General features: G+C 32.6%; 2 protein-coding genes across 3 annotated transcripts in view; both read left to right on the top strand.

The window, feature by feature from the left end:
* LOC129231803 (leucine-rich repeat-containing protein 59-like) overlaps positions 1-27,088 on the top strand; it is a 53,537-nt gene extending 26,449 nt beyond the window's left edge. For both annotated transcript variants that reach the window (XM_054866177.1, XM_054866178.1), the window contains 4 exons: positions 7,853-7,925; positions 18,017-18,175; positions 22,918-22,968; positions 26,444-27,088. In XM_054866177.1, coding sequence (XP_054722152.1) covers positions 7,853-7,925; positions 18,017-18,175; positions 22,918-22,968; positions 26,444-26,745 — 585 coding nt within the window. In that variant the 3' untranslated portion in view covers positions 26,746-27,088. The remainder of the gene's footprint in view (positions 1-7,852; positions 7,926-18,016; positions 18,176-22,917; positions 22,969-26,443) is intronic.
* An 18,489-nt stretch (positions 27,089-45,577) lies between these two features.
* On the top strand, positions 45,578-49,910 carry LOC129231677 (uncharacterized). Its single transcript, XM_054866039.1, has 2 exons — positions 45,578-45,709; positions 49,380-49,910. Exon 2 carries the CDS (start codon positions 49,485-49,487, stop codon positions 49,908-49,910), a length of 426 nt encoding a protein of 141 aa, XP_054722014.1. The 5' UTR covers positions 45,578-45,709; positions 49,380-49,484.
* Positions 49,911-72,089: the final 22,179 nt, after the last annotated feature.

The raw sequence follows: 72,089 nt of genomic DNA, 5'->3' as shown, positions 1-72,089 counted from the left end.
TAGAGTTTGTTCGTTTAAATGCGCTAATCTCAGGAACGACTGGCTCAAATTGAAAAATTATTTTTGTGTTGAATAATCCATTCATTGCGGAAGGCTATAGGTTATATAATATCACATTATGACTAATAAGAGTAGAGCAGCAATGAAAAATGTATGAAAATGGGAAAATTGATATAATATAAAATGCTCGGAACGCGGGATATGCATAGCCACGGTGGCTCAACCTGAAACTGCGGGCTTTGTGATCCAGTGGGGGTAGGCTCGAGTCGGCCATGAAGCAAATCTCGAGGATACTTTTAAGACAAAATCCTAAACGATGGCAAAAATGATTTGTAAATATGTATATATATATATATATATATATGTTTCATTGTCTTATTTTTCTTATTAATCTGTACTGTTGGATCCCGCTACAACGTGATCTGACTTACGCGAAATGACTATCACGCGAGTTTTTCATGAGTAATGAATTTTCTATTGCTGACGCAAATAGCTCTCCTGCAACATGAATTTTTTTGGAAAGGAGCGGCAAAGCGATAGAATGGGCTTCGTTGGCACTAAATATTGGTTTCGTGAATGGACTTATATCCCTTTAGCATCACTGAAAGTGGAAGTTCACACACTTAATTAGTCTGAACAGCGCTTTACTTTAGTTTATACAAATAAACGCTCTGATTCTTAATGTTTTTTTTCCTTCTACATACGAATGTAGATAAAATAATATAGCTCCCAAGCAAGCTCTTTCATCTAAAGTTAGCCAAATTGGAAAGAAAAAGAGAAAGTTTTTTTCTGACAATGCAAGAAGATTTAAAAATCCTCGATGTGCTTGAACAATTCAGGCATCGCAGCGTTCCTATATTCCTATATTTTCCTATATTTCTGAAAAAGTTCCTATAATTCCTATATTTTCCTATATTTTCAGTTTCCGATTCCTTTTTTTTTTACTTTTCCCCTCGACTTTTGGCTACCGCCTTTTCCGCGATCCACGTGCAGCCGCCATTTTATCTTTCCTACTGTGCAGGGCTACCAAATTTTTCGCTTTTCCCGCCAAAGTCCGTGTTTTATGGTAAAGTCCGCTTTAGACTTTTGACATTATGGTCTGATTAGTTCGCTTTTATATTGTTTTTACTTAAATATCAGATTTTAAAAGTTTTTCATTTCGTTAAAAGTTACTGTTCTCCCAAGCACGCCGCCGCAGCGCGTGTTAAACAAAGTTCGTACGCCCATGAAAAACCTTGAAAAGTTCTTGGGAGGAAAAAAAAAGGTCACACACACACATTTTCTAGTGTTTGAAAACCTTGAAAAAGTATAAAAAGTTTCTTTATTGCTTGAATTTATTTATTGTTTGGATTGTGCTTGTAATTCTTTTAAAAATATTTCATTAGTGCAATTTTCTGAACATATATATTCGATATGATTTATCGCGAAAAATTGCTTTCGTGTTTGAGGTTTCAATCCTTTTGCATCTTGTTAATATTTTAATTTTTTTTACAATCCAAAGTGATTTTGACATGTGCTTACCTTAGCTTAGCTTATTTTTCGTTTAATTTCAATAATTAATGAAGGAATTATTTTGGAAACCATGGCAACATTGAACTTACTCGGCTCGGACGCGGAAAAATGCTTCTCGCTTTTGAAATTTCAATCCTTTTGCATCTTGTAAATATGTTGATGTTTTCCACAATTAGAAGTTATTTTAGTATATGCTACTTTAGTTTAGCTTATTTTTCGTTTGATTTTAATAATTAACGAAGGAAATATATTGGAAACCATAACAATAACATTGAGCTTATTCGGACTTCGCTGAAAATTGCATCTCGCGTTTGAAATTTCAATCCTTTTGCATCTTGTGAACATTTTGATGTTTTTGGCAATTTGAAGTTATTTTGACGTATGTTTCTATAGTTTGGCTTATTTTTCGTTTAATTTCAATAATTAATGAAGGAATTATTTTGGAAGCCATGGCAACATTGAACTTACTCGGATTTCGCGGAAAAATGCTTCTCGCGTTGGAAATTTCAATCCTTTTGCATCTTGTAAATATTTTTATGTTTTCCACAATTGGAAGTTATTTTGACATATGCTACCTTAGTTTAGCTTATTTTTCGTTAAATTTCAATAATTAACGAAGGAAATATTTTGAAAACAATAACAACATTGAGCTTATTCGGAATCCGCGGAAAATAGTTTCAATCCTTTTGCACCTTGTAAACATTTTGATGTTTTTGACAATTGGAAGTTATTTTGACATATGCTACTATAGATTAGCTTATTTTTCGTTTAATTTCAATAATTAACGAAGGAATTATTTTGAAAGCCATGGCAACATTGAACTTAATCGGATTTCGCGGAAAAATGCTTCTCGCGTTGTAAATTTCAATCCTTTTGCATCTTGTAAATATTTTGATGTTTTCCACAATTGGAAGTTATTTTGACATATGCTACCTTAGTTTAGCTTATTTTTCGTTTAATTTCAATAATTAACGAAGGAAATATTTTGAAAACAATAACAACATTGAGCTTATTTGGACTTCGCGGAAAATAATTTCAATCCTTTTGCATCTTGTAAACATTTAAATGTTTTTGACAATTGGAAGTTATTTTGACATATACTACTTTAGATTAGCTTATTTTTCATTTAATTTCAATAATTAACGTAGGAATTATTTTGGAAACCATGGTAACATTGAACTTACTCGGACTTCGCGGAAAATTGCTTTTAATGTTTGAAATTTCAATCTTTTTGAATCATGTAAATATTAAAATATTTTGCCCAATCGAATGTTATTTTCCCATATTCCAACTTAGATTAGCATGTTTTAGGTTTAATTTAGTAGAAAATAAATAAATTTATTTTATGGGAAGCATGCCAACATTGAACTTGGTTCGTGAAAATTTGCTTCTCTGAGCTTTCAATTGTTTTGCATCTTATAAATATTTTTATATTTATGGCAATTAGAAGTTATTTTGACATGCTACGTCAGATTAACTCGATTAAATTTTTACTTAAATAACTAAAAAATTAATATTTTTTGTGTTTTTTAATTCAAGCTTATTTAGTTTTCCAAACATAATTTTGATTATCATTAGCTTATTTTCGGTTATTACTGTTTTTCTGTGTGGGAGGGGGAGGGGTATTAAATTTAAACAATTGAGCACATAACATTTTAAAGTAGCGTCTGTATATGAAACAAAGTTGAATTATGTAATTATATGAAGTTGAATTTGTACATCATTTCATTGTCATGATGCCTGCCGCTGTTGTTGTCGTGTGCCAAGTAGGCTGGCAATTTGAGGTGCACTGCTTCACTTTTCCAACTGTAGAGTAATTTGGTGTGAAGTCCGACTTCTACAGTACACACATGCCATAAGGACCCGTTTATAGGGGACAAGGACAAGAGAGAGAAAGTACGTCCATGCCCGAGCCGGGATTCGAACCCGGACCTTCCTATCGCAGTCAGACTTCTCTGACGTCTAGACAAGACAGGCGGCATGATGCCTGCTAAAGGGGGAATTAGTTCCCCCCCCCCCATAAAAGTTCAAAGCACTCATGGCCCTGCAATCATGGATTATTTTTTTTTAATGTAAGCTTTATGATTCTTGAAAATATACTTTGAATATGAAAATTGCAAAACTATGCCTCATGTGATCTGCTTCTCTTTGTGATTGAGAATTTCAGACATTTTTAGGGAAACTTTCAATACAGTAGATCTGTTTGGTGTGTGATGGATTCATATCGGTGGAGAAGGGATATAAATGCTATTAAAGAAGCATTACAATACAGAAAAACACAAAAATAATTATAAACAATAGAAAGATGAAGCACAGCTTCATCTATCCTTCAGTGAGACTACCAGCATCCCTGATTCAATTCAAAATGTATCATTACGCCCATTTAGTTCTATGGAGGCTGCCTTAAGTGCTGCGCTAAGTGCCTCCCCCCCCCCCTCCCATCCAAATGTTTGTGTAAATAATAATATTCAATGGATAAAAAGATCAGTTGTGCAGAAGGTGATAAAGGAATTGTATCATTAAAAATCAGTATTATGGTTAATTAACAAATTATTTTCAGGGATTTAGCAGCAGGCAGCTAATTTGCCTTTTGATGCTTCCTTGTGTTTAAATGAATGGTCCTCTCAAGATCCTCTTTTTAATCCTAACTGGTCCTCTTTTTGATTGAAATTGGTCCTCTTTTACCCTTTTCTAAAACTGAAATGTGTTGGGAGCCCTGCATTAGTTTCTAGAAAAGTGAAATTTTATCTGCACAATTGCATTCGATCCTCATTGATTTGGAGGCTTTGGTATGAACTTAAAGAAACGGTTTTGATTACTAAAATGCAGTTTCCTAACGACTTCTCATTTATTTATTTTGAAGTAATTTAAAAACCTATTTTAACTTAAATTTTCCAAAATGCATGTTTTTGTAAACAAGTGCAAGGTTCTATTTATTATTTTTTTTTTTTGAAAGTAGTAAAAACTAACCCCCCCCCCCCCCTCACTTTTTGTACTTTAAAACTTTGGGACAGTGGTGGCCACCAAGTTTTTTAGGTCTGGATTATTTTGCTTTAATGACCAAATATTTCTAAATCAAATATATATTTTACTGGGTGTCCTTCAAAGTCATGGGAAATCGTGGATTTCAACTATGATCGAATTTGGTACTGAAAAGTCAGGATTTTCAGGGGGGGGAAATGGTCAAAAAGTATCATATCAGAGATTTTTCTGAAAAAAAATCACAGTATACAATTAAATTTTTAATTTGCATACATTTAAATTTTTACCTGAACACTTTTTTTCTAGAAAAGAAAAGGAAATTCACAATAATTTCTTTTTCACAAAAATAAAGAAAATTCACAAAGAATATTTTGCTTTTTCGCATAACGGGGACTTAAAAAATGAAACCTGGATTAACCCCTGATATTACTGTGACATGTGACTTTGATTTCAGCATAGCACATGTTTCAACAACTTATAAAACTTTAAGTTTGGCTTTTACTGCATTGTCAAGTGATAACATAAATTAGAACAGAACTTCACGAATTTCATTCTACTGTACAGCTTGCCCATCGCAGTATCGGATCATGCAAAATCTTTCATTAAAAATTAGATTAGTGACACAATTATTTTAAGAAAGATTTGTGTTCATCTACAAAAAGTTTGGTCTATTTTTTTTTTTTTTTAAAGAATATGTGTAGTACACTAGTGTAGTGCCTTAATATGTGTAGTACAAATTACAGTTTTACGCTCTTTTACTGTTTGTAAAATTGATTTTGTGTGTATTTTTAGACTTATTTATGCGTTGTATTGCACTTATGTCAGGTAGTGTAATTACATGTTTTTCATCGAATAGTAGTATTGCATTTTGAAAAAAAATGTCATACTGGCGAGCTTTGTTATCGAAATTCCTGTATATCCTTTTTTTTTCAAAATATTCCTATATTATTTCGAAAAATTCCTATATTGTTTGCAGAAAATTCCTATATTTTCCATCGAATTCCTATATTTTTTTCAGAAAATTCCTATATTTTCCTATATTTTTGTTGGCAAATGTCACTTCTATCCCTGACAATTATAAAGTGCTTCAAAGGTTGCACGAATTAGGTATGAGTTAATCTTAGATACGAACAATTAAAATTCCAGAAAAGGGAATCCATAGAAGTTCAGAACTTAGTTTCAATACTGAAGCTCGTAGAGTAGTGTCGGAGCAAAATACAAACATCACGAAGATGGAAGCTGCTCTTTCATTGTGGCTTAAACAGGCCAGAAATAGAGGTGTTTCCACACTGCATAACCCATCATTTTAAAAATTATAATTAAATTTACGATATCTACTGTTCAGTTCTATTATAATGCAGCAATGTACTTAATGTAAGTACCCTACTCTTTTAATTCATGTATCTCAATTGGTCATTGATGTTGTGCTTCATAACAGTAATTTATGTTTAATAGTAACGCTTTTTCAAAATACAGTAAAAAGTCGGTTCTTTATAAAAGGTACGGTAATACACTCAGGAACATTGAAATTAGTGCCCCAAGAAGGAAGCATTGGATTGAAGTGAAATTTAATATACAGAATAATATAGGTGAGAGATACACTTGATTTCAAAAATCCAGGCAATTAAACAAATACAAGCTAAGAAATGAGATAAATACAGAGTACTTCTTCAATAGCGTGTTGCACCCCCTTTTGCTGCAATTCATGCCACAACACGAACCGGCATTCAGCTAATTAAACGTCTGATGTTGTTCTGAGGCAGATGGAACCTCAAATTTTGAACAGCCACTTCTAAAGCCAACCACAGAGAAGCACGGCGGCGCCTGCCTTTTCAGCTTTATCCCCATACACTCCCTATACGGGACAAGTTCAGGGGAGCAGCTGGCCATGGAAGACTCTCAAAGGGACGAAAGAAGTCTTGAGCAACTTTAGCTGTGTGCGGGCGAGCATTATCTTGCTGGAAAATGGCCCCTGGGAGACAATTTAGGAGTGATCCTACATTTGGTTGCAGAATGTCATTAACATAACCCTGGCCCATTGAGGTTCCACATACAACAGCTAGAGTGGACCGACTATCATAGGCTATGCCCCCCCCCCCCCAGACCATTATGCTCGTTGTTCGAGCAGTGTGTCGTGCGATTGAATTGGATTGAATGGTACCTTCCTCCAGGGAGCTTCTACACCCATTCACAGTTATCATCTGACCCCAAATTAAGGTGGTTACTATTTTTCTCATACAATGTATGTTTTAGCAAAGAGTTTTATGTTTTTCCTGTTGTAAGCATCCTGCGGTATGCCAAAAAAAAAATATTAAAATGTATTGTTTCTAAATTCAATAAATGGGTAAGATTTTTCATTTTGAGTGTGGTGGTTATGGTGGACTGGCAAGGATTCCCAACTAAATGCTCAGGGTCGGTGCTTAACTGTCCCTGAAGTCCCATTCGTCGGGGTAACTCTCTGACATCTAAAACAGATAAACCATAAAAATGGTAGGTGCAGGGGACTTCGGGGTGTCATGTCATGCTCTAAAGCATTCAAAAGCTCCATGTGCTCCATGCAAGCAAATGCCATTGCTCTGGGGGGGGGGGGGGCACATCTACAATATGGTGGTTCAAAAGTACATGTAAAAAAAAGTTTCTCCTAGATAACAGGACACCCCTCAATATTTTTAGACTTGCAGATAGTAAAATACTGGGAGAATTTTAGCTTACTATTTCAACTGAAAGAGGGTGCTCAACCCCCTCCCCTAAACTTCATACGTATAGGGAGGGAGGTTAAAAAAATACATTAAACTGTAAAAACAGTGTTACGTATTATAATATACACTAGTAATATGCATATTTATTGCAATTAAAAAATTATTTACGAAAAAACAGTTGAGGAAATTAAATGTTTCTAAATTTGGGGATTTTTTATGCTATGGTTAATGTTAAATTAAGGGGTCATTGAGCACCATCTTAAAATTTGAGTAAAAAGCTAAAACTTTTACAGCATAATACTATCAGTAAGTCTAAAAAAAATAGGGGGTGTCCTGGACTCTAGCTGAAAAAAAAAAATATTTTGAACCACCCTAATCTACTGATTGATTCATTAATTATTGACAAATGGAAATTCTGTGTCCACCAGTGGTAGCAATAATGAAAATAATGCTATACTGTGTTACTTCTCTCAAAAATATAAGTTCAGTCCTTTAAGAATGGCACTCCTACAAGAATAATTTTACATATTTTTGAAATTTTTTGCACATGAATGAAAATTTTCATTTTAAATGTGTGAAAAAATTAAAAATGAGAAGTTTGCATAGCTTTTAATTTTATGTTTTGTTTATTTTCAATGAAAAATAACTTTTGGTTTTAGGTAGTTTCCTTTATGCAAAGCATAGATTCTGATTTAGAAAGAGAAAAACAGAAAAAGTTGAAAGAAAGAAGAGGTGAGCTTAGTTTTAAATATTTTAGTATTTTTTCGTAGTAACTTTTTCTTTGATTTAGCTTCTAGGCCAGCGATTCTCAACCCGTGGTCCGGCAGACAGATGTCGGTCTGCAGAAAATTTTGACCGGTCTTCAGAGATTTTTGCTTGTCCACCTTAAAAAAATTTTATTAGTAAAAAAAAAGAAAAGAAGGAAAGAAAACATTTCAATTCTAAATCACATCTTTTACGGGAATTTTGTGATTATTTTTCGTAGCTTTCTATGATTTTCAGCAATACTTTTTATTTATGTATAATTATTTTACGATGAATGCTTATCTTATTCTTGACGTATAAATATTTTTTGTAGAAATTCTTTAACAAGTGAATTGATTACTTCAGAAAGGGCACTCTTTTTTTATTGTTTGTCTTTTACTCTAATCAGTTTTTAATTGAAGATTTGATAACAAATTTTAATAAATCTCTTTTTATCTCCCCCGCCCCCTAAAAAAACTTTACTAATATTTATAGGGTCATTCCATATAAAATCAACAAATTTTCAGAGATTTTTGTGCTGCACCATTTTTGATTTTGCTGAAATTTGGTAGGTAATACAGTAGACCCTTGTTTTATGCGGGGAGTTACATTCCACAGAAATGTCGTGTAAATCAAAACTGCATAAATTAAGACAATATTAGTGTTAAAATAGGAGTTAGACTCCATAGATTAAAAAAAGTACATTCTAGCAAAAGACAACTATATAAAAAGTTGAATTTATACTTATTTCTATAAATACACACAAGGTGCATAAAGAAAACATGAATTAACTTAGTGGTTATAAAAAAGAGTTGCTTATGTTATTCTTATTGTTAGGTTATTCTTATGTTAACTTATTGTTTTTTAAAAGAGCTGGTTATGATAGTCGTTTGGCAGTTATAATTTATTTTTCTCTGTAGTTGTTTGGGGGGCAATAGCGCTTCGATGATCACTCACGTCACTTCCTTGACGGGAACTTCCTTCGCTAACAAATCAGAGAGATCATTTGCCATTCATTGTCAAAGAATGGATCAAAATTTTCTGGGTGAAAGCCTTTGGTTGTGTGTCATTGATGTCGGTATCATCATTGGTTTCGTTCTCCTCAGTCACTTCTGAAAGCTCTTCTCCCAGTGGGGTCTGAATTGTGTCAGTCAAATAACTGAACTTCTGGAGATAGCTCTAACCAATCGCAAAAAATGTCTCCAGTGGCCCAAGCTCGCTTATTAGCACTCCAAAAAGCAATTGATTGTGGTTTATAAAGAAGTCTACTAAGAGTTAGCGAACACCACCCCCCTTGGGGGTCTGCTGACTATTAGTAGGAGGTCCGCGGCAAACTTTGAAAAAGAAAATTGGAAATGGTAAGTGTTATTAATGTATTTTTGCATTTTTAATCAAGAATTTTCCATTGGAATTAATTTTTGGGTTTGAAAATTTTGTAAGATTCAATTAGTAGGGACAAAAATAGTAATGGCTGCATGAAAGGAATAGTAGCCTCAACTGTGGAGTCACGGATATTTACCACTGTTTTTCAGGTTATTGAAGTTACGATTTTTCACAATGATGAGTGATGAAAATATAAAGTCTTCATCATTCTGTGCTTTTCCTTACAGAAATGAGGTAGTTATCTTGTGGGGAAGCCCTTTCATGATTGCTAGATTTACGTTCTGAAGTCTTAGGTCTTCTGGTTAAACACATTGTTCAACTGTCCAACATTTTCACTGATGAAGATTGGCTAAACTTTCGCAGTTGTCAGATATTATTCATGAAAATAAAGAAGATAAGGCTTTCTAATGTGGAATAACAGCACACTTTAGGATAATACACTACTGGCCATTAAAATTGCTACACCAGGAAGAAATGCAGATAACAAAATGATATATATTGGACACATATATTATGTTTTAAATAACAAATGATTAAATTTTCAAGAAATTTGGGTGAATAGATCCTGAGATTAGTACCTAGAACTACCACCTCTGGCAGCAATAACAGCGCTTATGCACCAGGGCATTGAGTCATACAGAGATTGCTGGGCATGTACAAGTACAGACACCCGTGCAGCTTCAATCCGATTCCACAGTTCATCGACCTTAGTGGCTGGCATTTGCTGACAAGCCAGTTATTCAGCAACCATTGACCAGACGTTTTCTATTGGTGAGAAATCTGGCCAAGCTGCCATTGTGCGTTGACCACGATGTCGTCCAACACGGATGCGACCATCATTATGTTGTAAGCAGAACCTAGATTTATCAGAGAAAATGACGGCTCGGCATTGGTACACCCAGGTTCGTTGCTGATCACACCATCGAAGGCGCTCCTGTCTGTGACGCAGCGTCAATGGTAGCCGCAGCCATGGTTTCCAAGCTGACAGTCTATGCTGCTGTGAATGTCGCTGAATTATTCGTGCAGACACTTGTCTTGCCAATGACCCATTTCTTGGCTCGGGGCTCGTGACGTGGCCGTACGATCCATTAAGGTCATGCAGCTAAGATGCCTGTCTTCTTGGCTGCTAGTGATTACTGGCCGTTGAGAACCAGCTCGGCGATGTGTATTACCACCCTGAATCCATTGAATCCATATTCTGCTAACTGTCACTGGATCTCGACCGACGGCGAGCAGCAATACTGCGATAGGATAAACTGAAATCCCGGTAGGCTATAATTCGACCTCTATCAAAGGCAGAAACGTGCTGGTACGCATTTCTTCTTCTTACACGAGGCATCACGATAATTTTCCACCACGCAGCAACGTTAAAATTGAATTTGCTCTTGGGAAATTGACTGTACAATTTCTTCATTTAAACACATTGTAGGTTTCACTGCGGGCGTCTGCGTTGTCTGAATGCGCTGAAAAGCTAATCATTTGCATATCACATCATCTTCTTCCTGTCGTTTAAATTTCATGTCTGTACCATGTTGCCTTCATGGTGTAGCAATTTTAATGGCCAGTAGTGTAATAACAAACTTTGCACTTTCAAAAAATAGAATCCAGTTTGGACTGAATCTGTGGAGAAAGGAAAGTGAAGTATTTTTCTGTTCTGAATGTTTTTCAAGTAAAAATAATGTGGAACCTTCAATGGGCTCTTTGCTTGATAAAATATGTGAACACTTTCAAAGCGTGGAGTTGTCCTTTCAGCACTATTCCTCCCCCCCCCCCCATTTTAAGATCAAATTTCTGTGGGATCATACATAGGTGGGGTCATGCCGTTTTCTGTTTCGACAAAGCTATACAGTCTGTCAAAATGAATGTTTAACAGACGTAGCTTCCGACAACAACTTAAAATCTACCTTCCAGGATAATTAAACCAATAGTCCCCCCCCCCCTCTTCCTTGTCTTGAAAACGAGAAATACCAACTGTTCATTAAAAAACGCAAACCATTTTCATCCATTTGCCACAAATTAACCATTGGGATCAGTGGCGGATCCAGCCGATTGTTTTGGGAGGGGCCATCCGAAATTTTTGAACAAACTTCGAAATCCCCAGAAATTTTATTAAAATGAAGTTTTAAAAACTTAATTTTCGGCGTATCGGGACATTAGGTGAGGGGGTGGATTTAGGAATCTCCCTTGAAAATGTTTCAAAATTTAAATTACCGTGTAATTTTTGAAAATTAGGAAACTAAAAACGCATTTTGTCTATTTTTGATGATGTACCGAGAAAGGTCGGGTTTCAGGTGCTGGCCCCAAAATATTTTTTGAAAATAAAGCTGAGAAACCAAAATATTCTGTCATTATACATCGAGAAGTTAGAAGAGGAGGGATGCTCTTCTAGCTCTTCAGCTGTCCATCATAAAAATGCACCTTTAGGTAATGTTTGCTTACATTTAAGGAAGAGTGAAGGTGCTTCTAATCCTTCCTTTCTGGAAATATTTTGCATTTGAGGCTCTAAAAATTCCATTTTTAACTATTTTTATACATATTTTAGAAAGAGATGGAAAATTCGTGAGCTCCTCCAAAAACCTCCTTTTAAAGCTATCATCACGATAATAAACTAGGGAAGGAGGGGGTCTTATCAAAGATCGTTTGTAATTGAAGTCCCAAAAAATTTCATTTAAGTTGCTTTTAAGCAAGTTAACTGATAAGGGCTGGATAAGCTTGTTTCAGTTGACATTTTTGCCAAATACTTAAAATGCAATTTTTTTACTACATATCAAGGCATTTGTGAAAGAGTATGGGAATAGGGTGTTCTCTCCTTAGTTTCGAAATTAAAGCCATAAAAACGAAAATTTAGGCTCTTTTTGGTCTTCTAAACAATAGGTATACTCTAAGAACAGCAGCATTTAGAGATCGTCCAAGTGTCTGTAGTTGAAATCAAGAAATGATGTAAAAGATGGAGAAAAATTTTGGAAATAAAAGTTTTGTTTTGAGGGTAGGGATATAATTTATCTCCCAATTAAGGCCTATATGCTTCTTTTTCAGTGTAACATATGTGTTAAATTTTGTTATCTTCTCATAATATTTTTTTTCTTTTTTTTTCTTAAAAAAATTCCTACAATCACAAGGCTTTGGGAGGGGCCATGGCCCCCATGGCCCCCCCTCTAGATCCGCCCCTGATTGGGATTACATATTTTCCATCGATGCATGCAGCAAAACTAAATACCGAAGCAATCTAGATGCTAAACTTGACATTTGACTCCAGTTACCTATAATTAAACCCAATATAATAAAATTGTCCAGCTTAAACAATGTGTCACTCTTCCAATTGGTTTGATGCTGAATTTTGATTTTTTTTGGCTTTGTTCTTTATTGATTTCTGTCTGTTCAATTTGATTTTTGCGCTATAGAAATTCTAAATAAAGTTAAGCACTGTAAATTACCTATCTAGTGCTTTTTTAAAGTGAAAATTTCTCCTCTACTTAATGGAGTATTTAATTAAGTTCAATTGACTACAAAGTACAAGTATCTATTCTTTCTAATGACAGGGGTCCACACTGAATATTGATCTATGAAAGGGGTCCGTGGGCCAAAAAGTTTGAGAAGCACTGGTCTACTGTATGTATTAGTATTCTTGAAAAAAAATTTGTCTTGGAAAATTTTAGTCCTGAGATATAGTTATTTTTTCTCTCCAGGGATGAATAAAATTTGGCATTTTTGATCCTTTTTCTAAAAGCTCTAGTAAATTAATTTTAAATAATAGGAAGATAAAACACGGCTTATTGTAAAGTTGAAAGAATGAACTTTTAATTGTGCACAAAAACAATTTTAGTTAAGCCTAATTATAAATTTTCCGAGTTCAAGTCATGATTGGAAAAGTACCTTTTTTCATTCGGAGCCTTAAAAAGTTGACGAGGGACTTTTAATAGAAAGCTAATTTTTTTTTCCTTTTGTAGTTATACATACTAGAAGCACAGGAAAAAAATAGGTTCACACTAGTAGTCCTTCATGGCTGACAAATTGCTTCAACTTAAAGAAAAATGGGCTTTTTCACTCCCCAAAAACGGGATGTTTGTTAGGTGATAAAAATTTGAAAATGCTGCAGTAAAAAGCGTTACATTGCCCTCTAAAATGAAACAAAAACTGTCTTGATTTTTAGATGTGTTGTTGTTGTTGCAAATCTCCGGTGTTTAGCAGCGCTAAACCAGGTCTATGGAATTCGTCACTCTCAAAAAATCCAACACCAACATTGGATCCGCCAAAAGATCCAACCTTGGAAGTCCCAGACAATTCAGTATATGTTCGGGGGTGGCCTGATGGTCGGCGCACTTCACACAGGTTGGAAAAGTCTTTTTTCCATTGCAATAAGTCAATGATTTTAGATGTCCACTAATGAGCCTAGTGATGGTCGTCTGATCTCGCCTACCACACTTGAAAGATAATGCACCTCCCGGGCACTTCGCCTGGTACCAATTATGGGTAGGAGGGACAGTCCAGGAGGACTTTGCTTCTCTTTTAGCCTTAGAAAATAGCTCCAAGTAAGTCAAAGAATCAGGTGTATATAATGGCTCACCAGTCCCTTTTTTAGCCAAGATATCGGCCATCTCGTTACCGTGAACATCAACGTGAGATGGAATCCACTGAAAATGCACCTCTCGAAAAGAAGAAATATGCTCCAGTTTGTTAATAATAGAAACACCAGTACCATCACCCACTTTATGCCGATTAGAGAGGTATTGGATGGAACTTCGGCTATCTGACAGAATCCAAACGGCTGAAAAGCCGGGAGAAGACAAAATTGAATCGAGCCCCTCATCGATAGCAATAAGCTCGCTTCTAAACACTGAGCAACAGTCTGGATTTCTTCTGCTTAATTTTGTTGCACACCCTTGGAATAAAATATAAACACCACTACCAGAGCAGTTACGTTCATCCTTACTACCATCCGTATACATTATAATAGAGTCTTCAGGGATATTGTTTATCACTTCCAAAGCCAATTGTTTCAAATAAGCCGGTGCATCTGATTTCTTGTTCACCTGGAAAGGAAGATCCGTGTGGAAGTAGACTCTGTTTAAACCAATTGAGGGATTAATGCTCTGTTTCAAACTATGCTGAATTACATTTTTTGGGATCAAGTTGTCTGAGTCAGCCAAGCTTAAAGGGCTATTTTTCTTTAATCTTTCATTGTTGGTCCACCCCAACAAGAACTCAGACGTTCGATTCTGGGTCCCATAACTGGTGAGCTTTGAGAAATATTTCACCAAATTAGTTTTTCTCCTAAGGCTGAGAGGTTGCAGATCGGCCTCATATAGTACTATCTCATTTGGGCAACTATTACGAAGTCCTGTAATAATACGAGCCGCACTGAGCTGTACCCTTTCAAGCTTTTGTAAGTTGGTGTTTGAGGCACAGCTGTAGACTGGATAGCCGTATTCTAGAATAGGCCTTATTAGGGCCATGTAAGTAGTTCTGAGAGTTTTAGAGTCGGCACCCTAGTCGCGCCCTGAAATATATTTTAAGATCATTAAGCGTTTTTTGCTTTTTTGTATTAAGTGATCGATATGTCTATTGCAAGTAACTTCGCTGTCCAGAACAAAGCCCAAGTATTTAGGGTGCTTTTCCACCGCAAGTGGATGAGCATTCATATAGATTTTTGGCTGATAGTTAAAAAGTCTCCTATTTGTTGTAAAGAAACTAACTGTAGATTTGGAAGGGTTAAAACACAATTTGTGACCCTCTGCGAAACCACACACTTCATTGAGTGTAGAGTTGATGCAATGTTCCAATTTATTGATGTCAGGGCCAGAGTCCCATAGCACCAAGTCCCATAGCACCAAGAGATATAAACCTTTAAATAAAGCATTTGTTTTTGGTAAAAAATTATGTTTTGTAAGTAGAGTTAATAAAAATTGAAAGTTATTTGTTGTTTAAAATTACATTTTGCAAATATATTTCAGTGAAACATGGTTATATGGTATTTTTAAAGGTATTTATCCAGTCTACTTGGCCTCTTTTAAGTAATGTGCGAAAGTTATTATTGTATTACTTTAAAACTTATATCTCTTCTACGCCCTAGAAAAACAAGACAGTTTTTGTTTTGTTTTAAAGTGTAATGTAACTGCTTCTTACCCTAGCATTTTCAAATTTTTATCACCTACCCCACAGGTCGCTTTCAGGCAGTGAAAAAGCTCATTTTTTCAATTATTTTTAAGTTAAAGCAATTTTTCATAATGAAGTACTGCCAGTATTGGCTTTTTTTTTCTTCTGCAGCTGTATTATGCACAATTAACTGCAACAGGAAGAAAAATTAGTTCCCTACAGTAAATTCAACATCGATTTTTTTTTTTTTTTTTTTTTTTGGCTCGAAATGACAAAAACGGCCTAACTAGAAATTTTTCCATTGTCAAATCGTGATTGAAAAAGTGCCGTTTTCGTCATTTCAAGCCTTAAAAAAAATCAATGATTTACTAAATAATCTTTTTTTTCGAAGTAAAATGAGAAAGATCTCTACTTTAAGTCTCCTTGAATAGGACTAATAGCCTAGCTATTTTATAAAGATATACTGCGTACATTAATCTGATTGCTGAAGAATTATTTTGTAACTATGATTTTTAAATGAGGAGTAAAATGCGTATGTTGAAAAATAATGGAAGCTTCTATAATTAATTCTAATTTTTAAGCTCACTTACAACAACAGAAATTATCTACACAAATTTCATAAATTCCTTATTTACATAAAGCACAAATGAAGTTGCATGGCTAAATTCCAGTGATGTTTTTTCTGGGTGAACCTCACACTTCCAAACCTTCACTCACGAAAATTTGTAAAGAAATTAATTTTTCGTACTTCGTTTGGTGTTTTTGGGTTGCTAGCCATTCTTTCTTCTTTTTTTTTTTAATTTTATTTATTTTTATTTATTTATTTATTTATTTATTTATTTATTTATTTATTTTTTGAAAATAAGGCTCAGAGTAAATTGTTGTCTATGCAGTGTGAAAATTCTAGCAACAAACAACAGCATGATCTCGCTTTTACGCATTTTTGACACTCCTCAACAGAAGAGCGATAGCTCTTCATTAGACTCAAATAGTAAAGAAGCTAAACATCAAAATATTTGAGACGCTCGCATATGCTCCATGCAATGTTTTCATCAGGTTTAATCAATCTTTCTGATCAACAACTTCTGAGGAAACGAATGCTTTGAATTCCTTTTATCTGAGGACATTGTATTCATAAGTAAAGCTTTTTCCACATGGCTTAAGTGCTATCATTCTCGATGAAAGCACTAAAACCGTGGCTTTGTAATGACAAACTTAATTCTTTAAATGTAAAATATGTCAGCAAGTAAGCAAATATTTTCATACTTAGAGTATCGAATGTGCAAGAGACAAATGACTAAAAAAGGAGCAAAATTTGCTTCAAGCCACTTGAACATGAGACTTCATCAGAGACAGGCATGTTAAAACTCGGCCATTACATTATTTTTTTCCGGAACCCCCTAAAAACCTCTCGTGAAACTGCCATGAGTTTGCAAACCACCAGTTGGGAATCGATGCTCTAATGCATGGGTTCCCAAACTTTTCGAAATTGCTGTACTATTTACAAAATTGGAATTTTCTTGTGGCATAGGTGATGCAGCATGTTTATCTATATGTATATTTATAGATGAGCGTGGTGTGCTAAGTGACATTTATAAATTTAATGAAAGTGCAAATGATTGTATCTTGTAACTTGACTGTTTTGCATTTGGCAAGACATTCAGAGACATAGTATTGTAAGCAATATTGTAGTTCATTTGGTAGTAAGAAGTGAAATATCATAGTAGATTTACCTATGAAAAAACTTTTATTTTAACATGTAAGTTACGTCACATCTGCTTACTTAATTATATTTTCTTGTTACTTCCTTTTACGTAATGAAGGAAGTATTGTATTCACAAAAATAATTTCACTAAAAAATCAGCCTAAATTTCCATTTTGCTCGCCCCCAGATAAATATTGAGTTTTTTTTCAACCTGATTGTATGTCAATATATGCTTAAGAACATATAGACACCCAAAATATCCATTTTGATGATCTCCGAGTTAATTACAACGAGTTTTCTCGTGATGTCCTTATGTATGTGCATATGTATCTCGCATAACTCAAAAACTGTATGTCCTAGAAAGTTGAAATTTAGTACATAGACTCCTAGTAGGATCTAGTTGTGAACCTCCCCCCTTTTGGTTGCATTTGGATGTTCCAAAGGAGGTCTTTTACACCTTTTTAGGGGAAAATCATTGTTAATTTCAGTGCAAACTCAACTGCTGTTATAATTTGGCAAATACTTGGTGACATATCGCCAAGCTTTTGGTCGCCAACTTAGCGACAAATTTGGCCTTTTTCTTTTTCCAATTTTTTAAATCTGGATTCAAATTAGCCACATTTAGAGAGTAAACCATTGAATCGCATTAAAATTGCCAATGTTAGTAAAACTTCCCTGTATGAAACGTTTTCTTTGCATCAGTTTGCAACAAACTTGGGGTGAAGATATTTAAAGTGTTTCTTTGCTTACTCTGAGGCACTTTTATCATTAAATTGGGGTAAAAGGAAGGCATGGGATGTTTTTTTGTGAACCATCATTTTAATAACCATAAGCCAGCACCAGTTTCTACAATATCATTTGCATGAATCTGTTATAATTTGCAGTTTTTTACTTTTAGCAAAAGAAGCTGTTCAGAAGGAAATAATGGAAAAAGAATTAGAAGAGCAAAGACGTCTTAAAAAATTGGAAAAAGAAAAACGTAAAGCAGAATCTAAAGCAAAACGAAATGAAAAACGTGATAAAAGACACATGGAAGACAATGAGGAGGAATTTAATGGTATTTTTTGTTCAGTTTCAACTGTTTCATTTTATTTGGTTTTAATAACTTTTACTGTTATATTTATTTTGTTGGTTTTATTAAATTCGATTATTTAATTTAGGGTAGTCTCGAGCTGGCACCAGGGGCCATGGTCCCCTCAAACAGCTGAAAAAGATTTTAAATGAGGGTTCAGACTTAATTCTACAGTCTGATCCCGATTTAACAAACCTCTAGGTAGCGAATTTTGCAATTTAGTGCATTTTTCATTTTTTCTGACTAAAATGAAGGCAAAACCCCCTATTTACCGAGTAATAAACTCTGAATTAACAAATTTTTTTAATGGCAGATTTTTATTTTTATTTTTTTTTGTAATTTCAGTTAGGAAATATTGGATTGTTTCCAAATGATGTATCCATCTTGTCCGAAGCAGAAAATACATTTTCGGAATCGGCAATTTTTGATCGGAAAGGGGTAAACCAATAAATAGCGATTCTGATGCAGAAAACTATAATGAAACTCCCATTAAAAGTTACTTTTTCTAAAGCTTTACGAGGCCTGGAAACTGTAAAATCATATCTCATGCAGCAGGTTGTAAATGACACAGTATTTTCTTCTCTCCATAAAGCCGAAAGAGAACTGTTTCGAGTGTCAAGTAGCAAGGAAATTGCAAAACCTATTACTCAAATTTAAAAATTTAAAATTAACTGATGTGTAGTTAGTCGTGGAATGCTGAGTAAAATGTGTACACTTTCTATTTATGGATATTTTTGTGCTGTTGCTTATTAAGCCTCTTAGATAAGGTAAGTGCAATTTTTTTCGCACACCAACATTGCGAAAGCCCTCAATTTAACGAATAAAAGTTTCCGGCGTATGTAGGCGTATGTGTCTTGTGTAGGCGTGTGCGTGTGTGTATGTACACGCGCCTTTGTGTGTGTAGGCATTTGTGCGTGTGTATATGTACGCGACAGTGTGTAGGAATTCATGTGTGTTAGCATGCATGCATGTGTGTATGTATGTGTGTCTGTGTAGGATATGGACAAAACCTGGGTAACGGTTTTCAATAGAGGAGCAGCAGCGGGAGGGGCCGGGCGAGGGTGGTGCTGCAGAGGAAGGCAGGGGGAAAATAAAATCATAGAAACGTCATTCAAAGGTCAAATGAAAGCAATAAGCAATTTATGATTGCTCAACTGAATTCAGCTTTTCAGTTTTTAGCTATGGCTGAAATACATTAGCCAAATATTAAAACTACGTCTTTCTTGTCATCCACCCTGAATCCGACTTTTCTAATCCCCAACCATCTACTGAACTTAATCTATCTGGGATTCTTACCTATTTATGGATCACTGTTGGTGGTAGATGATGCCTAGCAGCGTTTGCATTGAATAAAACTGTGACACATTCTTTTTCATCATCGTTCACGACTTGGTATACATTTTTGTCACCTTTCATTATAAGCACTTGGGATACCTTTGGGTTGGGAAAAAAAGCAGTTTCGTCGGAATTAAAAAATCAATTTGGATTTTCTAAAGTGCCAAATGATTGTTGTCTTTTAAATAGTCGTAAATGGTCTTGAACCAGTTGCCTAGGCTTTCTGTAATTACTTCTGAACGGGATGATGTGAGGTTTTCACTGATCCTATGAGCGACTGAAGGGATCAGTTAAAACCATTGTACCATGATTTCCCAGGTCTTCCATCGGTAAAAGAATTATTTCTCCCCAATTCCTTTAAGAGCAGCTGCACATTGCCTAAAAATTCTTCTTTTAATATCGGAAAACCAGCATTAGATAATGAGGCTATCCAGAGTACGAGTATTTTCTCCTCACCCTTTGAAAGCACTAGGTCTGGACCTATCCTTCTTATGCTAGGATAAACCCCTTTCACTTTGTTCAAAAGTGTAACTCGTGGGGCTCTATTTTTACTTTCTGAAGCGGCCACACTCATACCATTACTATTTACATCCAATAAGACAGTTTGCATATGTTTTTCACTGTAAGAGAATTTCCTAGCGGGGGGGGGGGGGGGGGCATCTTGAACTGAAAAAAAAAGAGATTTATTCACTATTCTGAGGGTTCCAAAAAATATGGCATGAGTAACAGACACCTTTTTGGACCAGCAACAGACACCCTGTTTGACACTAGTCACGTTGTTCGATTTTCAATGTTGAACCTGTTGGCACAATCAAATCAATGAATAACCTCATCTGGAGCAAAAAAAAAAAAAAATAGATAAAAACGAAAAAGGCTTCAAGGATGAGTAACAGACATAGATAAAAACTCACATTAGAAGTGATTGTACGTGAAAAACAATGTGAAAACCGAAAAAAGCATAGTTCAAACATTAAAAAATACCTCCAGTTTGCAATCATACTGACATTTTACAAAGCAAAATGATGGTTGAAAACACTCACCTTCTTAACGTAAACAGCTAGCTGCAGCATAAAACACCAACTACCTCGAGGTAGCTATTCATAACCTTCCACTACTGCCTTGTAAATACCAATTGACTCATGAAATTCACTCTGATAACACTAGATGACTGCACCCTATTCATTGGCCGCAGCAACATCAGTTTAACCCGCCTAAAATTCTTATTATTTTAATCCAAACTTATGACTGTCTGTTACTGGTGCCGTCACCCTACTTGATGCATGTTACATCAAAAACCCACAAAAAACATGCCCAATTATTTCCAAATATTTATTTCTCAAAGTCAGGGGGGGGGGGGGGCTATTGCCCCTTCCTGATCCCTCTAAATAATGAGAATGTTTTAGAGTCACTTTTATTCAACTACATCAACATTTGCTGAAAAAGTAAAGCTTTTTTTTCCTCTGATGCATCACATGAGATGAATTTCAATTAACCCAATTCAAATTCACAAAGCTGCCAACTTGTACGATTTAGCCATACATAGTAAGATTTTTGGACATTTTGTACAATTATATGGTCTTATGGCAGATTTGTACGAGAGCTGAATAATTCTTTATTGGATAACAGCATGGAGAACATTTTAATCTAATAGAGTAAGAACCCATGAGTGCTAGACCTAAAATTTTTCTGCGTAAGGACTTCACAGCAGGTAAAAAAGGTTCGCTATTATTTAAGCTGAGTCGTGCTGACTTTGACAGGAAACAGGTAGCAAAGTTGCGTCAAAAACTGAGTCATTCTATGTCAAGTGACCACCAGACCATCTCTGATTTGAACGAAATTTTGTAAAGGTGCTGACATGCCTTTGAAACTCACCTGTACAAATTTTCAGCATCCAAATCCTGAGGATCTAGGATCGATAAAAAAAAGGCTCCAAAATGGCGGATTAGCTTTGTGAAGTGGCAGTTTCCCCATTAGAGGCCATTTTGGAGTGAACTTTTTTTTTTCTTTTTTAGGTATCCTAGATCCTCATGACTTGTGCCTTGGAAGCTTATTTGCATAGGTTAGTTTCAAAGGCATGTCTGCACTTTTGTAGAATGTCCTCCAAATCAGAGATGGTTGAATGGGGACCACCAGGTCACATGACATGGAATAAATCTATGATGTTTAGCATTTTGCCGCAATTTTACGCGCACCTTTGCTACCTGTTTCCTGCCAAAACCAGCTCGACTTAGCTTAAATAATAGCAAATCTTTCTTACCTGTTGTGATGTGCTTACGCAGAAACATTTTTGGCCTTCATACTATAACGTAGGTCTGGCACTCATGGGACTGTAAGAACTTACCGAGAAACTATTGTTTTGAACAAGTTTTTGACAATCAATTTTTGAAAGCTGCGAAGTCAGCTACTTTTCAAAGTTATAGTTCAAAGAAATAAAAGTTTATTTACTTATTTTTAAATTTACAGTTGGCTATCTGTTTAACGACTTTCAAGGGACCGCAAAAAATCGTCCTTAAGCAGAAAGCGTCCTTAAATAGAATGCTTTTAACACTACAGTAGACCATCTGGGACCGTGAAAAGCCTTTGTTAAATAGAGAAAGTCATTAAATAGAGCGTCGTTAAACAGAGAGCCAACTGTTTTATTTTTTTTCTTATAAAAGCACAGATCAAGTAAAGCTAAGGATTTGAAGCTACTATAATACTTTAAATTTTAATACTTTGCTTTATAATGGTCAAAAAAGCATAGAAATATAGCCACCACATACATTGTAAGATTTTTTAAGTTGGTATGTTGGTAGCTATGAATTCATTTATTTTTCAGTTCCCCAATGTTGCATAATGTACTATTGCTATTTTAGTAGCAAATTTTGCTGCTACATGCCAAGCAACTTTTAAATTGTCACTATTTATTTCAGAATCATCTACATTTTTGCAAGAATCAGTGCCAGTTAGGTCTTTATCAACTTCACTGCTACTATTTCTAGCATTTTTTTTCTCTAATTCTTCCAAAAGTTTTAGTTTTTGTTGTCTTTTAAAAAATCTTTATTTCATTAAGTAAGAAGTGGATCAATGAAAATTAAAAGACATAACTGATTTTTTGAAAAAGAGAGAAGAAAGAAAAATAAAAATAAAATCCCAAGATCAATTTTATGAATAAATGGTTTCTTATCCTTTCAGTACATCAAAATGTAGCGTTTTTTTTTTTTTTTTTTTTTTGCAAACATTTCTCCTGAACCTTTTTCGAGACTTCAAACATTCTGCACCCCCTTTATTTTTTGTATTGTTAAGTTGTAATTTCAAATTAATTTGCAGAAATTAATTTCTGTAGGATATTTTAGTTTATCAAGTTGAGATGAATATAATTTACTTTGTTTTAAACTGCCTTTTTTCAACAGGTGATGATGTTGCTGAAAATGTGGAGACTGCTCCAGTGATTACATTTAGAGGTAAATGCGTAAAAAGACTTCGCATTGCACAGTTTATTATAAACTAACAATAGTGGAAAAAAGTCTTTGCATTGCATAGTTTATTAGAAAGTATCAATATTATTAATCACTATGTCACCCAGACAACTAAATACTTTATACAAGCAGTAAAATATGTATAATGTAATACCTAAAATATACTTCCACAGTTAATGATGGTTCTTTGGCTGTAGCACAATCACCAACCATCTTGCTCACTTATATATGACTGAAACAAGACCCCTTTTTTTAAATCGTAATCAAGTATTAATAATGTGTCTTATTGAATATTAAAAAAAGAGAACATTAATACTACACTTGAATTTTTAGCTATTTGTTATCATACACATAAGGTTTCAAGAAAGTTGTTTAAAATAATATCAAAATCTATCTATCCACACCGTATAAATTAATGTTAAGTAACTTGAAATGGAAAATTCTGATTCCTTCAAAGCAGGGCTGCTGTCTTCAAAACTGAATACTTTCTGATGACCACCCCTTCCTTGTTCCCTTATCATCACTAAAGAAGAGATAAAAATTTCGTTTTTGGAAATTTTGTGAGGGAACCTCATTACTTTTCATCTATCGTTTACCTAAAATTGCGTTTTTAAGAATTCATTAACAAAATATAAAGCTTCAGTTTCAGAAAAATTTGTAGAAGTTTTCCCGCACCTGTAATGTCAACAAAAACAGCCTGAATTTGACTAGAATTACTGTCAAAATGTCCTAACTGCCAAAAAATTGCCTGATTTTTGATGTCAAAAGCGAACATTTATCAGGGTAAGAACGCTGAACGCATTCATCTCTTAGCACTACCAAAAATGTTCTTACACCAGCTTAAAGTACATTTCTCCGCACTGAGGAGAAGAAAAGGCTCTTTTCATGGTTACACAAATAATGCTGAAAGAATGTCAATTGCATGCATAGAAAGAAATGATTGAGCACTGGATTGTGGGGGGGGGGGGGGAATCCAAATATAATTTCACACACACTCAATGTGTAAGTGCCTCTTTCAGAAAATTTTCAAAACTGAAAGCCAAAAAAGGTCCTTTTATGTTTTTATGTTTTTATGTTTGCCCTGTTATGTTTTTCTGACATTAAGAGAAGGGATTAAGGGCTCTCCTCAGAATGTTTTGATATTGAAGGTCTAGCAACCAGTGAGGCATGAAATTCTTCCCTGGATCTGACATTTTCCCCATTTTTGTCATTTTCCTTTTTTCTCCCCGTTTTTGTTATTTCCCTAATTTTATATGCATTCATGAAGGAAAGGAAATGCAATTAAACATGAAATTAAATTACATGTACAGTCTACTCCCGCTATTTACGTTATTCGAGTCAAATGAAATTGCTATTGTACAAGTTTTTCATGAGAAACAAGTTTTAAAGCTATTTTAAATTTCTCACCTGCAAAAAGAAAGTTTTCCAAAGGGAATACAGGAGTTGAGGTGTCACATTCGTTTTTGGCTGCTTAACATTGGTTTCGTGCAGGGGCCTGCACAGGGGGGAGAAGGGACACCTGGTGGCCTGATCCTGAAGGGGGCCCCAACATTTTTAAAACTAGTCGTGAAATATATGTATGGACTTAGGGGTAAACAACGTAGATGGGGGCAGTAAAAGTCACTTGTGACAGGCCTCAAAATTTCTGTGTATTCCCCTAATTTTGTGAATGGACATTCCCTTTAGCATCACTAAAAATGGAAGTTTCCTACACCTTACTAATCTGGGCATTGTTTTATTAGTGTAAGCGAATAACCACTTCACGTTCTTCACTTATATCTTTTATTGTAATGAAGTTGGGGAAATATAATTTCACCCTGTGCAATTTCTATTTGTGTTTATTTATTTATTTTTCAAATTGCATGCATGTTTAAGTTTTATTTTAACCTCGGGAAAGGTTAGATACTTTTTTTTTTTGAACTCTAATACATATATTAATTAAATTTTTTTTCTTTGGATCTTATTTCTTCGAATATTCAATAGTTGTTGCATCTGTATTCGTCTGGTATTAAGAGCTACTGATGAACACTAAAGCTACTGAAAATTGCTAAGATTACTACTGAAAACTTGAATAGGAGAAGAGTATCGCTGCGTGCGGTACTGTGTCATTTTATACCTCTTTCCCATTGATGTAGTGCATGGTAACAGTATACTATGTTGAATGACGCAGCTTTTTTTTCAAGTACAATATATATATATATATATATATATATATATATATTGTCTGAAAACGGTAATGTAAAGTTAAGAAATGGGTTTAAAGCAGTTTGAGGGATGTTAAATGTCTAAAATAATTATGTATGTTCGTTACCTTACACTCTCTTTTCCACAACATGAAATTTTGACTTACACGAGGATCTCTTGGAAGAAATCCCTCGCTTAAATGGAGACTCGACTGTACATTTTTTTATTTTTTTTTTTGAGATATATTTAAAACAGTGAAAATTCAAAATTTTTGACTTTGTCCCTTTTTCCATGACATGGGAGGTAAGTGAACATGTGTGCATTGTCTCTTTTGTGTATGAACTTATCTTTATATAAAAAGTACATAGCGGATACCTGAGAAGTGTAATATAAGTAATTATATCTTTTACTTTTAACCATGAATATTTTTACATCATAATTGTTGAATATGTACTTTCAAATTTATTTATGTGTTACTGTGTGTTTGATGATATGAGGGCAATTCGGAAAGTAACCGCCTTTTGGCCGTGGCACTGGAAGTATGGTTCGGAGCGCCCTCAGTTGAATGCACGAGCAATCTATGATTCAGTAAGCTTCCAGTGGGAGAGTGAGAGTGTTGTAAGAGCAAGCATTTGCTAGTTATAGAACGACAAAATGAGTGCCGCCATATGAAGTCCCGCGAAATGTCAGGTGCGAGGAGTGATAAGACTTCTTTTGGCCAAAAAAATGTCAGCAGCGGATATCCATCATGAATTGTGTTACGTATATGGCCCAAACATTATGAGTGAAGGTGTAGGGCGTCAGTGGATACGCTTTTTCAAGGATGGAAGAACAGATATCCATGACGAATCACGGAGTGGAAGGCTCTCTGTAGCCCAGACTTGGCTGCTTCTGATTACCATCTGTTCACTACAATGAAGAAGTGGCTTGGGGGACAGCATTTCGCTGACAACAAGAAACTTAAAAGCGCAGTGACACATTAGCTTAAATCGCAGGCGGCCGCTTTTTACGCAGATGGAATTGGTAAATTGGTAAAACTGTATGACAAGTGCCTAAATAATGGCGGCAACTAGGTTGAAAGATAGAGGAGAGTTGTACCTTTGATATGTTAATAAATGTTTTTCCTCTGTGCTGGTTTGTCTTATTTACAGCGATTCTAAAGTTAATTTCCGAATTGCCCTCGTATTTATAACCGTTTCTTTCAAAACTTTTACATTTGTTGAGATATTAATAGTTAGTTGAAAACCTTCTTCTTACTTTGATTACTTCTTTTCAGGATTTTTCTCATCATTTTTTCTATTTTTCCTGTTGGGATCTGCAACTGTCTTTTTGTATCACATGTATCAAGATGAGCATTTTCAAAGGAAAACACTGCCAAAATTACAAGCTTTAGCCTCTGAATATGCTACTAAATTCCAACATTATGTTTCAAGATTTTTATCTGCTTTAATTCCTATTTTTAAAGATTTAAAATCAGATTTTTTACAGGTTGCTCATCATGCAATGATATTAGTTACTAACTTTTTTAGACAGTTAGAACATGGTGTCAAATTATTAATGTCATTTTATTATTCATAATACAGACAGTACAATTTATGTTTTCATAAGAAATTACGTTAAATTTTAAAATGGGTTTGATTAACATTTGAAGAAGTTTATTTACACTATGAGAGTTTCTTCAAAGATGACTAAAATTCTATGTTTCTGACACTTTTTTTTTCAGTCTCAAACCAGTAAACATAAAGTTAAGTATAAATTATTATAAGAAACTGAGCATTGCATTATATCTGTAATGAAAGCGTTTATTACATTATTTGCGTAAAACATATTTTATGCCAAACTTAAACATATGTCCAGTGTATGACTTTTTGTATGAATTGACCATTTGTACTGATACATTTGAGTGAATAAAATAATATAAACACGTTGCATGTAGCAATTATATTGTTTGGGAGACCATTTTTTCTGAAATATGAATTTAGTATGCATCCAAATTACGTACAGTAAACTCCCGATTATCCGCGGAATTGGGTGGCACAAGTGCCGCGGATAATAAAAATCGCGGATAACCGCAAAAACACTAAAATGGGGGACAAATCAGGTAAAAATTGTCCTATCTCAAATTCTTAACTGTATTGATGCATAACACTTTCTGCAAACAGTGAAAATATATATAGAGTACAGTACAAATGTTTTGCATTTTTGCACAACCGAACTTAACAAGCAAGTGTATGTACGATGAAGAACGCACAATAATAATAATAACAATAATAATAATAATAATAATAAAATTAAATCAAATCAATCAATCAAGCAAAAGCAACTGAGAGTAAATGTATAATTTTTCAAAAAAAAAAACTAGCCACTGGTATTCGCTTTTTACTGCGAAAATACATGTTCGTGATTGTTGATTGATTCGCGGATAATCCGCCCCGCGGATAAACCGCTCGCGGATAATCGGGAGTCTACTGTACTTAAAAAACTAGTATCAAGTTGTAACAGTGTTTCAAGATTTAAGTTCCCTTGAAAATAGTAAATAAATAGGAATTCAAATATATATATTAAGAATTAAAATTTTTTTGGTTCGTTTTTCAAACAAAGATGGAGTTTCCACTGCTGATGAGTACTAGGGCCATTTATTAATTGGTTTTCTGTTCTTCCTTTAATTTTTTGTGCTAGCGTAACGTATTTTATTTAAACCTTAAAAACTTTTATAAGCAATTCACTTGGCTTAACTGTTTGCTGCTTTTGCGCATCCTTAAGCTTTGGATTTGATATTTCTGTTACCTTGTACAAATTTATATATTTAATGTATATATGTATATATATATATATACATACCTGCCAACCCTTCCGGATTTCCCGGAAGTTTTACGGATTTTTATGTCCTTTTCCGTTTTTCCGGTTATGAGCAAAATCTTCCGGATTTTTCACGTTTTGTAGAAAAAATAATTATCTCGCCAATTTTGGCACCGCGTTATAGTCCAAGTAGCCAAGGAAAGGTTGCCGTAAGAGAATGGCAGGTGAAAAAGCGAGGCAAGATTATGACGTCACTGAGTGATACAGCGCATGACTTCATCGGGATCCAATCAAAGCAAGCGTCGCGGCGGGCAACTAGGGGCACAATTTTGGCGCCAATTATCTTCTCATTCTCTCAATTCGAGCTGTTTTTGCTTCGTTCTTTTTTTAAGATGAGTAACAAATGTTATTTCCAAACTTTGAAAGAAAGCAATAAAAGTAATATTACGAAAGTAAGTTCAATTGATATAAAATTCATAACTAATATATTGTTAAATGTAAAGAGGGTAGGTGTCCTGTTTGATTTTATTTTGCGTTAAAATCTTTTGGATAAAAATAAAAAAATCTTCCGGATTTTTTTTCTCGGAGGTTGGCAGGTATGTATATATATATATATGCACATACACACACTTCATATTCTTGTTTTAAAGAGAAATCCAAATTGCATTGGTAATATAGCCCACTAAATTTAGGATTTTTTGCACCACAAATTTATAATTAAGAAATATTTTCAGAATTAGTTCCTCATAGCATGTAGAGTAAATCCTAAATTGTCCCCTAAGATCCCATGTGAGCTTCCATCCAAAATGGCGGATCAAAGATGACCGCCTAGTACTTTTTGTTTTCTTTATAACTCGATCAAAAATTAAGGTTTTTCAGTTTTAAAAAAACCTGTGCGCTCTAAAAGTAATATTGTTTTGACATATTCCCTAAAATAACGGATTAAAAAGTTCAAACAATTGTTTTGACATCAAAAGCTAAAATTTCTATTTTCTACGTAATATGCAGCAGAATAAGCTACTAAAATTAGGAATATTTTATGGCTTTCTTTTTAAAATATGAAGTGCAAAATGATTGATATATTCAATTTATTGAATAATAAAGACCTTTCATTCCATTTCTGAAAGAAATCTTGATATTTCTCGCTTTGGTATGAAAATAGGATAAGAGAAAAAAAGTGACCTTTTATAATGAATTTTCAAAAAAAATGCAGAATATCATTTATTTAGTACTTTAAAAACTGACGTGTAATATCTTTTTGAAAAGCATGTAAAATGTATAAAGAGAAGATAGTAGGGCCTGTAAGAAAATAGGAAAAAAATTTTAAAAAAAATCATCAACATTCAATATCATCATCCTCATCTTCGAAACTTTGACCAGAAATTGAATTTTTACATGTTTCATCTAAACAATCATGCAAAACTTGGGAAAATTAAAGGTCGGCGTTTTTATTGGCATCTAGATCACAGTCTCACATAATTACTGTTAATTTGTAGTCACAAAACATTGAATGCGTAATTCCTTCGAAAACTTCGGGAAGTGACAAAAGCGTTGTAAACAGTCCACCTTCTTTCATAACACATCCCCATTTAATTGGATTCATGTTTTTACTAAGCCACTGTTGTACTTTTGGATAAACTTAAAATGGATGCTGTGAAGCAACTGCACTTGTGGGTGGAAAAGTTGACAAGTTTTAAATTTTTGAAGAAGGTGTTTTTGTTACTTAATTATTATGGCGGTTGTATCCATGGGTGCAAGACCTTCCGTCTTGGACAAATTTCCGAGACGGAGGTCGGGACGGAAAGAAATTCGATGCCTTTCTTTCAGTTTTTACTTAAAAAAGAGAAATTGAGTGTTTGGAAAATATGCTTTAATTACTGGACCGTTCCATAACCACGAATTTACATCGATATTCTCTCGGTTTTCCGCCATGGGCTTGTTTTGTTTGCAACGTGCTTTTGGAGGAGTGGCTTTTCGACTCGCGCCGTTTGACTTTTTTTAGGTATAGCTCTGTAATTTCCAACTCACTGCATTGCAGACCGATGAGTTACTCGCTATTCTCCCTGTTTTTTCGAAATAATTGGCTCTAATCGAAAATTTAGCCTTTTCTCATGCTATTTTCGATCATTCTTTCGTTTTTTTCATTTGCGGTTTTTTTTGTTTTTTTTTGCAAACTTTACACGCATAAATGAAAATTATGTACACTCTTAAAATATCTTAAAGAGCTGAATCTGAATCACCGATTGAGAGTGATTGCTGACAAGATGAAATGTTTTCGCCACATCAAAGGGCGTCCACATACCAGGTAAAACGGAAACTATCAGGGATTTTGAATATCTCGATGAAAATGGGAATTTTGGAAATAATCGAGAGGAAATCTCAAGCTGGTTGGAAACACCGATGAGCAAACGTTCCTGCATTTTTGACAAAGACTTTAAGAATCACTAAATTCCAATGTCATTGAATCTAACAATCGCTAGAATGTAAATATGGGAAGGGGGGGGGGAGAGAAAGAAAAGGAGAAAAATAACGGCAGCACGAATTTGCGAAAAAACGCTGCTCTTGCAAAGAGGGTAATCAGTTCGCAAATTAACCCACGATACTGAGGTTTTAAAAAGTTGATATCTTGGACAATCTAAGAGGGGGGGAGGTGTTACTTAAGGGTTACAGTATAAACTATCGAAAAACTGAATTGAAAGCCATTTTTGAAGCTAGGAGTAGTTTGATATTTCTCCTCTGCAAACTCTTTAAAACTTATTAGGCTGTCTTTAATGATGTAAAAGGGGGGAGGGGGACGTTTAAAAAAAAAAATCAAAAATTTGGAGTCTTAAAAACACTAATTTAGGCAATCTTTGGTGAATTTATGAGATATGGTTTTGGTGTTTTAACATGAAAATGTTTTGTAGCTGATGTTTTAAAAACTATTTGAGGCTATAATTAAATGGACTTGAGTGAAATAGCATTTGGGACCCTCTCCCGAAAAGTGTTTGCAATTGAAGTCTTAAAACGTTTAAGCTGTCTTTGGGAATGTCAAGAGGGAGGGAAGGGGCTCTCTTTAGGCGAAATTCTGACACTGGAGTCTTAAAAGAGCAACTTTAGACTGTCTTGGGGATTCGCAGTTCCCCTTTCCCAAAAAATATTCAAAGCTTATGTTATTTATGTTGCGAAAGTTAAAACCTTATGTCCTAAGCGATTTTATTGCTGCAATATAAAAATGTTTACGATCGGCAAAAACTAATGGTGCGGCGCTGCGAACGTTTTTACCCCTAACATTATCCAACATCGTCTAAAATTGCATTTTTGGAACTTCAATTTCGAAATATTGCCGAAGGAGGGTTCCTGAACTCCATCCCTTCCATAGTGCATTCAAAAAGCTTATAAACGTTATGAAAGATGGAGTACAATTTCATTTTTAAAACATTGATTTCTGGAAGAGCCCAGAGCACCCCCCCCCCCCTTTCTCTAATATTTTTGAAAGCTGCCCAATATTGTTATTTTTGGACTATCAGTTTGAAATAATTGATGTAAGAGTTCCTGAACCCCTCCTTTCCCAAAACTTTACCAAAATGGCCTACCACAGCGTTTTTTGGACTTCAATTTGAAAAATTTCTGGAGAGAGTCCCCCAGACTCCCCCCCCCCCCTCCACTTATTGCTGGATTTTAGATTTTTTCTAATTATGATGTCAAAACGCTTAAATATTACAATTTAAAGGCTTAAAATTTAAATCGAAAAAACAGATTCCAAACCTGGCATTGTAAAATCTACAACATTAATACGCATAAATTTTTCCTTAAGCCTGCATGCGGGCAGGGGGGGGAGAGTTGAAAATATTTTCCGTCTTGAACACCACCAAACTTGCACCCATGGTTGTATCATAAGATGTCTAGAGAATTAAGTGTTACTCCCATCAAAAAGATGTTTCAGCAGCACTTGTACAATCTGGGTGACCTTTTCTGGAGGTATCAAGCTGAAAACTACTGAGCTGTGAGATCAAAGAAAGCAGTTTGAGATTTTCCTATAGCAACTTGAAAGCTCAAAATTTATCCTTTCTGAATATAGCTGACGTGGAGTCAGAGTCGCATCCTGTGGCTGTGGGGAGCAAAAGAAGAGGATCCTTCAAAGGACCCAAGGCTTCTTGTACTTTCAATGTATTGTAAAATTTCTCTTTGTATTAAATTGTTTTGGGAGTAAAAAAAAAAAAAACAGTGATGTTCCATACATACCTCTTTCACTAAGACGCGAGAGCAGATCTGTATCAGTAAGCACCTATTACTGCGACTGGTCTGGAGCTGTTTTGGCATGTTTTTATTGCAATTGAGCAAATTAATGCATTGACCTCCCTATCCACTTGTACTACAGTCATTCTTCCTAATCGGAAGCATTCCATCATAATTTGAATTAATCTTGATTTGTTCTCAGAATTCCGCAAAAAGTTAGTCTACAGTCGAGCCTGTCTATCTCGAATTTTACGGGAGAGAAGAAAAATTCGAGATGTAGAGGTTTTAAGATACAGAGGTTTGGAAAAAAGTTCTAAAAATAAGTATCTGGAGTAATGACTCGAAAGTAAAACTTTGGAAGCAATTTTACTAATCCACAATGTCCCCTTCCTCTCAGTTTCCGAATGGATATAATAGCTGGAAAAATTGCTTCTTGTACATAAAGTTTTAATTCTGGAGGATTATGTGACTGTTAATATTAAGAAAAATGCTTTTTGTCTCCAAATTCTAGTTAACAAAGATCGTTGGGATCGAATGCAAGAAAGACACTTTAGTCGAAATTCGAGATATACAGGTTTTCAGAAAATTTAATTCGAGACAAACAGGGGAGAAACATTGAATTAATACTCTATGTGGAGGAAAAATGAAAAACTAAGACATAGAGAGGGTTTTGAGATAGGCAGGTTCGAGATAAACAGGTTCGACTGTATATAGTCGTTTCCACTACATTTTCTTCAAAAAGCAGTAGTCTCAGACATTTTCGACATCACTCCTCTTTGTTTCTTCCCAATGTTAGTTGGTAATGCATACGCGTATCCATTAAAAACCACTGCTTCACATAAAAAGAAGCTTTTTCTGAAGACACCTGAAGTGTTTGAGGCATATGTCTTTTTATTATATGTCTCACTCGTCCCATGCCAATGCGTGCATAAGAAATCTTTCATCTTTAATGGACAAAGAGATTGGTGGTGGGTGGCTTAACAAAAGGCTCTACTGATTCGATGATAGCTGCCACGATTGTGTTTTTATCTTTTTATCAGAGAAACCCAACCAAAGAGCGAGGGTAGTTGAGGGGCTAATTCATATTTGAGATGTCTCGTAAATTATCGTTTGATTTGAAAACAGCAGCATCCTGATCAAAAACTGTGGGAGACTGAACAGAACGCTCATTTCTTAATAATAATCTCTTTTTTCTTCAACTTCCCCAAAAGAACTTCCTAAAGTTTAAGGCAGTGATCTTTCACCGAAATTTTTTCCATTGTCACATAGTTATACGGAAACATAATTTAAAAAAAAAGCATTCTTGAGTAACTATTTGCTACCTAAAATGCACAAAAAATACCATTTTGAGATAACAATGATTTTTCTTATTTTAAAAAAAAGTTTTGAACGATTTTTGACGAATTTCTATCGGTTACTGTGCGTGTTTTTTTTTTTTTTCTTTTTTTTTTTTAACTTAATATTCACTTAATATTACAAAAGGAATTTGGAGCCACTTTACGATTTATGGTAGTTCCAAAGAGCTAAACAGATCAGCATTGAGTTTTCACACCGAAAGTTTTGCATTTCAGACAAAAAACACAATTTGCAGATCATATATGTTTATAGCTTTTTTTTATGAGGAAATGTTGATACAACATAAGCACCAATTCAAACATACATAGCATTTTTTAAAATTGAAAAATAACAACTATTGACTCTTATATGAGGGAAAATATTTTTAAAAACATACCCAAAAAAATGTAAAAAATTATTTATTTTAGTAGCTTATGTGTTCTGCTGCATGTTACATAGAACACAGAAATTTCAGTTTTTGGTGTCAAAACAAATGTTAGAAATTTTTTATTGGTTATTTTAAGTTATGTATCGAAACAATATTACGTCTAGAGCCTACAGTTTTTTTCAGAACAGAAAAATTTTTATTTCTAACCGAGTTATAAGGAAAACAAAAGGTACTAGGCGGTCATCCTTGATCCGCCATTTTGGATTGAAGCTCACCTCGGGAACTTAGGGGACTTTTCAGGATTCGTTCTACTCATGTTCAGGAACTAACGCTGAAAAATTCAGCTAATTATAAATTTGTGGTGCATCGACCCTATTTTTGACCTAAATTTACTGGGCTAATATGCAAATTACATTTTATTATGGTTTGAAAATAAGGTATAAATCATTTGACAAACAATTAAAAAAAAAAAAGAAATCCTCGAAGTGCATCCAAAAACTCCTTTCTCTAACATCATCGAAGGTTGTCTAAAATTAGGATTTTGGAGCTTCAATTTCGAAAAACTCCGCTAACGTTATTAAAAATTGTCTTATAACTACGTTTTTAAGACTTAAACTCCAGAAAATTTTCAGGTGCGAGTTGTCGAATTTTTTCTTTTTTCCTCCTTAACATTAACAAAGATAGTCTAAAACTGCATTTTAGAATGGCAATTTTAAGATAATTCCATGGAAGAGTCCCCGAACCCTCCTAACATAACAGAAGTCAATCTGCAATTGCGTTTTTGGAGACGCGGTTTCGAAAAATTGCTGGGGGATTGCCACCGAACAACCAAACCTCATCTTTCCCTAAAATTACCAAAGTTTATCTAACACAGTAATTTCAAAAAATTCCGCGGAGCACCTACATATTCCTGAGTGAATATTATACTTACGATTAGGTTCGTATTGTTGCACTTCGATTTATAGTTGGGGCAAACCTAACCTGGCCGCATTGCGAAAGCTAAGCAGATCCTAACCATCATTACGACGCTGCCAGTTTAGGTTCGTCCCAATAATAGTAATGACTCCCTCTTAAACCAGAAGCTGAATCCTCTCTATATTTGTATTTAAGATGACTTCGAACTCCTCCATCTCTGAGTGAATATTATACTTACGGGATAAGGATCATATTGCTTAGATCTAGTAATGAATCTCTCCGAAACCAGATGCCTAAACACTCTCTCTCTCTCTTTCTATCTGTGTTTATACTTGCATTTGAAAAAAAAAATGAGGGGCCGCTAAACTCCTACACCTGCACTCCTAGTTTCTTTCTTTTATTTATTTTTTTTATCTCGCTGCCGCCCCGAAAATTTTAATGTTATCGTTATTTAAGCTGGGATTTTGACATAAATTAAAAAATTCAACCGAGACAACGTGCAAATCTGGTAACCCAACTCTCAACTTTTATATTCCGAGCAAACGGCAAAACTAAGTAAATGCGACTGTACATAAGATCACAAACTTCTTGTTTGAGTTTTTTTTTTTTTTTTTTTTCTGCTCCATTATTAAATGTGAACTGAGAGCTTTTCCTAGGTGTCAGTAGGAAATATGGGAAACCAAAAAAGATTTTTCTTCAGCTCAAATATGGATTATGTAATAATCATTTGTTTCATACATTCAGTTTATTCGTTCGGTGTATAATTCTATGATGGAAGTCATAATAGACTTCGAGCATAAAACTTTCATTGCCGTAGCCCAGAACTGAAAGCGGAAAAAAATAACTTTATGAGATTTTTTTTTTTTTTTCAGATTGTAAAATGCCGTTGCTGTTGAAAATGTAGGCTGTAAGCTTCATTTTCATATTTGTTGTAACTTTATTTATCCCATCTCATACAGATTTTCTGGTTGATTTTTTTTTTTTTTTTTTTTTTTTGATCGATTCATTCAATGCAAAATGCAGAGTACTCGAATTTAGCTGGAAATTTGACTCTGTAAAGTGTTGTGTTTAAACCCAATTTGAAAGTAGGATTGAGATTTGGGGGGGGGGGGGGGGGAGTTATGTCATTGTGCTGGGGGTGGGGGGCACCCCTGGTTTCTAAGGTCCACTGTCTGGCATGTGGTTACATAGTGAAATTAAGCGGGAGCGAGAGCAGCTAATTGCACAGCTCGTCATTTTCCCTTGCCGATGATAAGTGCCAACTTTTCATAGTTATTGCTCTTTAAGAGCAAAATTTTCATCTCTTGTTGGGGGAACAAAACGAGTAAAAGTAAAACTGTATGAAAAGAAATAATATGCAGTGTAAAAATAATTTAACAGCAGTAATAACTGTTTTCGATTTCAGCTTAAAAGAATTTGGTGTTATTGACCACATTAAAACATGGTGGCCCACCCCCTAAGAACAAGGGCGCACACCGTGAATATCGCGAGGACCCCTACCCCCAAAAAGAAAAAAAAGAGTTAATATAAAAAGGCCCCTCAAAACACCCCCCTGAAATTTTCAATGGCGCAGTCTGTGCTACGATTCCGACAAAGAATATAAACAAGCCAGTTTTATTGAAATCAAAGCCAAAACACTGTAGTACATTGAAGTTAAATCATACATATGAAAACAAAATGAAAAGTAGTTACTAAATTAACAACCTAAAATGATAAACCGTAGTATACGTTACTTCATACATGTATAAATAAAGAAACGTTAATACAACAAGAAAAAAAAAAGTGAAAAAAAAATATCAGGGGGATTTTTTTCCCTCTCTGCAATAGATATTGATTAAATACAAATCAAGGTATATTTTAAATTTTTAAATAAACAAATAAATGTTTAAGGAAAAAGATAAGAATCTGTGTACCTAGTCTATTTGAGATTTGGAAATCTTTAGACTCTTCAAGAAAAAAATTAATTGAATATCAATATAAAAAATGGTTTTTATCGTTTCTTAATAGAACGAAAACGAGAAACTTTGATTTTATTATCTTAAGAATTTCAAGAAACATAACAGAATCTGAATTTAGAAAACGGGAAATTTCGTTCAATTTTTTTTAAAGTTTTTCAAAACATGTGATTTTTCTTTCAGAATTTTCCAAGAATTTAGAACTTTTGAAACTACCAAATATTACTTTAATAACAATTTTTTTTTTTTTTTTTTTGTATTTTTATTGCGCATTAAATGTTTTTATGTAATCGTAAGAAACTATGCTACAGCAAAATGGGCTCAAAAAGTCTTTCAGAAAAAATAAAACTTTATTGAATAATAATAATAAAAGATTAAATTTCAAAATAGCTATTTTGGAGTGCATTAGATCGCTTTTAGGAATACTTGCATGCCAAATTTCACACCTGTAAGGGTGATAGATAAATATGTAAATTGCACATTCATTGAAACCCACTTTAAGTGTTTGATTTATGTAACATATTTTAATTGAAGGACTCGGGTACAGAATGTGATAAGCCAGACTTTTGAAAAAATGAGTGTGTTGTTCTAAATGCTGCTTTGATAACTGAAATAAACATGATAATGGGTTTTGTCATTGTCAGAAAAACGTATCTGGTTGAAGAATCGCAGAATATAGAATGTATAATATCTATAAAAAATATTTGTAGAATTTTTCAAAAGTTGGAAATTGGCCTACCGTAAAAAAAAAACTGGCATATCACATTCTTGCCCCGAGCCCTTCAATTTACATAGCTAGATTTTATATATTTAACACATATTTTATTTGATTTATTTACTATCAAGCTTTGTAAAAAAAAAAAAAAAGCTGATGTGTGCATCACATGACTTCCTTTTACTCCAATTTAATGTCATATCCCCATTACTGGCAATTTTAATGTGATTCAATAGTTTACTCTAAATATCACCAACAATGGCCAAAATGAAACAAATTTTTAAAAAAAAATCTCCAAGTTGGCGACAAAACTTGACGACCAAAAGACTGGCGATATATATCGCCAAGTGTCCGTCAAATTATAACACCATTTGAGTTTACATCGAAAGTAACAATGATTTCCCCCCAAAAAGGGACAAAAGACCCCTTTAGAAACACCCGAATGCAACCAAAAGGAAAGGTGCACAACTAGACCCCACTCGGAGTCTACATACCAAATTTCAACTTTCTAGGACTTACCGTTCTTGAGTTATGCGACATACATACGCACATACGCACATACATACATACATACGTACATACAGACGTCACGAGAAAATTCTTTGTAATTAACTCGGGAATCGTCATTATGGATATTTCACGTGTCCATACGTTCTTAGGCACTTATCCACGTGTGGTCGAGTCGAAAAGAAAACTCAATATTTATTCGGGGGTGAGTAAAATGGAAATTAAGGTCGATTTTTGAGTAAAAAAATTTTCGCGAATACAATACTTCCTTTTTTGTAAAAGGAAGTAAAAAACAGAATTTTTTCTTCAAACTAGTACCGAAGCTTTAACTTTCACTCAGGTAACTTAGAAACCTTTGAATTGCCAAAAATTGAAGTTACAAATTTTAAGCGATTCACTGACGCGATAAACACTAAAAAGCAGTTCATTAATATTTCGCTGATTTTAATTGAAAAAAAAAAAAGAAATACAAATACAAATGTGACGACCAGCAACAGGCTCTGGGCCCATCTAGGCTGGTCTTAGTCAATTAATTAGTCCCCAATGAAGATCAATGGCCCTCTTAAAGCTATCCACCCCCTTGCTCATTACCGCTTCTTCCGGTAAGCTATTCTAAGAGCCCACGACCCTGGTAAAGTAGTAGTTTTTCCTAATTTCCAAGTTAGTCTGAGATTTAAATAACTTAAAACAATGTCCCCTTGTCCTGCTTTCCCCGCAAAAATGTAATCCATTTACATCTTTCATTTTGATAAATTTAAATAACTAAATCATGTCCCCTCTGACTCTCCTTTGCTCCAGGCTATACATGTTAAGCCTATTAATTAAGCCTAATATCATATAAATCTGTCATTCCTTTTCGAATGATTTGACGGGTCAAGGTTAGGAGGGGAAAAAGTTAGGTGGTAATATATCATTTAACACTTCACGCACAGCCTGTGAGAAGCAAGTTCCTTTCCGGAGGCCTCTTTGGTGAGAGACAGAAATTTCTGAATTTCGGTTCCAAGCTTTTAGACGTCTTTTTCACAGACAGAAGTAATTTAAATCAGGGTGGTTTAGTGGTTGCTTTTCCCTATCTCAATGCTTGCTAGTATCCTACTCCGGAAACAAAAGTTTTGTTTGTCAATTGTAAACTACTATTGTTTCCAGTAAGTTAATTCTAAGGCTTTTTAGAAACATCAAGTTCTTTAAAGGAAGTCTTTTGCATAAGGCTTTTAATCTGTAAGAAACTCAACGGCATGCTACATTTACTATTTCTGAATCGTTGTGCTTCTCTTCCCGGTGGAATTTTGTGATAACCATGGACAAGATAAACATCTCGTTGAGCTAGTGCATCAAATCTTGCATCAAGTTGTGTTCACCTGTGTTCTGAAATGTGCTTATGTGTGTGGAACCTAATTCTATTGGATAAACTTTTTGTCTCGTAATCAAATGACCTGTTTTTTGTTTTTTGAAGTCATTTTTTATTTTCCGTGCATTTAATCTTGTGGCAATTGCACGTAAGTTTATTCTTCGGTTTTTATACTTCTTCATTGTTAAAATTGCTATCTCGTTGCTTATTTTTTAGACTCGTAGATATTTATTTTACTTGACTCTCTTTGTTCGGTTTGAATATTGAATGGGAACAAACATTTGTTATTAATGTACGCTAATAAGTACCTCCATATGATTAACTGTTTATAGCTGATTTATTTTTAAATGAGCATTAAAGATTTTCCCTATTAATTATCTCTCCTGGATTCTAAATTTTAGTTTCCATTAATTGCTTTCTCATTACATCAAAAAAAAAAAAAAAAACTTTTTCAAGAATAAATAAGTTTTCTGGAGCTGTAAGGCTTATTTTTCAAAGAACTCTTAATAGTTAGTGTGACAGGCAATCTTGGCGATACAGCCAAAGTTTTACTCACAGGGTTATATCCTTAGATAGCAAGACAATCAAACAAAAAATTTATTTCTTATAAATTTAATAACTTGTAGAATTCGCTAAAGCCGCCAAAAAAAATGCGCCATGTTTCAAGTTAGGGACTATTGCGTCCCTAATACCAGTACTAGTTTTAGCACCAAATTTGGGGACGGTTTCCGAAATTTGAGGACGTACGACCACCCTAGTTTAGTTGGATCTTTAGTTATGACCAAAAGATACCGAGAATGTTCGAAACTAGTGTTATTTTTAGATCATTGCAAATGCAGTGGCAAATTTTCAAATCTGGGGAGAAAAAAATGTAAATGTTTCAATTTAGGGACTTTCGAGTCCCTAAAAACCAGCACTAATTTTGGGGACATAGAGCTAAAAAATACATATTTGAGGAGTGCATTCAAAATTTGAGGAAGTATGGCCACCCTAGTTCAGCTGGATCTATACTTATGTCTAAATGAAACCGAGATTCTCGTAGTTTAGTCTTCGAACATCTTGATAGTTCAAAAATTAGCATCTCAAAAGTTGGCGTACTTCTCGGAAAAATTACCAAAATAGAATAATTGATACTAAAATCATGTTGCTCAGGTTTTGGTTTAAATTTGATCAAAAAATCCAGCTGAGCCTTGAGCGGACATCATGATATAAATCCATTTGGAAATAATTATACAGAAAGAAAGCTCTTTACGCATTTCATTTTGAATAAAAATTATTCTAAATTCAGTGAATCTAAAAGTTTCCACAATAATTTGCTAATAATTCAAAGGCATTTTTTTGTTAAAAAAATCTGTCGACATTCGTGGAGAAGAAGTGGCACGAAATTCTGCCACGTAGTTAGTATATAAAGGCGTGAGGCGTGAACCGGCGCCATTGCTGTTCTTTGTATTCAGTGTATGCTAAGCTGCCTGTTTTCAAGATAATTTTGGAAGTTAAAAGCTTAGAAGATGGCTTTTCGATCATACGCAGCATTTTTACTATTACTGTCAGCAAATTACGTTGAATTCAGTAAGTTTCAATAGTATTTATGTATTTTAATTCCGGTGTTTGTATGTTTTAATTAATAGTGCGTAGCGATTATTAAAAATAGATGTTTAATTTTCCGTCTTCTTTTGACCTATAACAAGTGATATCATTTGTCAAAATTCAAATAAATATCAATTTCTTCGTTGATTATATAAATCTTTTATGTTCAGAAATCAAAAACAGTAATTAAACGAAATATTATTTACAGTAAAAGAACTTCAACAACGATCCTTTCTTACAACGAACTTCCAAGGACGCAAATTTTGTTCGTTGTTATGGGAATTGCATTGCAATGGAATTCAAGCAATGTAATAGCAATTAAAATGAAAATGAAAATTAGTTTTGTTGGAACAGATTTCGTTGTGTTAGTATTCGCTGTAATGAGATTTTACAGTGTATTTCAATTCTTGTGTAATTTCTTTTTCCCTCATTATTTGATATAGGAGAAATATTTCTAGCTGTTTTAAAGATTTTAAAACAGTTATGTTAAAAAAAGAATATTAAAAAACATTAACTTCCATTTCGAACAATAGACTGTTTAGAAGCTATCTGATAATACTTTGATGATGTTTTTTTTTTTTTTTTTCAATTGTAATTATTTTCTGAGATGACATTCTCTGAGAGCTCGTGTACATGATGTAATAAAATGCTCTGTTAAATTAGAGGGGGAAAAGGATAGGAAAATAAATAAATAAATAAATAAATAAAAAATAAAGCATTTGTGTAGCGGAAGAAGAGAAAAAAATCAAGTGTAAGAATAAGACTAATTTCACTGAAAGAATCTGTTAAATTATCACAGCAAAAAATAAGATTCATGTATCAGAAGCATTAAATAATTTAACGAGACTCATGGAATAGTTAAGCTCTTTACGCATTTCAATTTGAATAAATATTATTCTAAATTCAGTGAATCTAAAAGTTTCCACAATAATTTGCTGATAATTCAAAAGCATTTTTTTTTTTTTTTTTGTTAAAAGCATCTGTCGCCATTCGTGGAGAAGAAGAGGCACGAAATTTTGCCACGTAGCTAGTATATAAAGGCGTGAGGCGTGTACCGGCGCCATTGCTGTTCTTTGTATTAAGTGTTTGCTAAGCTGCCTGTTTTTAAGATAATTTTGGAAGTTAAAAGCTTAGAAGATGGCTTTTCGATCATACGCAGCATTTTTACTATTATTGTCTGCAAATTACGTTCAATTCAGTAAGTTTCAATAGTTTTTATGTATTTTAATTCCGGTATTTGTATGTTTTAAATTTTAATTAATAGTGCGTAGCGATTATTAAAAATAGATGTTTAATTTTCCGTCTTCGTTTAACCTATAACAAGTGATATCATTTGTAAATATTTAAATATAATATCAATTTCTTCGTTGATTATATAAATCTTTTATGTTCAGAAATCAAAAACAGTAATTAAACAAAATATTATTTACAGTAAACGAACTGCAACAACGAACCTTCCTTACAATCAACTTCAAGGGACCTCAAATTTTGTTCGTTGTTACGGGAATTTCATTGCAACGAAATTCAAGCAATGTAATAGCAATTAAATTGAAACTGAAAATTTGTTTCGTTGAAACAGATATTTCGATGTGTTGATATTCGCTGTAATGAGATTTTACTGTGAATTTCTATTCTTATGTACTTTCTTTTTTCCTCATTATTTGACATAGAAGAAGTATTTCCAACTGTTTTAAGGATTTTAAAACAATCATGTTACAAAAAAAGAAAGAATAACATTAACTTACATTTTGAACAATTGCCTATTTAGAAGCTATTTGATACTACTTTGATGATGGTTTTTCTTTTTCAATTGTAATTATTTCCTGAGATGAGATTCTCTGAGAGCTCGTGCACATTATATGTAGTGAAACTATCTGTTAAGTTAAAGCGGAAAAAGAGAGAGAAAAAAAAAGCATTTGTGTAGCGAGAAAAAAAATCAAGTTTAAGAATAAGACGAATTCCACAGAAAGAATCTGTTAAATTATCACAGCAAAAAATAAGATTCATGTATCAGAAGCATTAAATAACTTAACGAGACTCATTGAAACTAATATTTTTTGTCCCATTCCCTGCCAACTGAAACCACCATGTCATTTTGTGAACCTAAAGCAATACCCCTGTGTTTGGCATGATTTGAAGGAAATATATTTACATTCTGGCTTGAATAGTTGTTTTTGAGAGGTATGCATAATTAAGTTTCAAATTTATGATGAATAAGAGAGATTTCTGAATTTGATTTCTCGCTTGAAAAATGCTGTTTTTTTAAGTTTCAAAAACTTTAAAATATAGTGATTTTCCATAAATTTCTATTTACACAGTAAGGTACATTGCGTTTGATGATATGTCTCCAGAGATTGTCTTCAAACAAATAATTCTTTTTATTTTTCAAAATTTAAAAACTTTCCAGAAATTAATTTGTCCTCTTTGTTACAAATTTTTAAATAAGTTTTCTTTTTATTCACGATATAAAAGAGCTTCAAACTTAAATAGAGGGATAGAAATTAAAATTATTAGTAGAATTATATTTTTTAGTAACTTTGTAAAGTTTTTACTAATTTGAAGAAATATAGCAGTATTAGAGGGGACATCAATGTGTAACAGAAGGGAAAAGGCTGGAATGTGCTCTCTGTCACAGCTTCACATCAGATTTTTTAAAAAATTCTTCCCTGCTGCACTGTTCACAAGGGAATCTAGGAATGCATAAATCGGTAGTAACATTTTGTTGAAAGCAGTTTTTTCAGCGTTTCATTACATTTATGCAAAGCTGTGCCACTTTTACTTTTTTAACTGTTTACTTTTGCATGTTATCAACATGGGGAATACAGCATCAGATAAAATGAGAGAATATAGACCTAGAGTTGTAATGAAAGAAATAACAACGTCAAAAAGTATAAAGAACAGATTACTGCAGACACGTGTTTCGGCGTTAAAAGAACGCCCTTTTCATTGCAAAATAAATGAGCTTATCCATAAGCTCATGAACTTTGCATAAACTATAGTAGAGGAATGTGGGGCAAAGTGAAATAATTAAGAGGACTAAGCTACTAAATGAACTAATGACTAAATGACTAAATGAACTAATTGGAAATTTGTTTTGAAGAAATATAGTACATAAAGAAAGACCATATCATTTTATAATAAAATTTGCATTAAAACAGTCTTTTTAATTTGTGGTAATAAATTTGTGACTTTTAAAAAAAAAAAGAAAATTTTTCACTTATTTTTTTTACGGGGCAATGAATAAGTAAGTGAACTACTAACTGAAGGAATGAAAATGAATTAATTAATAAATGAACACGTAAGTAATTTAGTATATCAATGGGTGAGTAGACAAAATAAACTTTCAATTTGCCTCATTCATTTTGTCCCGCATGTACCTGACTAATTGTATAAAAAGTTTAAAATACAAATAAGCTTAATATTAACTAAATATATATTTCATCTACTATTAGAAGGTCTCAATTGTTATTTAAAATATTAATAACAAGAGCTTTATGATTTTATAGTAACAAAAATAATAATTTTACTTACAATTAAATATTACAATAAGAGCATCAATTTTTGAAAATTGGATGCATTATCATGTGCTTTCATCTTCGGCGGTATTTTTTTCCTTTCTGGAATAGACGACATGTTTTGCTGCACGGCAAAAATATTACCAGATAGCTGACGCTAAAAGTAGAGTAAATGTTTCACCATTTTACTTTTTCCCGCCATTTTACTTTGCCCAACATTCCCCTACTTGTCATATAGTGGTAACATATTTTGTCTCTCTGTTACATATGCATTTACTTAAACTATGTAGGTTAAATGAGAATGTTATTTCAATTTTAGGTCAATTTATCTAGCACTGTTCCTTAAAATGGCAGACTTGTCAAATTTTAATTATCTTCGAAAGTTGTATGTACTTTCTTAAAGCAAAATCTGTCAGATGTCCTTTCTGTTATGCTCGGAGCTCACCATTTTCGATTTAAAAAAAGCCCTTGCACTGTGCCTATGACAAAAATAAGCAAACTTTTTATTACTAAAATTCATTAATAAGAGCAATAAGTTTTTAATGAATGAGAGCAAAAATATTTTTTTTTATTTTGAAATTAATTAAAATATTTGACTCAAGCCTTTTCTTTTGCAGATGATGACAATGGCTGAATAAAAAAAAGTTACAAAAAATCAGCTTACTTGTGAAAAAAAGATTTTTAGAGATGTTTTATGGATTCATAATCTTTACTAGGATCATTATTTTTTTATGCAACACTGAAAACAACGGAAAATTTGTCCTACGCATATATGCATATGTAAATACAACAGGAACAAAAAAAATGGTGAAATCTTTGGAACCACGAAATATTTTTTGGTGCTAGACAAATTATTTCTCGAAATTTATAGAAAAATTCAGAGTAACATATCGCTTCTGAAAGGCTGTTGTTTTTAATAAACTACTCTCTAAGGTATATTTTTTAGTCACCCTGCAGACTGCTGGTACCTAGAATTTTTTGGACCCATTGTATTACACACTATATTTCATACTATATTTCATGTTTTATATAGGCATTTCAAGTAATGAAACAGAAGGCATGGTAATAGATATTTCAGAGGATGAAGTAGTTGAAGTCCCTCGCCCTGTTTTAAGTTTCATTGAAAACCTTGCCCGAAGAATTGTATCAAATGGAATTGCCACACTCGAAGTACCATCGGCCAATCCATTAGAACTTCATGATTTGAGTTTTTCCTTCAATGAACCGAGCTTTGGAGTCGGAAATATCACTATCGAAGGAGTAAGAAATTTTTATTGCTATTTACTACCAACATGAATGTATTTTTTGCTGTACTTAAATAACTTAAATAAATGCTGTATAACCTCTCAATAAGGGACACTAAAGGGACTTTATTTTTTGTCCCTTAAATAGAGGTGTCACTTGTTCGGAGGTTTATGAATTGATGCATGCCGTGTACTTAACTCAGTACAATATCATAATAAACATAAACTATTATGTTTATAGCTTAATGTGAGAAATATCTTGACTCATTTGACCTTACTAATTTATCTTTTGTTTCTAATTGTTTGCAGTGATTTCTTGTAATAGAGTGTACTGCAAATTAAAACTATCAACCATTAGGTTGACACAAACCCAGAGATGACTGTTAAGATCAGAGCCCTTCTAACAAATGCCTAATATTTGTTAAAAACTCAAATTTGTCTTCCAAAAAATACATGAGCAAAATAAAAAAGTTTCTTTTTTAGCCAGCGAGGACAAAGCAAATAGGGAATTCTTTCTCTTCATTTAGACATAACTGCCATACATACGTTATGCTAGTTTACATCGTTCAGAATCCAAATGGTTCTAGAGTGTGATCAATGAAAGAATATAGTTTCAAAATTAGTTTAAAAAAAAAAAAATGCTGTACTATTTTAGGTAAGAAAGTCTTTAATGCCAAAAATTTCCATTCACTATTCTCTTACCCTGACACACACACACACACACACACACACACACACACACACACACACACACATATATATATATATATATATATATATATATATATATATATATATATATATATATATATATATATATTAGGGGTGAGTGGGACCCGATTGGGGAACATTTCTTTTTTGAGACCTTATACAAAAGTTTTTAAACAAAAAATAAATAAATAAACTTATTTATTTATTTATTTATTTTTATCTTAACCATTATGGATAAACAAAAATCCATCATTATTTTCTAAAATGATACTTTAAATATTCTTAACGATTATATTTTTAAAAAAAATCAGATGGGTGTTCTTTTTACCCCATAAGAAGGGGTAAGTGAGTCGCCCCTTATCTTTTCAGCTTTGATCAAGCATATCTAAAAAAAGGGGTAAGGGTGTGTTACTTGATAAAGAATGTAAATTTCTAGTATGATTTTTTTTATAAACGCATTTATTTGTGAGATATTTACTATCATTTAAATCTGTATAATCTATATAAATCTATTTCCAGACGTTTAATTCCTTATTTAATAATTTTTTCAAACTTATTGGATTTGTTCTTTAAATTTCTGTTGAAAAACGAAAAGTTGACAATCTGAGCGGATGTTTTAGAAATACAGTTCAAAAATAGGTGCGTAATGCAGATAATGTATGTTAAACGTATTTAGAAAATCTGCTGTAGTAGTTTCACTAGTTTTTCAGGTTTACACACTCAAATCGAAAATCTCTCCAAGTATTAAACATTTGGGATATTATAAAATTCTCAAAGGGATACTTAGTTCTTGCAACACGTCCAGGGTAACTTAATAGTTACTGAAATGTCTCAGAATTTCAGACATTTTTGTTATTTTTTGAATTGTTTTTAATTAATCGTATTAATAGCTTTAAATTTTTCTTAAACATATGCTCTACTGAATTTAGCCTTTCCTCTCTTGTTACTTTGCAGTAGGGGAGGAGCGGGTTCAGTGAGACAGGGAGAAGAGTAAAACAGCAATTTATTTTCTATTTATTTCCAGCCTGGTAAAACGTTTAGAAAGTCAAGTCGACATACTGCAAACAATATTGAACAAAAATGGTTGCTTTCAAGCATCATGTAAGAAAAATAAATTTGTCATCATAGTTTGAACCCATTGAAGACAAATATCTCCATTGTTTGTTGCAATGTTTCTAAACTTTTATATAAACTTTACAGACTCGTGTTATTAATCTTACATTAGTCTATTTACTTACCTTCATTTTGGCATCAGAATGATGTTGTTAATTTTCTTTGTTTGAGAATGGCAGCTATTGAGTTCATATTTTTCAATGAGGGAACAGTGAGACACCATTAATAATTCGTTGATCACTGCTCCCATGACTCTTTTGTATTAAAAGTGGACGAATTAATGCTTTGAATCAAATTTAATTACTACTAGCCTGTTGATGCAAATAATAATAAAATGAATTTGAACGCACTGCATCAGCAAAATAAGGAGGCTCAAATGCAGTTATGACTTTTATAGCTCCAATCACATAAATATTTCCATTTCGTACTTATTCTCATTAAATTATTTTTTTTATTATTTCAACGCAACATGCTAAATTTAATAATATTTACCCATATTTTAAAATTCCAAACATATTTAGAAAAAAGGAAGTCAGGTATGCCACTCTGGAGATTTTATGAAATAAAACAGAAAAAAAGCTGTTGCACTAGTGATATTCAAAGGCCACAGTGAAATCATTCCATCCTTGTGAAATTCTACATCACAGAAGGACACTTTAAGCCAACTGACTAATCTGGAACTACTACAGGGAACTACTAATCAGGTTTCCAGACTGATATTTACGGAAATAATATACTTTGAAAAAAGAATTCCAACACAAAAAATTTGAAACATTTGCTACAGCAACAGATTGATGAATCCAAAAACATTTTTCGTTACTCCTTAGCAACCTTTCAGAAAATTTGACAGCATACGACAAAGATATAATTCTAAAATTTGAAATAAAAATATGGAAAATTTGATGAAAATTTTGGACGGATTTCCGTCCTTGAATTTAAAGTTTATTTTCCTTTAAACTTCCATTAGGGCGGAAATCTGTCCGTCAACTATTTCTAAAGATGGAATTTCATCTGCAGTACTGAAAAGTGACCCCATCTTCGTTGTCTCACAAATTTAAATACTGAATAGTCTACTAGCAAAGTAATGTTTGAGAAAAGAGTCAGAAAAAGAGCTTTGCAAAAGGTCGCAGCGAGCTAACTGGGGTAGAAAAGTAGAATTTCTTTTCTCTTATTCCCACGAACGAAAGACCAAAAAATGTATTTTAAATTTCAGAGATACTCAAGAAATTACTGTAAAATAACCGGAGTACTCTAAATGAATGATTAGATTACTTACTGAAGTAAAATATTTATAAAATAAATACTACAATGAGTTAAGTGTTTAACATAAGGTAACTAGAAAAAAATTGCAAACAAAAGGGAAAACATAGCAATTTTGGGGTTAAAGAATTATTTGGATATTAATTGATCAAGATCCTTTCAAGTCAATAACTAAAGCGAGGGAATGAATTATAGAAAAAAAAAATCTACTTTTATTTTACCAATTTCCGATTTTGTTTGTGCATGTTTATCATGTTATTATTTAGTTTACTAATTTCTTTTTCCTATTTCCTGGGCTCAATTTCTCGTGAGAACATAAAATTCAATATCACCATCTTTCGTTGCCTTTCCTGAATATGTGGTCAGTTTTATTGTTTGCTGTCGACGCTTATTATTATTTTACGAATTTTACTTTAGCAAAAAAATGGTTGACTTCAGTTTCAAAAACGCCATTTATTCTATTTTAGATTGACTGTATAACATGTAGAAAAAGAGCAATTCCTTTTAAGTATTGAACATTCCTTTCAATGAATTTTAATATAAAATACTCAGGTCACACTTGAAAGTATCAATCTTAATGGCAAATTTTGTTTTTATTTCAGATTATTGTCTACGGCTTGACCAACTTTAAATTTCTGGATTTATCTGTGCAAAAAATTTACAAAAATGAAAGCTGCTCTGGCGAGAAATTGTCTTTATACGCCAAAATGAATCTAAGTGACGTTGCACTTGATGTCAACATCAGTGGCTCAGTTATATTAGCCATGATGCCCACCATACCTATTCCCATGGAGGGAGAAGCAGCTGCTAATTTGTCACATGCTACGGCATTCCTTAATGCATTAGCAAGCTTCAATGAATCCATCATGAAATTGGATGACATTGAATTTGACGTCGACTTGGATGGATTAGATGTTGATTTCTCCGGCTTGAATGTGTCTGGAATCAGTACTACTTTCTTGGAGGACGTTGTTAGAAAAAACTACAAGAGCATGCTTATATCCCAGAAAGCCCAGTTTATAGACATGGCAAGCAACTATGTCAAAGAGCTCGTGAACGAGCAAGAAGATGATAAAATCTTCAAAATTATTGCGGAATTAATTAAGCTCATCTATGATGCTGTTTTCAACTAATATTTTTGAGTTTGGAAAAGGTTTTAAAAAAATAATTTTGAAATGTAAGCCGAAATGTTTAAAAAATAATTACGAAATTAAGATGTTATTGATAAAAATGTAGAAGTTTAGTTGAATAAATGTTATTGAGCATGATTTTGTCTTTATTGGAAATATTTTTACGTTTTCAATTATGTTAAAAATAATTATTTTAAACAGTTTTTTTTTTCCTTTTATTTAAAGAATTCATTAATAATCTGTAAAATACATTTTTTACTGCGTTTTTGAGTGAAAGAAATGAGGAGAGGATCTTTTCGGAAAATTTTTAATAATGTAAAAAGTTCATTCACCTGAAAGATATATGCTAAGAATGAAGAGTTTTAAAAATATTTGTTGTAACTAAGCTGTAACATGGATTATTTAAAGAAAATTCATATCTTTCATACTTTAGTTATAAAATATTATTATGTTTTGGGTCTAAATATAATATGAAGCTCCTTCACATATTTCAATACAGCTCAGAGGACTGAATGGAACAAGCAATCTTCTAATAACAACATTTCTTATTCCCCACCCCCTTCCTCCATAATAAACAATAAAGCGGCTTAGCTTGTTGCTCATGAATCATTGAATTAAAAGCTAAGTTATTTTTCTAAGGGTTTAAAGAAAGAAAACATACACTCAAACCTAGGTAATTCCATATGAAATGAGCAAAAATGACAAAAAAGTGGTGGCCACATGTTAACAGAGTTTAATGAAATTTGCTATAGAGGTTCCTTTTATGCCTGTATAAAAGCATCTAAAATATTTTGGCTTAATTTTTTTTTTCACAGTTACATGCGGTTGAAAATTGGTCAAATTGAACAGCATTCTCATAAATGCTAAATATTGCATTTTTCAAGGCTTCTAGTTTATTAACTATTTAATGTAAACATAAAAGTTACATAATATTGTTGTTATCTATGGAGAAGGGAAATTCACCTGCTTTCAGTAACTTTTTCAGAGTAATTATAACTAACTTTTAACCGAGTTTTAAAAACTAAAAATATTCCTGTTGTATCATAACTAAGCATTTTATTTTTTAATCTCAAGTTTTAGGGAATGTATTAGCTTTGCTGAAATTAATACTCAGTAACGTGCTAAGTATCATAAAAGCAATTCATTACTTTTGAAGTTGTATTTTAACGCCTTTGTCTTCGAAATCTTTTTAAAACGTAGTGACATTTTATAAAATGGTGATTTTCCCCTTCACATAGGCAAAAAAAATTTAAATGAGGGAAATTTTAGACTACTTTCAAATTTTGCAAGAATATAGACCAGTATTTCTGCTATTTGCTTGGAGAAACTCGAAGTTGCATTTCGGTTTTCAAGCTTAAAATAAAATTCAGAGCAGTAGCATTTTTTAGCGTTTTAAGTGAAATTACAAGAATTCAAAGAACTAGAAAAACGACTAAATGATAAAAAAATGTACTAGCATAATGTGAAATTTATTAAAAAGAATTAGCGGATATCTCAAGCATTAATAATATAACTTCAACAAATGCATCTAAAGATTTCTTTCTTTTTTTTTTCTTCTTTTTGCTCTCCACAAAAGTTCTTTCGATCTGGCTAAAAACGTTTGGCTCAATTTTTATAAGAAAATCCAGTTGAAGACGTTAATAGTACAGTCATTAAAAAAATCAAGTAGTTCCAGAAAAGCATATCATATTTAATAGGTCTTGTGTACTATAGTGACGGTCCATGTAGATACACTAACTACATAAGAAAATCATTTATTTGAAAAGATATAGATGAATAAAACCAATGTGTAGAAAAAAATTACCTAGCCACAAATAGTTGCTATATGTATAACAAACAAATGAGATTATTGATGTTGGATTTAGGCCTGATTTCTAAATTCTTTTTCTTCAGACATATGCTCTCTTCACTGATGACTGAGATAAATGAGAGACAAGGAATGTTTTTAGGTGTTCAATTGTTAATTGAGATGGAACGATGATAATTTCACAGCTCCAAAATAGCAATTGGTACTTCATTAAATTCTATTGAACCAGACTTTCAAGATTAATAAGTTTTACTGATGAGACAAAAAATACCTAATATTTGTGATTGTAGCGAGTAGAAAAAGAAAATATCTTGCAAGTATAAGTGGATTATTGTATGTCGTATGTAAACTTGTTCTAAATAATAATAGTTTGATAGTTTCATCAACGCCTATTATGCTTTTTTGCCATTGACAGTAGAAAGAAAAGTCATCTGCTCTCCATTGAAAATTAGATTCATTGGGGCAAATGTTGTTTAGCTGGCAATTTTTGTTCTGGAAAGAAAAGCTATAACTAAAATAGATGGGTTTCACTACCAAAGGAATTCTTTTATTTTAAAGAACGTCACAGCAGGACGGTTGAAATGAATGGATGAATGGGTGTATTCCGTCAAGTATACTCATTCATGGATAAAACAAAGTTCCTCAAACTCATAGCCCAATCTCAAATGCTATTAAGAATTAGACGAGATGGTCCTCTGTCCTCATCTTTAAACTCAGTATGTTCTTTTAGTCTTGCTGACGTGATAGAATTTATGGAAACGTTCTTGTTATTTTTTCATACATTCAACTTCCAGTAACACAATTAAATATTATTATGTATCCTGGAATATTATATTGCTTCCCAATGATGTAAGGAAACATTTCAGCAAGTACTTCATAAACTCACTTTTGTGAAAATGAAACACAAAACAAATGTTTTAGTCTTGCTGAACTTGCAATAAATAGACATAACTAATGAAATTTTGCCTTAGTTCAAGTTACGCTAGTGACAAAAATACGTTGAATGCAATTATTAAAATTTTCGGAATGGGACTATACTGCGGGGCCGTTTCGGCGCAAAACCCATTTCGGCTTGGCTGTTTCGGCGCGACTCATTTCAAAACGACCTGTTCAAAAATCGAAATTGTCTGCATACAAATATGCCAAATATTGCTTCAAAATTCTAGATATCTTTTGTTTTTTAAGTTTTGTAAAAAATTTTATGAAGTAATATTCTTAAAGATGCGTTTTATTTTCTCTTCTATTGTTAGTTGATAAAATAAAAGTTTAAAAACAGCTTCATAATTTTTCGAAGTAGATAAGCTAGGAGACAGTATTGACATTTTTCTATGCAATTTAAATTTAAAACTCATTAAATTTAAATTGATTTTATTTTTCGTTTCTGATCATTAATTTGTGCACTCACTTAAATATATTTTCTTTATATAAAAATTAAAAACTGTCAATAAGGTGAATTTTTTATATTTGTCATTGGCAAGAGTTAACGTGTTGAGAAAATCAACCGTAACCCTGTTCTCTATAAAGTTTTAATTGTGTAGGGTGCTTTGAACACAGTATAGACAAGAAAAAACTTATAAGACCCACAAGGTACAAATAATATTTATTATGTAATGTAAAGATTATTATTATATTTTCTTTTAAGTTTCATAAACACTAATATAATGAATAAAAAATATTTTAAACTTATTTTTTTATTAAAATAAAATATTTTGTGTCATTTTATTTCCTGTAACTGCTCTATTCCACTAAATTGTCGGCTAACTGTTTAGTAAAAAAAAGCAACAACAACAATAATAATAACAGTAGTAATATAACTTTCTCAGAAAAAAAGTAATTTGCGAAGAAGTAAAAAAAAAGTAAAAGAGAAAGTAATACATTGATAAATTGATTACAGAAAAATAATAGCGTTTATAGAACTAACTTTCAAAAATAAATAATTTTTTAGCTAATAAAAAAAATCAAACATTGCCCTAAATTTACCTTGATGACCTTACATGGGTTTGCAATAGTTAAATCGAGGTTTTTGGTTAGTTTGAAAAGTGTTTTCACGTGAAGAAGACTGATGAAATTATTTCTAATAGCTGCTACAACTAAGAAGAAATCACCACAAAAACACAAAACGGCTCAGCATTGATATAAAAAAAAATTGATTAAGAGGTAGGACTGGTACTGCCATTATTTACCAATTTTTCAAGATCTTTTCTTTTATGTTATCGCAGTAAAACATACGCGGATCACATATGCCCCCTCTTTCTCCCCAGTCTTTTAAATAAATTTTAACTAGCTTCTAGAGCGCCAAATTCTCATAATTCTTCCAGAAATCTTTTTTCTTCTTTGAAGTAATATTTCTGAAATTCATAAAGTTCAGAATGCAAAAATCTGGCGCCGAAACGGCCAGCGCCAAAATGGTCAGCGCCGTACTTTTTAAATATATGTTAATAAATTACGGAGTTATTCAGTCACAAACTGGCTGCCATCAACTCTGAAAATTTAGACTTAGCGTAAGCATCAACTTCTAATTTCAGTAACAAAGCAACGGATAGTTTTTAAAATTTCATACTTTGCGTTCCCTCATAGATATGCATGATTTACCTAAATGAATTTTCTCATTAAAATCTGTGACATCAGGCCCGTGCTGGCCCACCGGGACACCGGGACGAATCCCGGTGCATTTTTATTAGTTCTATTAAAATGCAAGGCATCCACAAACGAAAAAAAAATTAAACCTTATTTTTGAGATGTGTCAGTGTGTTACTATATACAAATTTAAGCTAAGGCCCATTACATTCAAATTGAATTTTCTCGAAAAAGTAGTTTTTGCAGATGTGCAGTGTTGTATTAGGTGTGCGAAATGCTGAAACTTTAGTGAAAAAATGATAGGTAACTTTGATGAAAATGTGGAAAAAAGGTTTTAATAATTTTTTTTCTTTTCTGCTACATCCCATACAGAAAGGCAAGATGCATATTAGAGTGGGTAATTTTTTTTTCCGAAAATTTAACGGGCACAGGATTAACAAGGGGCTAAATACTCTCAAACTAACATGTGTGAAATTTTATTACATTTCCCATTAGTCTTTTTGTGCCTCCTGAGTGATTTTGAAATTTCGATTCTTTTGCCTAGTTATATTCCATGTAGGATTATAACAATAATAAATGTTACTTTGCTCGCTCATGAACAATTTATCGAAAATCATGTGCTTTGTGTTCATTTCTACCATTTTAACTGTGAGAATTCCTGGGAATGTGCAGATGAGAGTCGAGGAATAAACTGCGCTTGTTGAATTCACTACACTAATTCAGTATGGCTTCGATTAGTCTGTGTCCTTTATTGTGTGTTTTGTCGCCAAGTTGGTGACAAAACTTGGCGACCAAAAGACTGGCGATATATCGCCAAGTGTCCACCAAATTATAACACCACTTGAGTTTACATCGAAAGTAACAATGATTCCCCCCCAAAAAGGGACAAAATACCCCTTTAGAAACACCCGAATGCAACCAAAAGGGAAGGTGCACAACTAGACCCCACTAGGAGTCTACGTACCAAATTTCAACTTTCTAGGACTTACCGTTCTTGAGTTATGCGACATACATACGCACATACCTACATACCTACATACAGACGTCACGAGAAAATTCTTTGTAATTAACTCGGGAATCGTCATTATGGATATTTCACGTGTCCATACGTTCTTAGGCACTTATCCACGTGTGGTCGAGTCGAAAAGAAAACTCAATATTTATTCGGGGGTGAGTAAAATGGAAATTAAGGTCGATTTTTGATTGAAAATGTTTTTGCGATTACAATACTTCCTTTTTTGTTAAAGGAAGTAAAAAGCAGACAATTTTTTTTTCAAACTGGTACCGAAGCATTAACTTCCACTCAGGTGACTTAGAAACCTTTGAAGTGCCAAAATTGAAGTTACAAATTTTAAGCGATTCACTGACGCGATAAACACTAAAAAGCAGTTCATTAATATTTCGCTGCTTTGAATTGAAACGAGCTGATGTGTGCATCACATGACTTCCTTTTACTCCAATTTAATGTCATTTCCCCATTATTCGCTATTTTAATGTGATTCAATATTTATTCTCTAAATATCACCAACAATGGCCAAATTGAAACCAAAAAAAAAAAAAAAAACTCCGCCAAATTTGTCGCCAAGTTGGCGACAAAACTTGGCGACCAAAAGACTGGCGATATATCGCCAAGTGTCCGACAAATTATAACGCCACTTGAGTTTACATCGAAATTAACAATGATTTCCCCCCAAAAAGGTGCAAAAGACCCCCTTAGGAACATCCGAAAGCAACCAAAAGGGGAGGTGCACAACTAGACCCCACTACGAGTCTATGTACCAAATTTCAACTTTCTAGGACATACCATTTTTGAGTTATGCGAGATACATACGCACATACGCACATACGCACATACGCACATACACACATACGCACATACATACAGACGTCACGAGAAAAGTCGTTGTAATTACCTCGGTGATGGTCAAAATGGATATTTCGCGTGTCTATACATTCTTAGGCACTTTTCCGCATGTGGTCGAATCGAAAAAAAAACTCAACATTCATTTGGGGGTGAGCAAAATGGAAATTAAGGGCGATTTTTGAGTGAAAATTTTTTCGCGAATACAATACTTCCTTTTTTGTAAAAGGAAGTAAAAAGAAGGAATGAATATCATATAAATCTCATTCTTTTTCGTACGATCTGACGGGTCAAGGTTACGAGGGGAAAAAGTTAGGTGGTAATATATCATTTAACACTTCAAGCACAGCCTATGAGAAGTAAGTTCCTTTACGGAGGCATCTTTGGTAAGAGACAGAAATTTCTGAACTTCGGTTCCAAGCTTTTAAACATCTTTCTCATAGACAGAAGTAATTTAAATCAGGGCGGTTTAGTAGTTGCTTTTCCCAATCTCAATGCTTGCCAGTATCCTACTCCGGAATTAAAAGTTTTGTTTGTCAATTGCAAACTACTATTGTTTCCAGTAAGTTAATTCTAAGGCTTTTTAGAAACATCAAGTTCCTTAAAGGAAGTCTTTTGCCTAAGGCTTTTAATCTGTAAAAAAAAACTCAACGGCATGCTACATTTACTATTTCTGAATCTTTGTGCTTCTCTTCCCGGTGGAATTTTGTGATAACCATGGACAAGATAAACATCTCGTTGAGCTAGTGCATCAAATGCTTGCATCAAGTTGTGTGTTCTGAAATGTGCTTATGTGTGTCGAACCTAATTCTATTGGATAAACATTTTGTTTTGTTATCAAATGAACTGTTTTTTTGAAGTCATTTTTTTTCCTTGCATTTAATCCTGTGGCAATTGCACGTAAGTTTACTTTTCGGTTGTTATACTTTTTCATTTTTAAAATTGCTATCTCGTTACTTATATTTTAGACTCATAGATTTTTATTTTACTTGACTCTCTTTGTTCGGTTTGAATATTGAATGGGAACGTTATTATGGGTATTGTTATTAACGTATGCTTATAAGTATCTCCATATGATTAACTGTTTTATAGCTTTTTTATTTTTGAATGAGCATTAAAGATTTTTTACTATTAATTATCTCTCCTGGATTCTAAATTTTAGTTTTCAGTAATTAGTTTCTCATTACATAAAAAAAAATCAAGAATAAATAAGTTTTCTAGATCTGTAAGGCTTATTTTTCAAAGAACTCTTAATAATTAGTGTGACAGGCAATCTTGGCGATACAGCTAAAGTTTTACTCACAGGGTTATATCCTTAGGTAGCATGACAATCAAAGAAAAATTTTCTTTTTTAGAGATTTAATAACTTGTAGAATTCGGTAAAGCCGCCAAAAAAAAAAAAAAAACCCACACAACCAGTTCCAAATTGCAGCAGCTAGTTTTCAAATCTTGGGACAAAAGATGTAAATGTTTCAAGTTAGGGACTATTGAGTCCCTAATACCAGTACTAGTTTTAGTACCATATTTAGGGACGGTTTCCGAATTTTGAGGACGTACGACCACCCTAGTTTTGTTGGATCTTTAACTAATGACGAAAAGGTACCGAGAATGCTCGAAACAATTGTTATTTTTAGATCATTGCAAATGTAGCGGCAAATTTTCAAATCTGGGGACAACAAAATGTAAATGTTTCAATTTAGGGACTTTTGAGTCCCTAAGAACCAGCACTAATTTTGGGGACATAGAGCAAAAAAATAACCTTTTGGGGACTATATTCGAAATTTGAGGAAGTATGGCCGCCCTAGTTTAGCTGGATCTATACTTATGTCTAAAAGAAACCGAGATACTCGTAGTTTAGTTTTCGAACATCTTGATAGTTCAAAAATTAGCATCTCAAAAGTTGGCGTACTTCTCGGAAAAATTACCAAAATAGAATAATTGATACTGTAAAATCATGTTGCTCAAGTTTTGGTTTAAATTTGATCAAAAAATCCAGCTGAGCCTTGAGCGGACATCATGATATAAATCCATTTGGAAATAATTATACAGAAAGAAAGCTCTTTACGCATTTCATTTTGAATAAAAATTATTCTAAATTCAGTGAATCTAAAAGTTTCCACAATAATTTGCTAATAATTCAAAGGCATTTTTTGTTAAAAAAATCTGTCGACATTCGTGGAGAAGAAGTGGCACGAAATTCTGCCACGTAGTTGGTATATAAAGGCGTGAGGCGTGAACCGGCGCCATTGCTGTTCTTTGTATTCAGTGTATGCTAAGCTGCCTGTTTTCAAGATAATTTTGGAAGTTAAAAGCTTAGAAGATGGCTTTTCGATCATACGCAGCATTTTTACTATTACTGTCAGCAAATTACGTTGAATTCAGTAAGTTTCAATAGTATTTATGTATTTTAATTCCGGTGTTTGTATGTTTTAATTAATAGTGCGTAGCGATTATTAAAAATAGATGTTTAATTTTCCGTCTTCTTTTGACCTATAACAAGTGATATCATTTGTCAAAATTCAAATAAATATCAATTTCTTCATTGATTATAGAAATATTTTATGTTCAGAAATCAAAAGCAGTAATTAAACAAAATATTATATACAGTAAAAGAACTTCAACAACGATCCTTTCTTACAACGAACTTCCAAGGACCGCAAATTTTGTTCGTTGTTATGGGAATTGCATTGCAATGGAATTCAAGCAATGTAATAGCAATTAAAATGAAAATGAAAATTAGTTTTGTTGGAACAGATTTCGTTGTGTTAGTATTCGCTGTAATGAGATTTTACAGTGTATTTCAATTCTTGTGTAATTTCTTTTTCCCTCATTATTTGATATAGGAGAAATATTTCTAGCTGTTTTAAAGATTTTAAAACAGTTATGTTAAAAAAAGAATATTAAAAAACATTAACTTCCATTTCGAACAATAGACTGTTTAGAAGCTATCTGATAATACTTTGATGATGTTTTTTTTTTTTTTTTCAATTGTAATTATTTTCTGAGATGACATTCTCTGAGAGCTCGTGTACATGATGTAATAAAATGCTCTGTTAAATTAGAGGGGGAAAAGGATAGGAAAATAAATAAATAAATAAAAAATAAAGCATTTGTGTAGCGGAAGAAGAGAAAAAAATCAAGTGTAAGAATAAGACTAATTTCACTGAAAGAATCTGTTAAATTATCACAGCAAAAAATAAGATTCATGTATCAGAAGCATTAAATAATTTAACGAGACTCATGGAAACTAATATTATTTATCTCATTCCCTGCCAACTGAAACCACTATGTAATGTATTTATATTCTGGATTGAATAGCTGTTTCTTGAGAGGTATGCATAATTAAGTTTCAAATTTATGATGAATAAGAGGGATTTCTGAATTTGATTTCTCTCTTGAAAAATGCTGCTTTTTTAAGTTTCAAGAACTTTAAAATATAGTGATTTTCCATAAATTTCTATTTAAACAGTTAGGTACATTGTTTTTGATTATATGTCTCCAGAGATTGTCTTCAAACAAATAATTCTTTTTATTTTTCAAAATTTAAAAACTTTCCACAAATTAATTTGTCCTCTTTGTTACAAAATTTTCAATAAGTTTTCTTTTTTTATTCACCGTATAAAAGAGCTTCAAACTTAAATAGAGGTATAGAAAATAAAATTAATTAGTAGAATTATATTTTGTAATAAATTTGTAAAGTTTTTACTAATTAGAAGAAATATAGCAGTATTAGAGGGGACATCAATGTGTAACAGAGGGGAAAAGGCTGGAATGTGCACTCTGTCACAGCTTCACATCACATTTTTTAAAAAATACTTCCCTGCTGCACTGTTTAGAAGGGAATCTAGGAATGCATAAGTCGGTAGTAACATTTTGTTGTAAGCAGTTTCTTCAGTGTTTCATTACATTTATGCAAAGCTGTGCCACTTTTACTTTTTTAACTGTTTACTTTTGCATGTTATCAACAAGGGGAATACAGCATCAGATAAAATGAGAGAATATAGACCAAGGGTAGTAATGAAAGAAATAACAACATTAAAAAGTATCAAGTACAGATTACTGCAGACACGTGTTTCGGCGTTATAAGAGCGCCCTTTTCATTGCAAAATAAATGAGCTTATCCAGAAGCTCATGACCTAGGGGAATGTGAAGCAAAGTGAAATAGTTAAGAGGACTGTGCTTTTTCAAATGAACAAATTGGAAATTTGTTATGAAAAATTACAGTACATAAAGAAAGACCATTTCATTTTATAATAATATGTGCATTGAAAAAGTAATTTTAATTTGTGGTAATAAATTTGCGTCTTCAAAAAAAAGGGGGGGGGGGGATTTTTTACTTATTTTTTCAACGAGGCAATGAATAAGTAAGTGAATTACTAACTGAAGGAGTGTAAATGAATTAATTAATAAATGAATACGTAAGTAATTTAGTATATCATTGGGTGAGTAGACAAAATAAACTATTTCAATTTGCCTCATTCATTTTGTCCCGCATATACTTGACTAATTGTATAAAATGTTTAAAATACAAATAAGCTTAATATTAACTAAATATATATTTCATCTACTATTAGAAGGTCTCAATTAATATTTAAAATATCAATAACAAGAGCTTTATGATTTTATAGTAACAAAAATAATAATTTTACTTACAATAAAATATTACAACAAGAGCATCAATTTTTGAAAATTGGATGCATTATCATGTGCTTTAATCTTCGGCGGTATTTTTTTCCTTAATGCAATAGACGACATGTTTTGCTGCACGGCAAAAATATTACCAGATAGCTGACGCTAAAAGCAGAGTAAATGTTTCACCATTTTACTTTTTCCCGCCATTTTACTTTGCCCAACATTCCCCTACTTGTCATATAGTGGTAACATATTTTGTCTCTCTGTTACATATGCATTTACTTAAACTATGTAGGTTAAATGAGAATGTTATTTCAATTTTAGGTCAATTTATCTAGCACTGTTCCTTAAAATGACAGACTTGTCAAATTTTAATTATCTTCGAAAGTTGTATGTACTTTCTTAAAGCAAAATCTGTCAGATGTCCTTTCTGTTATGCTCGGAGCTCACCATTTTCGATTTAAAAAAAACCTTTGCACTGTGCCTATGACAAAAATAAGCAAACTTTTTATTACTAAAATTCATTAATAAGAGCAATAAGTTTTTAATGAATGAGAGCAAAAATATTTTTTTTATTTTGAAATTAATTAAAATATTTGACTTAAGCCTTTTCTTTTGCAGATGATGACAATGGCTGAATAAAAAAAAGTTACAAAAAATCTGCTTACTTGTGAAAAAAAAGATTTTTAGAGATGTTTTATGGATTCATAATCTTTACTAGGATCATTATTTTTTTATGCAACACTAAAAACAACTTGAAATTTGTCCTACGCATACATGCATATGTAAATACAACAGGAACAAAAAAAAATGGTGAAATCTTTGGAACCACGAAATATTTTTTGGTGCTAGACAAATTATTTCTCGGAATTTATAGAAAAATTCAGAGTAACATATGGCTTCTGAAAGGCTGTTGTTTTTAATAAACTACTCTCTAAGGTATATTTTTTAGTCACCCTGCAGACTGCTGGTACCTAGAATTTTTTGGACCCATTGTATTACACACTATATTTCATACTATATTTCATGTTTTATGTAGGCATTTCAAGTAATGAAACAGAAGGCATGGTAATAGATATTTCAGAGGATGAAGTAGTTGAAGTCCCTCGCCCTGTTTTAAGTTTCATTGAAAACCTTGCCCGAAGAATTGTATCAAATGGAATTGCCACACTCGAAGTACCATCGGCCAATCCATTAGAACTTCATGATTTGAGTTTTTCCTTCAATGAACCGAGCTTTGGAGTCGGAAATATCACTATCGAAGGAGTAAGAAATTTTTATTGCTATTTACTACCAACATGAATGTATTTTTTGCTGTACTTAAATAACTTAAATAAATGCTGTATAACCTCTCAATAAGGGACACTAAAGGGACTTTATTTTTTGTCCCTTAAATAGAGGTGTCCATACATACTTTATGCTACTTTACATCGTTCAGAATCCAAATGGTTCTAGGGTGTGATCAATGAAAGAATATAGTTTCAAAATTAGTTAAAAAAAAAAAAAATGCTGTACTATTTTAGGTAAGAAAGTCTTTAATACCAAAAATTTCAATTCACTATTCTCTTACCCTGACACACACACACACACACACACACACACACACACACACACACACACACACACATATATATATATATATATATATATATATATATATATATATATATATATATATATATATATATATTATGGGTGAGTGGGACCCGATTGGGGAACATTTCTTTTTTGAAACCTTATACAAAAGTTTTTAAACAAAAAATAAATAAATAAACTTATTTATTTATTTATTTATTTTTATCTTAACCATTATGGATAAACAAAAATTCATCATTATTTTCTAAAATAAAAATAATGATAATAATATTCTTAACGATTATATTTAAAAAAAATAATCAGATGGGTGTTCTTTTTACCCCATAAGAAGGGGTAAGTGAGTCGCCCCTTATCTTTTCAGCTTTGATCAAGCATATCTAAAAAAAGGGGTAAGGGTGTGTTACTTGATAAAGAATGTAAATTTCTAGTATGATTTTTTTTTATAAACGCATTTATTTGTGAGATATTTACTATCATTTAAATCTGTATAATCTATATAAATCTATTTCCAGACGTTTAATTCCTTATTTAATAATTTTTTCAAACTTATTGGATTTGTTTTTTAAATTTCTGTTGAAAAACCAAAAGTTGACAATCTGAGCGGATGTTTTAGAAATACAGTTAAAAATTAGGTGTGTAATGCAGATAATGTATGTTTAACATATTTAGAAAATCTGCTGTAGTAGTTTCACTAGATTTTCAGGTTTACATACTCAAATCGAAAATCTCTCCAAGTATTAAACATTTGGGATATTATAAAATTCTCAAAGGGATACTTAGTTCTTGCAACACGTCCAGGGTAACTTAATAGTTACTGAAATGTCTCAGAATTTCAGACATTTTTGTTATTTTTTGAATTGTTTTTAATTAATCGTATTAATAGCTTTAAATTTTTCTTAAACATATGCTCTACTGAATTTAGCCTTTCCTCTCTTGTTACTTTGCAGTAGGGGAGGAGCGGGTTCAGTGAGACAGGGAGAAGAGTAAAACAGCAATTTATTTTCTATTTATTTCCAGCCTGGTAAAACGTTTAGAAAGTCAAGTCGACATACTGCAAACAATATTGAACAAAAATGGTTGCTTTCAAGCATCATGTAAGAAAAATAACTTTGTCATCATAGTTTGAATCCATTGAAGACAAATATCTCCATTGTTTGTTGCAATGTTTCTAAACTTTTATATAAACTTTACAGACTCGTGTTATTAATCTTACATTAGTCTATTTACTTACCTTCATTTTAGCATCAGAATGATGTTGTTAATTTTCTTTGTTTGAGAATGGCAGCTATTGAGTTCATATTTTTCAATGAGGGAACAGTGAGACACCATTAATAATTCGTTGCTCACTGCTCCCATGACTCTTTTGTATTAAAAGTGGACGAATTAATGCTTTGAATCAAATTTAATTACTACTAGCCTGTTGATGCAAATAATAATAAAATGAATTTGAACGCACTGCATCAGCAAAATAAGGAGGCTCAAATGCAGTTATGACTTTTATAGCTCCAATCACATAAATATTTCCATTTCGTACTTATTCTCATTAAATTATTTTTTTTATTATTTCAACGCAACATGCTAAATTTAATAATATTTACCCATATTTTAAAATTCCAAACATATTTAGAAAAAAGGAAGTCAGGTATGCCACTCTGGAGATTTTATGAAATAAAACAGAAAAAAAGCTGTTGCACTAGTGATATTCAAAGGCCACAGTGAAATCATTCCATCCTTGTGAAATTCTACATCACAGAAGGACACTTTAAGCCAACTGACTAATCTGGAACTACTACAGGGAACTACTAATCAGGTTTCCAGACTGATATTTACGGAAATAATATACTTTGAAAAAAGAATTCCAACACAAAAAATTTGAAACATTTGCTACAGCAACAGATTGATGAATCCAAAAACATTTTTCGTTACTCCTTAGCAACCTTTCAGAAAATTTGACAGCATACGACAAAGATATAATTCTAAAATTTGAAATAAAAATATGGAAAATTTGATGAAAATTTTGGACGGATTTCCGTCCTTGAATTTAAAGTTTATTTTCCTTTAAACTTCCATTAGGGCGGAAATCTGTCCGGCAACTATTTCTAAAGATGGAATTTCATCTGCAGTACTGAAAAGTGACCCCATCTTCGTTGTCTCACAAATTTAAATACTGAATAGTCTACTAGCAAAGTAATGTTTGAGAAAAGAGTCAGAAAAAGAGCTTTGCAAAAGGTCGCAGCGAGCTAACTGGGGTAGAAAAGTAGAATTTCTTTTCTCTTATTCCCACGAACGAAAGACCAAAAAATGTATTTTAAATTTCAGAGATACTCAAGAAATTACTGTAAAATAACCGGAGTACTCTAAATGAATGATTAGATTACTTACTGAAGTAAAATATTTATAAAATAAATACTACAATGAGTTAAGTGTTTAACATAAGGTAACTAGAAAAAAATTGCAAACAAAAGGGAAAACATAGCAATTTTGGGGTTAAAGAATTATTTGGATATTAATTGATCAAGATCCTTTCAAGTCAATAACTAAAGCGAGGGAATGAATTATAGAAAAAAAAAAATCTACTTTTATTTTACCAATTTCCGATTTTGTTTGTGCATGTTTATCATGTTATTATTTAGTTTACTAATTTCTTTTTCCTATTTCCTGGGTTCAATTTCTCGTGAGAACATAAAATTCAATATCACCATCTTTCGTTGCCTTTCCTGAATATGTGGTCAGTTTTATTGTTTGCTGTCGACGCTTATTATTATTTTACGAATTTTACTTTAGCAAAAAAATGGTTGACTTCAGTTTCAAAAACGCCATTTATTCTATTTTAGATTGACTGTATGACATGTAGAAAAAGAGCAATTCCTTTTAAGTATTGAACATTCCTTTCAATGAATTTTAATATAAAATACTCAGGTCACACTTGAAAGTATCAATCTTAATGGCAAATTTTGTTTTTATTTCAGATTATTGTCTACGGCTTGACCAACTTTAAATTTCTGGATTTATCTGTGCAAAAAATTTACAAAAATGAAAGCTGCTCTGGCGAGAAATTGTCTTTATACGCCAAAATGAATCTAAGTGACGTTGCACTTGATGTCAACATCAGTGGCTCAGTTATATTAGCCATGATGCCCACCATACCTATTCCCATGGAGGGAGAAGCAGCTGCTAATTTGTCACATGCTACGGCATTCCTTAATGCATTAGCAAGCTTCAATGAATCCATCATGAAATTGGATGACATTGAATTTGACGTCGACTTGGATGGATTAGATGTTGATTTCTCCGGCTTGAATGTGTCTGGAATCAGTACTACTTTCTTGGAGGACGTTGTTAGAAAAAACTACAAGAGCATGCTTATATCCCAGAAAGCCCAGCTTATAGACATGGCAAGCAACTATGTCAAAGAGCTCGTGAACGAGCAAGAAGATGATAAAATCTTCAAAATTATTGCGGAATTAATTAAGCTCATCTATGATGCTGTTTTCAACTAATATTTTTGAGTTTGGAAAAGGTTTTAAAAAAATAATTTTGAAATGTAAGCCGAAATGTTTAAAAAATAATTACGAAATTAAGATGTTATTGATAAAAATGTAGAAGTTTAGTTGAATAAATGTTATTGAGCATGATTTTGTCTTTATTGGAAATATTTTTACGTTTTCAATTATGTTAAAAATAATTATTTTAAACAGTTTTTTTTCCTTTTATTTAAAGAATTCATTAATAATCTGTAAAATACATTTTTTACTGCGTTTTTGAGTGAAAGAAATGAGGAGAGGATCTTTTCGGAAAATTTTTAATAATGTAAAAAGTTCATTCACCTGAAAGATATATGCTAAGAATGAAGAGTTTTAAAAATATTTGTTGTAACTAAGCTGTAACATGGATTATTTAAAGAAAATTCATATCTTTCATACTTTAGTTATAAAATATTATTATGTTTTGGGTCTAAATATAATATGAAGCTCCTTCACATATTTCAATACAGCTCAGAGGACTGAATGGAACAAGCAATCTTCTAATAACAACATTTCTTATTCCCCACCCCCTTCCTCCATAATAAACAATAAAGCGGCTTAGCTTGTTGCTCATGAATCATTGAATTAAAAGCTAAGTTATTTTTCTAAGGGTTTAAAGAAAGAAAACATACACTCAAACCTAGATAATTCCATATGAAATGAGCAAAAATGACAAAAAAGTGGTGGCCACATGTTAACAGAGTTTAATGAAATTTGCTATAGAGGTTCCTTTTATGCCTGTATAAAAGCATCTAAAATATTTTGGCTTATTTTTTTTTTCACAGTTACATGCGGTTGAAAATTGGTCAAATTGAACAGCATTCTCATAAATGCTAAATATTGCATTTTTCAAGGCTTCTAGTTTATTAACTATTTAATGTAAACATAAAAGTTACATAATATTGTTGTTATCTATGGAGAAGGGAAATTCACCTGCTTTCAGTAACTTTTTCAGAGTAATTATAACTAACTTTTAACCGAGTTTTAAAAACTAAAAATATTCCTGTTGTATCATAACTAAGCATTTTATTTTTTAATCTCAAGTTTTAGGGAATGTATTAGCTTTGCTGAAATTAATACTCAGTAACGTGCTAAGTATCATAAAAGCAATTCATTACTTTTGAAGTTGTATTTTAACGCCTTTGTCTTCGAAATCTTTTTAAAAGGTAGTGACATTTTATAAAATGGTGATTTTCCCCTTCACATAGGCAAAAAAAATTTAAATGAGGGAAATTTTAGACTACTTTCAAATTTTGCAAGAATATAGAACAGTATTTCTGCTATTTGCTTGGAGAAACTCGAAGTTGCATTTCGGTTTTCAAGCTTAAAATAAAATTCAGAGCAAAAGCATTTTTTAGCGTTTTAAGTGAAATTACAAGAATTCAAAGAACTAGAAAAACGACTAAATGATAAAAAAATGTACTAGCATAATGTGAAATTTATTAAAAAGAATTAGCGGATATCTCAAGCATTAATAATATAACTTCAACAAATGCATCTAAAGATTTCTTTCTTTTTTTTTTCTTCTTTTTGCTCTCCACAAAAGTTCTTTCGATCTGGCTAAAAACGTTTGGCTCAATTTTTATAAGAAAATCCAGTTGAAGACGTTAATAGTACAGTCATTAAAAAAATCAAGTAGTTCCAGAAAAGCATATCATATTTAATAGGTCTTGTGTACTATAGTGACGGTCCATGTAGATACACTAACTACATAAGAAAATCATTTATTTGAAAAGATATAGATGAATAAAACCAATGTGTAGAAAAAAATTACCTAGCCACAAATAGTTGCTATATGTATAACAAACAAATGAGATTATTGATGTTGGATTTAGGCCTGATTTCTAAATTCTTTTTCTTCAGACATATGCTCTCTTCACTGATGACTGAGATAAATGAGAGACAAGGAATGTTTTTAGGTGTTCAATTGTTAATTGAGATGGAACGATGATAATTTCACAGCTCCAAAATAGCAATTGGTACTTCATTAAATTCTATTGAACCAGACTTTCAAGATTAATAAGTTTTACTGATGAGACAAAAAATACCTAATATTTGTGATTGTAGCGAGTAGAAAAAGAAAATATCTTGCAAGTATAAGTGGATTATTGTATGTCGTATGTAAACTTGTTCTAAATAATAATAGTTTGATAGTTTCATCAACGCCTATTATGCTTTTTTGCCATTGACAGTAGAGAGAAAAGTCATCTGCTCTCCATTGAAAATTAGATTCATTGGGGCAAATGTTGTTTAGCTGGCAATTTTTGTTCTGGAAAGAAAAGCTATAACTAAAATAGATGGGTTTCACTACCAAAGGAATTCTTTTATTTTAAAGAACGTCACAGCAGGACGGTTGAAATGAATGGATGAATGGGTGTATTCCGTCAAGTATACTCATTCATGGATAAAACAAAGTTCCTCAAACTCATAGCCCAATCTCAAATGCTATTAAGAATTAGACGAGATGGTCCTCTGTCCTCATCTTTAAACTCAGTATGTTCTTTTAGTCTTGCTGACGTGATAGAATTTATGGAAACGTTCTTGTTATTTTTTCATACATTCAACTTCCAGTAACACAATTAAATATTATTATGTATCCTGGAATATTATATTGCTTCCCAATGATGTAAGGAAACATTTCAGCAAGTACTTCATAAACTCACTTTTGTGAAAATGAAACACAAAACAAATGTTTTAGTCTTGCTGAACTTGCAATAAATAGACATAACTAATGAAATTTTGCCTTAGTTCAAGTTACGCTAGTGACAAAAATACGTTGAATGCAATTATTAAAATTTTCGGAATGGGACTATACTGCGGGGCCGTTTCGGCGCAAAACCCATTTCGGCTTGGCTGTTTCGGCGCGACTCATTTCAAAACGACCTGTTCAAAAATCGAAATTGTCTGCATACAAATATGCCAAATATTGCTTCAAAATTCTAGATATCTTTTGTTTTTTAAGTTTTGTAAAAAATTTTATGAAGTAATATTCTTAAAGATGCGTTTTATTTTCTCTTCTATTGTTAGTTGATAAAATAAAAGTTTAAAAACAGCTTCATAATTTTTCGAAGTAGATAAGCTAGGAGACAGTATTGACATTTTTCTATGCAATTTAAATTTAAAACTCATTAAATTTAAATTGATTTTATTTTTCGTTTCTGATCATTAATTTGTGCACTCACTTAAATATCTTTTCTTTATATAAAAATTAAAAACTGTCAATAAGGTGAATTTTTTATATTTGTCATTGGCAAGAGTTAACGTGTTGAGAAAATCAACCGTAACCCTGTTCTCTATAAAGTTTTAATTGTGTAGGGTGCTTTGAACACAGTATAGACAAGAAAAAACTTATAAGACCCACAAGGTACAAATAATATTTATTATGTAATGTAAAGATTATTATTATATTTTCTTTTGAGTTTCATAAACACTAATATAATGAATAAAAAATATTTTAAACTTATTTTTTTATTAAAATAAAATATTTTGTGTCATTTTATTTCCTGTAACTGCTCTATTCCACTAAATTGTCGGCTAACTGTTTAGTAAAAAAAAGCAACAACAACAATAATAATAACAGTAGTAATATAACTTTCTCAGAAAAAAAGTAATTTGCGAAGAAGTAAAAAAAAAGTAAAAGAGAAAGTAATACATTGATAAATTGATTACAGAAAAATAATAGCGTTTATAGAACTAACTTTCAAAAATAAATAATTTTTTAGCTAATAAAAAAAATCAAACATTGCCCTAAATTTACCTTGATGACCTTACATGGGTTTGCAATAGTTAAATCGAGGTTTTTGGTTAGTTTGAAAAGTGTTTTCACGTGAAGAAGACTGATGAAATTATTTCTAATAGTTGCTACAACTAAGAAGAAATCACCACAAAAACACAAAACGGCTCAGCATTGATATAAAAAAAAATTGATTAAGAGGTAGGACTGGTACTGCCATTATTTACCAATTTTTCAAGATCTTTTCTTTTATGTTATCGCAGTAAAAACATACGCGGATCACATATGCCCCCTCTTTCTCCCCAGTCTTTTAAATAAATTTTAACTAGCTTCTAGAGCGCCAAATTCTCATAATTCTTCCAGAAATCTTTTTTCTTCTTTGAAGTAATATTTCTGAAATTCACAAAGTTCAGAATGCAAAAATCTGGCGCCGAAACGGCCAGCGCCAAAATGGTCAGCGCCGTACTTTTTAAATATATGTTAATAAATTACGGAGTTATTCAGTCACAAACTGGCTGCCATCAACTCTGAAAATTTAGACTTAGCGTAAGCATCAACTTCTAATTTCAGTAACAAAGCAAACGGATAGTTTTTAAAATTTCATACTTTGCGAAGTAGATAAGTTAGGAGATAGTATTGACATTTTTCTATGCAATTTAAACTTAAAACTCATTAAATTTAAATTTATTTTTTTTTTCGTTGCTGATCATTAATTTGTGCACTCACTTAGATGATTATGACTTACCTTACTTTTTAAACAGTATTTATAAAGTAAGTAAAAATTGTTCTTTCCCTCTAAGAAAAAAGATTCAATTAATCAGAATACTCAGATAACTGAAATCTATTCAGTTAGCGATAGAATTTAATTTCTCTCTCTCTCTCTCTCAAAAGAAAAAAAGGAAAGAACTATTTTTTAGAATCTCTCATAAAAGCCAATTAATCTACTAAGAACATAAATATTAGGCACAAATATACTTTAAATGTGGACACATCATAACGAGTAGATCGTTCTGTTAGCACGAATGGGGGGGGGGGGAGTTTTCCTCCCTTTGTTTTTAGGTTCTAATTTGTTAAAATAATCGGCAATTATTTTATAAGTGTTGCAGCTGTATAGCTTGTTTAGCCTATATTTTCATACACTTGCCCAAATGGTTTACAGTTCAAAATAGTGAATTTAGACACATTTTCAGCACCCCAGTGACAGCTGCACTATTTGTATTTAATGTTCGTTTTTTTCTCCTTTTGCTTTCTCCCATCAGAAAAGGACATTCGCTATTGTCTTTATTTTCACTGAACTATTCAAAAAAGAAAAAAGTTATTATTTTCTTGTTACACAATTTAAGAAGATGTGTTGTTACTATATAAAGTCCTCTAAAAACTGGGGGGTACTGCCCCCTATGCCCCCTCCCCCTATAAATCCACCCATGCTCTTCTAAACTATTCAAAAAAAAAATAATAATAATGATTTTCTTTTAATTTTTGGAAAAAGTGTAGTTACTACATAAAGTTCTCCCCAAAACTGGGGGGTGCATATCCCCCCTCTGCCCACTCATAAATCCGCCCATGCCTATTAAGCACTTGTTTTAAAAATAAATTAGTCAATTAAGTCCCAATTTGATTGAAATTTTCATATCCCGCAAAATATAAAAAAAATATTTTTTAAAAATCGCAAAAAAAAAAAAAAAAAAAAAGACCGCACAAAAACAGATTCGAGTGCATTTCTCTTGAGATACCTGCACAAGTTCTTTTCTTTTGTAAAATAAAAAACAAACTACTGAAAAATTATGTTCAATTCAAATATCAATTACTCAAAAGCAGGCCTGTAATTCGAATTTACGGAGGGAGGGGCAAAAGGTGTATATTCATACTCAATGCAATTTTTGTGGAAAACATTAAAAACCGCGCTCACTTACGTGTAAAAACATTAATATTTCAAATCCTGGGGGTGGAGATGTTGCCCCCCCCCCTAATTGACGAACCTGCTCAAAATGAAAAATGTAGTTCTAATTTTAAGTTACAATTTTCAATTCCACATACGTAACTGAATAAAACTTTGTTCAATAGTTTGTTTTTCAGTTTAACAAAAGCATGCAACTTGTGCAGTTATCTCAAAAGAAATATGTTTCTCTCCATAAAAAAGAACTAATCAGCTTTATGAACCAAAAACATTAACATTCGTATTAGTTAAACATAATGGTAACTGTTAACTTGAATTCTGATGAATAGTTTAACTGTTTACCCATTTACAAGATCACTTGAATACGCTTCTTTTATTCAAATGTAACGTTATAATAAATTTTCGTATGACACGTAGAGTCTCTTGGGGTAAATAGAAAGAAAATTTCAATGTTTTAACTTTAGAGGCATTCCATTTCAAATCAGGCAGGCCATGTCACATGACCATCATGTATATGGGATATTTTACAAGTTCATTAGTTGTAAGTACTGTAAA

Source organism: Uloborus diversus, chromosome 10 (assembly GCF_026930045.1).
Source record: "Uloborus diversus isolate 005 chromosome 10, Udiv.v.3.1, whole genome shotgun sequence".
Taxonomy (NCBI): domain Eukaryota; kingdom Metazoa; phylum Arthropoda; class Arachnida; order Araneae; family Uloboridae; genus Uloborus; species Uloborus diversus.
The sequence above is the reverse complement of the archived record's forward strand: the minus strand, read 5'-3'. Positions and strand labels throughout refer to the sequence as shown.

What these genes read in the sequence shown, in the direction of transcription:
- LOC129231677 (XM_054866039.1), top strand. Translation starts at nt 49,485, where the DNA reads ATGAATCTAAGTGACGTTGCACTTGATGTCAACATCAGTGGCTCAGTT.